Source organism: Passer montanus, unplaced genomic scaffold (genome assembly GCF_014805655.1).
Source record: "Passer montanus isolate IOZ18808 unplaced genomic scaffold, ASM1480565v1 scaffold15, whole genome shotgun sequence".
In the NCBI taxonomy this organism is placed as follows: domain Eukaryota; kingdom Metazoa; phylum Chordata; class Aves; order Passeriformes; family Passeridae; genus Passer; species Passer montanus.
Genome location: NW_024362051.1, coordinates 3,489,361 through 3,561,449, shown reverse-complemented (window position 1 = coordinate 3,561,449; position 72,089 = coordinate 3,489,361). Strand labels below are relative to the sequence as shown.

General features: G+C 37.6%; 1 protein-coding gene across 3 annotated transcripts; it reads left to right on the top strand.

The window, feature by feature from the left end:
- Positions 1 to 29,207: 29,207 nt before the first annotated feature.
- Positions 29,208 to 70,898, top strand: GABRA1 (gamma-aminobutyric acid type A receptor subunit alpha1). 3 transcript variants are annotated; one of them, XM_039701583.1, is made up of 10 exons: positions 29,208 to 29,585; positions 31,855 to 31,942; positions 35,616 to 35,728; positions 45,655 to 45,722; positions 50,303 to 50,523; positions 52,108 to 52,190; positions 56,723 to 56,866; positions 61,803 to 61,955; positions 64,521 to 64,723; positions 68,083 to 70,898. In XM_039701583.1, exons 2-10 carry the CDS (start codon positions 31,869 to 31,871, stop codon positions 68,389 to 68,391), a joined length of 1,368 nt encoding a protein of 455 aa, XP_039557517.1. In that variant the 5' UTR covers positions 29,208 to 29,585; positions 31,855 to 31,868; the 3' UTR covers positions 68,392 to 70,898. The 3 variants fall into 3 exon arrangements, with proteins under 3 accessions (XP_039557517.1, XP_039557518.1, XP_039557519.1); XM_039701584.1 differs by lacking the exon at positions 29,208 to 29,585 and adding an exon at positions 29,646 to 29,758; XM_039701585.1 differs by lacking the exon at positions 29,208 to 29,585 and adding an exon at positions 29,954 to 30,037.
- The last annotated feature ends 1,191 nt before the right edge of the window (positions 70,899 to 72,089 follow it).

Genomic DNA, 72,089 nt, shown 5'->3' with positions numbered 1-72,089 from the left:
CACTGGCATTTTGAATACCCAGGAAATGCCATGCTGAGATTTTAATAGGTTATTAGTTATATTTCAGCTTCCCCAATTTTTTTCCAGATGGGTGTAATAAAAGAGAAGAAATCTGTATTATGAGAGAAAGGGTAGGATTTTTTCGCTTTAAACATCCAGAATAATGCTAACATATATTAAGAGACCAGTATTAATCTACTGTCAGTCCTCCTTGTTAATATTGCACTGTATTTGAGAGTAATACATTTCTGTAAGAATGTCTATTGTTCAGGATAAAATTATTTCCTTTATAAAAAGCTGAATTTTGTTATTATTATATTCGTTAATGAATGAACAGAAGGAAGTAAGACAGGAATAGTTTTCATCCACCAGCACAAAATCTTCAGCACTCAAGTAAGCAATAATACCTTTTTACCCTCAAAGGCAACTGAAGGGAAAAAAAGAAACTTGGCTTACAGCCCTAGCCCTTAGCTACCACTTTGGGCTGCCCTCCCCAACGCTGACCAGGCCCAGGGCTGCTCCAGTCAGAGCAGTGAAAGAGGAGCCTGTGGCCAAGAAAAAGCTGAGCTGCTCCTAATCATGGCAGCAGCTGCCAACATTCCCAAATGGATCCCTGCAGCCTGTGTCCCATCCCAATCTGATGGGGACAGACTTGACTTCTCCAACAGGAAAACCAAGAAAGAAACAGCAGGTGTGCAATCACATTTAGTGTTTGAGATTAATGGTATTTTTATGTATAAAGCCTTTGCTATTAATGGAATTTAAGCTCCAGAAATATTTTCTGAAAGTATCATAAATCTCATCAATCTTCTACATCATGTCACTGCACATACATGTAGAACTTGTACTTTGGAACTCATCAGAAGATTCAGGATCAAAGATATTTTTCTAAATGCCTGGCTTCCAGACTAGCTCTTTGGAAAGCATTCATTCAAAACATACTGAGAAGAGAAAAAAAACAAAAGTTTTATGCTTAAGTTAAACATTCCAAACTGCCTCAAAAAGGGACATAAATATCTGAAAGGCAGGCAAAAGATTATCTAATGGCAGTCCACAGTTACACTCGTATTTTTATACAGAGTTATCTGCTCTTTCAAAAAGAGCCCAAGAACAGGTCTTGTTTTCTGAAAAATTGTACTTAAATAACAGTCTGTTCTTTTCAAGAATTTAGAGGTGTAGAATATTCCAACTGATGGCCAAAATGTTCTTGTTTTTCTATTTATTTTTTTGCTTCTATTCTCTCCAATATGTTAGCATGCTGCTGTTAATGAAAGTATTACAAACCTTACAAACCACTGTATGATTCTATGATCACCAGATGTACAACTGCAAGATCAGAGACAAGTGGAATCAAAAACCAGGTAGGTCATTCCCAGTCCTTGGGTTGGAGTGGAATGCAGAGTCCCTGGCAGCCCAGGCCCAAGGGCAGGCTTAGCCCAAGCCCTTTTAAGAAGGGTTCACACATGGCTCAGATGTGCAGGACACCAAGGGAGTACAGAATCTCTGACATCAGACTTCTATGACCAGCTTATATCCCATGAGATTTTCCAGTTATACAGCCATTTAATCTGCAAAACAAATATTAGCTGTCTTCAGGGAAGGGGATGAGCATTTCACTCAGAAATGCAGAGGACAGAAATTGGAAGGGAAATCTAAACCTCTTCTCAGAAAGCAGAGGTTCTAACAATGGGAGAACAGGAGGCCTAGCCATTGCCAGGCTGCTGACAGAGCTGCAGGGCCATGCACCAGTCTCTGTTTCCCTTGTACTTATTTTACCTTTTCTTTTTCTGCTGTGTTGCCCTTTCCCTGTGCTTGTTGCCTTTGCTGCTTTCTGGACTGTTTGGACATTGTCCAACTGCCAAGTGTCAAACCCATTCGACTGTGAGATCTCCCCTTCCCTGTGGACAGAGCCTAGGCTAATATGGGCTAGTCCTCTGACCTTGATGTTAGAGAGACCATCCTTTGCTAATTGTCTGGGAAAACTGAAAAAAAAAAGTATTTTTAAGTGACTTCATTTTCCTAAGACTGACAATGCCACAGAATCATCCCGTCCTTGTAGGACACGGGGCTGTTGTTCAAAGGCAAAACCTCCTTTTATTCTTTATGGTCATAGAGATAAGTTCTGAAATTTTGAAAGAAAATTATTGTTTGTACCATATGCCAGCAGGTCTGAGTTTCTGTAACAAATGTGATAAATCCAAAGCCCAGCTCTTCCCAGCACACAGGCACTGTCTTTGAGGACTGCTGGGTGCACAGCAGGAGTGAGCCGGTTCTGGAGATCCCTGGCTGGATGTGAGCAGAACAGGAGGTGTGATGCACAGCAGATCTCACAGCCCTGCTCTTTCCCCATCATCTCAGGAGAACTTGAGCCTCCATCTCCATTGTGCCTGCTGTGTGCAGCCCAAGGGACTGGGGGGTGGCTGGGAGGGACCCAGGTGTCAGGTCCTGCCATGCTCTGGGGACACCAGCTAAACAGGGTTCATCTCCCTAAAGGCTTCCTCTGGTGGAATGTTATTGGGAAAATGCACCTCTGTACCATCTGAAATGAAGGAATGAAAGAGCATAGAAAAGGAGGTGGACTATTTCCCTTAGGAAAAGGGGAAAAACCCCACCCCTTAAAAGGACATGGCATGCCATGGCTGCTTCACAGCTGCTGTGCAGTTCAAGCACAGGTCACTGGATCCAGCCAAGCAAATGCCACTCAACTGCTGCTGCATTTATAGTGGTACTGAAAAGGGGACTAGCAGCACACATGCTGCTTCTGACTTTTGCAGCAATATCTGAAAGAAAATAGTGAGATCTTTTTTGTGATTTTTAATGGAAGAAGACAGTTCAACTTGAAAAGGAAGGACTAGAGCAAATTTAGCCCAAAGACAATTTGAATACAGACTACAGAATTTAAAGGTAAACTACAGAAAGGTCACTCAGTAAATTTTCAAGATTTGGATACTTCATAAAGCCTCTGAGGTCTTGTAGACTACTGGCCCTGCTACTTTCAGAGAAAAACAGATTCTGACTGAATGCATGTTGAAAAGATACCTTGAACAGTGTGCAATGTTATACTCTTTTATCAGTGACCTGAAAATGGAGTCTTGGCTGCTGCTTCCTGCAGTGCTGCTGAAAGCATTATGCCCACTTCACATGAAAATGGGACAAACTAGATGGGCCATAAGGGCAGATAAGGCCTGAAGCAGTTTGTGTTTGGTTAGCAGGTATGGCCAGCATGCTTGGCTTAGTAATGTTCTAGACAGAGCCCAGGAACTTTACAAATAAAACAGCATTTTTTTACTTTTTTTTTTTTTCATTAGAAGAAAATAATGAAATACTGAATCCATAAATTCCACAGAACTACATAAATAATTTGAAAAGTTTTGGCTACATGAATCTGTAAATGAGCAAAATCAGTCACAGACATATATGTAGATTTAACTTTATGCAGAAATATAATTGCATGCATTTGGAAAGAGAGATTACTATTTTCTCTCAGGAAAAAAAAAAAGCCCTACAGTAATTTCTTTCTGTTTTGATAGTTTTCTGCAAACAGCATAGTTGAGACTAGTAGCAATGAAAGAATGTTAGCAGCAGATGAAGGAGTTGCTTTTGCTTTAGAGAACAAAATATGAACATCCTTATTTTTACTGTGAAGATATTTAGTTCCTTCTGCTGGGCAATCCAGTCATCCCCTTACCCAGTCCTGTCTACAGGTAATCATAGATCTTGTCTGGGATATGTTTGTTACAGCAAGAAGCCAAAGACTTAAGGGTTTTGGCTGAAATAATGATAATTTCAGATTTATTTGGTCGGTAGTACACTACCTAAACAGTACCTAATGATAAATCATCAGTACCTAATGAACCGATCTAATACTGCCACTGCTATTTAGAAGTATTTATTATTTAGAAGTAGATATTAGCTATGGGATATCGGTAGAGCTGGTGAGAGCTCACATCACTCTAGTATTTTCTTTGAGTCAGTATATGATTTTATCAGTGCATGGTATGCCATGTCCATTTATGGGGTGGGGTTTTCCCCCTTTTCCTAAGGGAAATAGTCCACTTCTTTTTCTTTGACCTTTCATTCCTTCATTTCAGATGGCACAGAGGAGCATTTACCCAATAACATCCCGCCAGAGGAAGCCTTCAGGGAGATGAACACCACTGCATCAAGGACTGGTGAACAGAACTCAGCTAGAAGTGGTGTGTGGGCACCAAGGTGAGGATCTGTACTCTCTCCTGTTGGGACTTAGGACCACTTAACAAGGGAAGCTCTGCAGATTTGGTTTTGGTTCAGAGGCCTTTGTGGAACACCCATTTCACCTCACTTTGAAGGGTGCTTGGGCCTGGGGGAAGCAGAAGCTTCCTCTGAGCATCAGTCACTTGGCCTGGGCAGGTGCATCCCGTCTCAGACAGGAATTATGCCCATGGTTAGATAACGCATCTGAAACCCAGAGGCTCTGCTGCCTTGAGATGGCCATTCCCCCTCCCCCAAAGCTTATATATAGCAAGAATATTTGTGTGTTCTGAATCATTATTTTTCTTTGAAACATCTAAAAATACTATTGCTGGAGGAAGCCAGCCATTTGAACTATGTATATTTAGTCTTCTCCAGCTGCTGGAAATGCTGATAGGATTTGAATTTATCAGAAATTTGGTTTAGGCTGCAGGTTTTTTTCTTAGCAACAGTTGCTATGCAAATTATTCAGAGAGTTTCTGCTGCAATTGATGCTGGATAAAGATTTGGAATATCAGATTCTTAAAAATCTTTGCTGCAAGACACCAAGTTCTTAACCTTTCAAACTGCTGAAATTTGACAGCTATATCAACAGAATCATTTGCCCTTCCTCACTGCTCTTCAGTCATGAAGTCTTAATATTTTACATATATAATAAAAATATAATACACAGAAAAATTAGTTTCTAATCTTCACAGTATTACACAAGAGAGCAGTCAAACAGAGATTAAATGGTCATTTTCTCTACCTTTTGGTTACCACAGAGGGCTCGGTCCTTTGTAAAGGGGAAAAAACTATTCCTGCCCAGTGACAGTGTCAGACTTGAAGGGAAAATGGGGAAAAAACAGAACTCCCATCTAGACTTATGCCCATTAACATCTTTGTGAAGTTTGGTTCAATTTTGCATTCACTGTACAGAGACATAATTCAAGCCATGACTAGACTGAATCAACTGTTAAAACAGCACAATGGAAGTAGGAATAAAATAATCCCAAATTTCCAATGTTCAGTGCAAGTCTGTAATAAAGAAATACTGATCATCTTTCTTGGGTCATCTCTTGAAGGTGTTGACTTTCTATTATCTGCTACTATGCATTTATGCAAAAGCATTGTATATAAACCCTCTTGTTCTGCCAAGAGTGCCAGTGGGGGAACTGACCTAATCCTACCTCTGCCATTCGGCAGTAGATATTAGATATGGGCTGAGATCTAATCATATTTCAGTCCTGTTTGAAAGCAAGGATTCAGTGTTTGAGGTTCTGGGTGAGTTAGAATAGGTCAATACTCAGAACTTGTCTTTCAAAAACCCCATTAATACAAGAGCATTAATTACTCAGATTTTGTGATCAGTCTAGAACAAGAAAATTAACCACTAACATGTTGAGCCTATATACATAGGTGTGTTCCCAGAGCTACAAATCTCAACAACCTTGCCTTAACCTAGGAAGAGGATGAGTTAAAGACAGACTTTTCAGCTCCCTGAGAAATTTTATATAACAATTATCCCTTTGCTCATTCTGGTTAAATAGAGGGGCAGGGCAGATCATCACCAGTGACCTATTGATACTTCCTGAACCATGAACACATGGGAAGATGTGAGAACTGCAGGTCTGTGGTTATATTTTGCACATTGCTACAACACTGATCAGCTTAGAGGAAACCTCTAACATTCTGCTGCACTCAGTGGCAAGTCCAAGCTGCATCCAGAAGAATGAATAAGGCAAGGAGATGCTAGGAAAAAAGCTAACCCTGTCAAACTAACTAGGAGGTGAAGAGTAACAAATTTACAGAGGTCTTCAAAAACTGAGCTACTTGGAAAACTTCCCTCTATGCTAGGAAAAAAGCTAACCCTGTCAAACTAACTAGGAGGTGAAGAGTAACAAATTTACAGAGGTCTTCAAAAACTGAGCAGAAGCTGGGCTACTTGGAAAACTTCCCTCTAAGTTCCAGTTCTGTACCTCTGCTGGGTGCATTGATATTTATAACTGGGAAGTTTGAGCTCAATCTCTATATGCCCTTCTGTAATCCCTGATTACTTCTGCAAATGTCACACTGATTAGCCAGATTCTTATTGTCAGAGTCTTGTGCATTTCTGTTTTGTGTAAACAATCAATGAACAAGGAGTCCTCTTCCAAGGGCATGACAGGCAAATACATTATGTAATATCTTATATTAAAGAAGTGGAAAGCATAACACTTGGGATCTTCTAAACTCTCCAGCTTAAAAAAAAAAAAAAAAAAAAAAAAAAACCCCAGAAAAAAACCCAAACAAAAACAACAAAAAAACCCCAAACAATTTGGTATTGTGAATAGAAAATGTAGATTTCAATTATTGTGTGAAGTAGCATGCAGTAGAAGCAAATTCACAGTTTAGTTACTCCTGTCCTCACTGCCATAAGCCATTGTGGCTCAGCAGATGTGGCACTCACTTAACCTTCTGTGTCAGCTGGGAAGGTGGGCCTTTGGGAGACGTGGCAATGAGCAGCACAGAAGCCTTTTGTATAGGCAGCTCAGGGAGAGGGAAAGGGGAAACATCTATTGTAGTAACTTCTTGGTAAGCCATGAGCAATGAATTTACTCACTGAACTGAACTAAGAGACAAAACGTTAATAACAGCTTGCCTTGGGCAATAACTTTCTTTTTAAAAGAAGTTCTATTGCCATCATCTCTGAGCATTAAAAAATCTTCCTCTGACTATTCACCAGAAGGTTTGCTCCTGTGGCAGGAGGGCTGCAGTGCCACTCTTGGGGTGAACACCCTTTCCTGGGCAGCGTTCAGTGAACCTTGTGTCAGACACGCTGTAAACAGCTCCATTTCATCAGGAGCTTGGACTCCTTCAGGGACACAGGGGAGAGCCAGGTTTGTTCTGGGTACAGCTTCTCCCACTCTGGGGCAATTGTCTGAACCAGCAGACAAAAACTATACCCTAGAAATGAGTCTGTGAGGAAGTCTAGCTGAGCAGCTCAGAATCAGGCACCTATTTCGTGGGAGTTAAAATTAGGTGAGGAAAAATTCCCTACCATTCCATCTTCAGTCTCAGTCTAGTGCATACCTGAAACCATAACATATGGAAGAAGTTATCAGACAGATCAAAAATGAGTATTTTAATAACTGTTTTTGAACACTGCATATCACCTGTCAGGTTCCTTTATTCTGCTAATTCCCAATATCAGGGTAGAAGGCTTCCCTCCATCTCAAGAATTGTCTGTTCTGTTATAGCTTTGCTCATTAACATATTTCTGATAATTTGTTTCTCCCAGGAACAAGCACAGTTCTTTGAAGCCTTTTGGTGTATTTTAGGTGCATCGTGCTTCACAGTCAGGGTCTTTCACTAATGGCTTCATTGGATGGGTCACCAAGCAGAAAAAAAAAAAAAAAAAAAAAAAAAAAAAAAAAAAAAAGAGGAATATCCAGTTGCATTGTGTCCCCTTACACAATAAGGATTAATTGTGTTCTCTGAGTGAAGAGTAAAGAAAAAAAAAAAAAAAAAAAAAAAAAAAAAAAAAAAAAAAAGGAGGAATATCCATTTGCATTGTGTCCCCTTATACAATAAGGATTAATTGTGTTCTCTGACTGAAGAGTAAAGAAAATAAATTCCTCCCTGTTTCTTGTCTGGGCAAAACTATGCTCATTTAAGACAGGTGAAAATAACTAGATGGGTTTGGCCATTGAATTTAAAGAACTGGTCTTATGTACAGTATGTATTTTATGCTATGGAAAACCAATTTTATCTTCAGGATTATTTCTAAGAGCACAATATAAAAATAATGAAAAAACTACAAGTATATGTTTAAAGTTATAATATGGTCCCTGGAAAGACTGAGGAAAGATAAGCCTAACTTCACATAAAGGTTTCAGCACAATAGGTTATATTTATTTAAACATTTATCCACTTTTCATTTCTTGTAGGAATGAAAGTGAACTATTATAAGTGAACAAGTTAGACAAAATACGATATAGATCATTATCACATGGCAAATTTATTGTTATTTTAATGACTTTGCTGCTAGACTGTAGGTTACTAAGATTCATAGAGAGATTTGAAAGCTAAAGTTGATTTTCCACCCTTATTCCACCCTTCTCTCAACCCATTGCTTAAATACCTCCTATTCTGTCTTTTTACATAGCCTCAGCAACCCCAGCCTAAGAAAACTAATTGCTTTGCTGTTTTTGAAATTGCTGTGAGCATTCCACTGTAGAGAAGCTGCTTTTCTAAAGCAAACATACATGAGTTTCTGAGATAGAAAGGCTTCAATTGACATCAGAGGGCTTTAGAATTGCTTCTTACTGTTCACATACTTTTTAACAAGGCTGAATTCCCTTTGTAGAAATCATTAGTGCAAAATATTTTAGCGGACTACATTCACTTCAGTCATTTCATTTGCTGTTTATTCTGAAATGATTTAACATTCCAAGCAAATGAAGGCCTGCTGCAGTAAAATACAACTTCTTTCTGTGCCTCTCTGTGCCACTGCATGCAATAAATCCAGAGAAGACAGAACAGAATCAGAGCAAGAGTGATTCAAACCACAGCCACTTTTCTGATATGTTTATTACTGACCACTACTGCTTGTAATGCTGATTTAACTGGCAGAGTTGGGGTATTTTGCATCTCTCAATCTCTCACTTCCTACCTGTTCCTGTAGAAGTCAGATCAGTTAATCTGATATTAATCTCATAGCTCAATAAAATGCCAAAATCCTAAGCTAAGGAAGGAAATACATTCTCCAATTAAAAGATATTATTTTCTGTGAATTTGTCCCTAGTGAGAATCCTTTCCTTATGATTTTCATCTCCTTAAGGTAGGTTTGGGACAGTATTATGTCAGACCTTCTCCAGCTTCCACAGTCTATTGAACCAACCGGACTGATATGGTCCTGAAGCTGCTATAAACTGAGTAACAACTGAATCCTTCCCCAAATCTCTCAACAGAGATCCTTTCTGCCAATGGCAGGGCCGGCCAGCCGACCCTGGAAAGCCTCATAATGCTATCACTCTGAATTTCACAAACTCAAGGCACAGGAATGGAGGGGGTCAATCTCACATCTTTTACTTTTTTTACAAGCACATTTTTTGGCAGCCATCAGCTACTGCATTAAGTACAAACCTGAAGAAAATTTCAAAATCATAATATATGTGAAAATCTAGAAAGAAAAAGAAACAAAACCATGTAAAACTTCTTTTATATTAGCTTTATTGGATTCCTACTGAAAAATTCTCAGAGACAAGCACAAGCCCACAGAGCAGTGCATTTAATGTTTTCAGTATTTGATAAGCTGCTACTTAAATTATGAGCCAGACTTGGGGAGTAAACCAGAGAAGTTTGACATACAAAGCAAAGACGGAGCTGAGCACATCCACTTCCATCAGCATTCCTGCAGCACAAGCTTTAGTTACCTGGAAACAACTCCTGTGGTCGTGCACAGCCATTGTAGTGCTTAAAGCAGCTGTGAAAAACATCAGTGCTGTCCTTTTCAGCTGGAAAAAGTGTGTTGCTTGCAGGGCAGGACAATATCAAATAGAACACTAAGAGACCATCAAACAACTTGGGATGGAGGGAAAAAAATCTTCTCTTTATCTTCAGTTTCTTTAAACAAAAAGAGAGGAACTGAAAAAAGGAAATCTGACTCTGCCTGGAAATTTTCAGTCTTCAGTAAAGCCGTGTGTGAGAGACAGGAGAAAATTCCTCTGAACTATGTGTTCAACATTCTTAAATGCAACAGTTCCTGTTATTCCTCTGCTCTTTAAACTGCTTTGTCACAAGAGGCTGTCCTACACTTGATAAATTCCACTTTAATCAGCAGGTGCCTCAATTTATGACTCAGAAGAATGAAAAAATTGGTTAATCAGTCAAAAATGTATATAATCAAATAAAGAAAAACTCATAGAACCTCTGGGGCACAGTGTCGGGAGGTGATTAATAATTAAAGTTCCCATTTTCAAAGGGAAGTTTTATTCTTAGAAGTGACTAATTTACCAATCCAAGATTCCATTTTCCTTATTGCTTTAATATCTTTTTAGAGTAAGGGGAAATGTTATTCACAAAAAATCATAAGTCTCAAATAAAATTAAAATGAAAATAGAAATGCCTTTTAGTACCAGCACTTGCTTTCCTGAGGTTAATGCGGAAATTGTTTGTCATTTCCCTCACTTTATGTATTTCAAAGGAGAGGAGGCTGATACTGTACAGGAATATATTCAGAAATGAATTAAATTAATTATAAACACTGTAAAAATATAGTCTTACTTGTCAAAATGGCTTCCATCTTAAAACAATGCCTATAGTATAATATTTGCCACAATACCATTCCCAGCTTTCTCTATTCTCTCTCACTCCATACAGAAATGTTTGAGAACTGAGATGGATTATAAAAGACTGATAAATTAAAACGGATAAATTAATAAATGGATAATTACAATTACCCATTGCAATATAAAATAAGATAAAATAAAAAAAATAGGTGAGGTAGAATATATTTGATACATAGTAAAGAAATCAGGATGCTGCAACATTTTCTCCTGTCTGCAGAACTGATTAGCAGAACTGTGATAAACTATCCCTACCTAAAAAGAATCCAGTTAACAGTTTCTAGTGGACCATGGTCAATAGAAATTACTTGTGGTTTTACTATCCAGGACTCTAACACTTAAAACTCTGTGACTTAATGAAAAGCACAGCATAACCTTCAGCAGTAAACCTTTTCAGAAAGAACTCGTGTGCTTAGACTGCCAAGTGAATTTAAATGCCTTCCTAGCAGAGAGGCAGAACTTCCCTGTGTGGTGTGAGCAGGCATCAGCTCCAGCTGGGTCCTGCAGCCCAGCTCAGACACTGCACACAAGCAGCAGCTCTGCCACAGGGCTCTCAGGGCTCCACCAGCCTTCCTGGGAATCCCACCACCAAATCCAAGGCAGGACTGATTTCCTGTTCCCAACACAGCACATCCCTTACTGGATACTGCTTCATCATCCCTGCTAGAAATTACTTTTCCCTGGAGCTTAAGGAGAGGCTTCTGCAGAGGAAAATCTCTCTTTTGCAATGTATCAGGCTGCCCCAAATGGCAGGTATTTTCAGAGGACTTGTTCCTGAAGGAGGATAACCTCCCTACAAGGTCTTTACTCTTCTGCTTCACCCATCTCCCCCAGCTGAGCTCTGCACCAGCATATTAGCATGCACAGCATCCCCTTCTGAAAAGCAGAAACATTTCCAGCAAGAGCACTCCGTGCGAGCTGGTCTGCTAAGTGGCTTTGCCTTCTCCTTTAAATATGCTTAAAATAAAGCGGATCTCAGCAAAATAGTTTCCCTGTTATTCCTCTCCCTGTGCAATGTATTCAGAGTCAGGACATTTTTAGACCCTCTCCTTTAACTCCTGTGAGTTTGCACCCAGCCCCTCTGCCTGTTTATGTGGCTCCAGGCTGCCCCGTGCCCCCACTCTGCTGTGGCACCAGCTCAGACCAGGCACCCCCTGCAAGTGGGCTCTGGGCTCTGCAAAGCCCAGCCCTGGGAAGCAGCTTTGTGCCACCACCTCAAAGTCAGGACAGAGGATATTGGTGATGGCTACACATGGCATTAGAGCAGGCTTCAGTAGTCCTGCTGCATGTTACTCTCTGCTTGGGAGACACAGTGAGAGGAAATGTATGGGCTCTGTGTAGTCTTTACGTCCTAATTAGCAATCTTCAAGTGCAAAAATCATTTGCCAGATCCTTTCAGATTTCACCACACAAACTACAGTTTCTGTGTGGGTTCAAAACCACTGCTGACTTTAACATATCAGAGGTTGTTATACTGTTTTCTTACACCAAGAAGAGACTTCACAATTAGGTTCTGCAGCCAAGGCTTTCTTGTCAAAGATAAATGCATATGTGATCTGCAGCTATTACTATTAATTTATAATAATTATTTTTATTTTTCAGTAAGCATGGCTACAGATCAGATAGTCATATCAGTTTGCTTTCAATTAATTAAAAAAAAAATCAAATGAGGGCAACATTTACGCACTCATATTGCTACATTTACACACATCTCTGGAGATTCAAAACCCATCTGGATAAGTTCCTTGTGTCACCTGCCCTGGGTGACCCTCCCTTGCACTGGACAATCCCCAGACATCCCTTCCAACCCCAAGGATTCTGTGCACATGCATCATGCAGGTCCACATCTACTTCAAAGGGCAGAATCTGACCAAGACTATTCTAAATACAATTTTTTATTCACTATGGTAAAACAGAATCTATGATTTCACGCAATGACTCAACTGGATTTGAGCTACTAAACTTTTATCCCAGCAGAAATATCCATTTCTTACTTTGTCATAGAGTATAGATTATATTCTGTTAGATCTTAACTACAATTTGAAAAATTTAAAATCCTTTACACAATGCCTATGAATTTTATATTTGCCATTTATCTTTGACACTGCATAGAGGAGTTAAGAAATTAAAAATATCTATTGCATAAATAGATGTATTTAAAACAACACGAGACAATCAAAGATAAAAGATCCAGGCGGATGCTTCAGTTCAGTAAAATACTCAAGTGTCAGCTCCTCTGAATTAACTGGGACTATTTACATTAAATTGTATGCTTTGGCTGAAGGCCAAAGCAGAGTGTGGCTGTGCTGCTGCTGAGTTTGGAAGGATTTCCCTTTCTGACCCACTGCTGGTCCCAGCTCAGTCTGGAGGCAAGCGTGTGGCACCTCCAGGCTGCCTGCACTGACTCCAACCCAGGCACCCAGAAACTCAGGAGCAGAGGCAGGCTTTGCCCCCCTCCAGGGGCTGCCTTGCTGTCCCAGCCAGCACAGCTGGAGCTCCAGCAGGAGCAGATGGAAACACCGAGGCACTGGAGGTGTTTGCTGCTTCACCACCCACAGGTGCTCAGACTTGATTGTGCTGAGCACAGAATAGGAATGAGACTGGCAGAGAATAGAATGCAAGCTTAATGAAGAATAGCTGTTAAAATACTGACTGGTATCTTTTTTAAATTGTTATAAATATAGACAATACAATCTCTGGCAAAGCCCTCAGACCTTCAAATCTATACTTAGCTCAGCAAGTGAACAGGAGTAGAAGCTAAAATGGAAGCGATGGCACGTATTTTAAGAGAACTAATAAATCATTCATCAGTCTCTAATTATCCTACTCTATAATCAGAGAATCAAGCAATAAGTATTTTGTACCCAAATTGAACACTTCTACCTGGCCATTGACTAAAATTGGGAAGCACTTAAAGACTTCTGTTTTGGTTTAATTATAGACAGCCCAATTTCAATCTATTTATTATGTCATTTGCATCTCATCCTGAAAAACCCATATGCATTTCAGCATCTTTAATTGTGTGATTAAACCAATGACATTAATGTCTGCAAGACTTTTTCTTTTATTTTGAATAACATTACTCTGGTATGAGAATTAATCTGAAAATACTTAGTCACACTTTACTGTACTTTAATAATATTCCTCAGCACTCAAATGTAAGGGTTCTTCTTTTGCTGACCTGCTTAGATATATTCACAGGAAAACTAGGTTTTCTGGGCATATGGTATAATTCATATTAAAAAAATATATTCATCCCTCCAAATAAACAAAAAACCCAGTTCCTAAGGACAAGGTCCAGATCTCCTAAATGTTCTGGCAGTAGATGCCTCCAGCAATGCTGGGGCTTACCAGTCTTATCTCAGAGATGCTGTTGACAAAACAACTCTAAGTTTTGAAAACTTTCTAACCAACCAACTTTCCAACTTAGGTCACCAACATAACTGAAACCAAAAGGAAAAATGTTCACTGATATCAAAGGCAGAAAGATTTGGCTGATTTATTTTTAGCCTGCTTGAAATATGAAGTCCTCCAAGACTACGAGCGAGGGCACTGTAATGTAATTGAATCCATTTTGAGGAGAAGATATTGGTAACAAAGGTGCTGGGAAAAGATTTTCATATTCATCTTTAAAAAAACCTTTCAATTTAAGTGTTTTTAGACCTTCCAGTGAAGAATACTCGTATACACTGGCTAAATACACTGCACAAATTGTAGCAGATCTGGATGTGATTGTGTAAACGGAATACCAAACAAAAGTAGCCTATGGTCATGCTTTAAACAGATTAGCAAGATTGCTACTTTATTTAGGTTCTGTGTGAGCCTTTTATGTCTGTTAGACATAACAACTGAAATAAAATTGAATGCATATTTTTGACTGAATAAATATTTAAATGTCTCAGAGATTCTCCATTATTGTTAAAGTTCCATTAACATCATAAAAGATCTTGCATGTATCATTATAGATTATTAGCCCTATTCTGTTTGTAAACTTAAAATTTAATGAATTTTTACATAAACCTCTCCTTACAGCACAGAAGCATAACAATATTAAGGGGAAAAATACCCTTTAAGATGTCAAACCCGCACATTTACTAATATATTGTTTGTAGATGTTGTGGTTTGACACTGGCCCATCAAAGGGCACCCACCAAAGCTGCTTGCTCACCCTTCCCTGCCACAGCTGGGCAGAAAAGAGAAAAAAAGTTAACAAAATGTTCATGAGTTGAGACAAACACTTCAAGGATAAAAGAGGCTGAGCTTAGAGGTGCAAACTGAATTTATTAGTAAGAGAGGTCCTTGAATTTTAACAAGGGAAGAAAGCTGACGTTATTCCCTGTTTATTGAAATCTCATCCATATTATCTTCATAATGTAAGTTTTCATTGAGAAGATAAAAATAACACCGTGAATTAGCTTGACAATCAGTATTATGTCTTGACACACAAATAATTGGTATTGACAGTTAATACTCTCATGTTGTATGTGAAGAGTCTTTTTCCTTGAACTTGGGAGAACTAGAGCAATCACACAAAAAATATGGCAAAAACAAAACAAGAAAAAAGGTTTGGCTGGTGTAAAGATGTGATTGTGCAAGGCAAAGAAACAGAAACACATTTTCTATCAGTTCCTGTGCTTTGTTCTGCCTACTGACTTTATTGACTGGACATGACTGTCAGCATGATAGGAAAAATAAAAAGAAAAGATTATTTTAATTTTTTTCACTTGTTTTAAAAAGAATGAATGTAGATTGCAAAAATTTGTTTTATAAACTCATGTATTTCCTTTTTAATTTCATTTATTATTTGTCCAAAGCTATGTTTGTAAAGCGTAAATGTAGAATAATAATTTTGCAGAAAAAGTAAGGATTGACTTAATGTTGGAGCTTTTCTTGTTTATAAGGTGTGACTTGAAATCCTGGAGACACTGAAAATTAGGAGTGCAGGTGTTTTATACTTCTCTTGATAGTCTTACAAAAAAAAAAGTCACAAAACCTGCAAAGCTGCTCCTAAAAGACACACACATTTTTCCTGGGAAGGTTAGTTATCTGTCTACTCATGCCTGGTGCTAATCTTCTGAAGAGTTTTGAAAGGGGCTTTGAAGTGGCAGCAAGACAAGTGCCAATATCCCCAGCAAGTCAATATATTAATTCCTCTGAATACCAACTCAAGGCTTTGGAAATGCACATAAAAGGCCAAGGCAGAAATGACACTTATAGCTGCATTCATTAAGAGCAAGTTCATACCCATTTTCTGCCTAATGAGCATCCAAGATAAATCAAACTTACTGAGCTCCCTAAGCTTTGATTTAAAGAGATCCTTAATAACCTAGGGCATAAGATATAAGTGCAACTATAGTTACACAATCAGAACCAGGCCAAGGATAAGGTCTTGATCCTTTGTAATGGCCAAACATCAATTATCATATACAGACACTGAATTTCAGAAGCCTTGATTTACTTCCTGATTTGTGAGTAGTTTCTATTCTAAGCAAACAACTGCAAATTCTGAGTTGATGAAAAATGTTGCAATATAAATAAATGTTTAGAATATTAAATTGCTTCCATAATTCATCCATGGCATACACTCACTCCATCTCCAGCCCTGTATAAGAACTTATTTAACTAAACCTATTAATGGCTGAAGAATGGTGCTGGGAGATTAAGACTAGGAATTGAGCATATAATGCATGTATTAAAATTACATAATGTTAATGCTCTTTTAAAGAGCAATTTCTGTAGAGGAATTTAACAAACATTCTGGCTTAAAAAAATGATGGATGCAAAGTTCAAGACCAGACCCATTAATAGTGCTGCAATATTTTTTTCAATACAAATTTGGCAGTTTTTCATAGCTTTCAATTCTTTCAAGACTTTCAATTCTCCATATTTTGTTGCAGCAATATCCATAATGTGTTTTCTTGGTTAGATTTACTCTCAGCTTCATTCAGAAGCACATGTGTTATCCCATAGTTTCAAAGGAGCAGTGGCTGCATCAGGAGTGTGTTTCACATCTTGCTTCTCCTACTGTGGTGCTACACCTCTGCTGATTCTTTTCTGTGCAAACCTTATCTTTATTTTTCTTGTTATACTTTTTACTACGAAATTTCTTTCATTTAGCAAATTTATGTCTCATGATTGCACGCTTGAAACATAGATGTCAATGCATGGATACTTTCAGGTGTCACAGGTTGGTTTTGCACTTGTTGTGACCAGCTCAGGGTATAAAGTCCTGCTCCCTTGCTGAAAGACAAATGCTTCTGCACAGGCCATGCTGGGACCAAGGCTGCCAGGTGGTGAGGCAAGAAAAACTGAAATAAAGCTTTCTATCAGTGCTGGTAGGGCATAATCCAACCTTTTGTATGGGAGTGTTCTACACTACAACAGTCTGATAAAATTATCAGGGAGTAGAGAATACATGTAGATACTGTATTTGAAGGTCAGAGAGGCAAAGGATCACAATTCACCCTTCAGGATCTTTTAAAGATTATAGTGTTCATTGCTTTAATGTTTCTTCCTCCACAGCAGTAAATCTGTGTTAAGACAAGTTGAAGGGAGCTTGCCTGTTGTGCATTTCTATGAATTGCCTGTCCCCATCACTTCACTGCAAAAACTCTCTTATGTGGTTATAATAATGGAAGAATCCAGCATATTGTCCAGCAAATTTAAAGAGCTTCAACATAAATTTTGTTCTGTTTGTTTCCTTTTTTTAGTTTGCTAAATTTTAATACAAATGGAATAGAACTACCTGAAACACCTGTTCAGTTCTAAATCCTTGTGATTGCTTTATAGTTTAACTCCTACTGTAAAGCACAGCTTCCAAACTACAACACTTCAAAGTTATTCCTACTGTATGATTGACATAAGAGCATTTAATATTGATATTTAATTCTTACCATGATGTCATCATTGCCATCAAACAAGAACATCTTACAGTTAAAAAGTATTTGCTTCTTATTCATTATCAGGACAGCTCTGTCTGCATCTTTGTATTTTTACATTGAACTCTTTAACAGATAATTTTGTGAGGATTGGATATCTCACAAACATATTTCACATTTCTCTGCAGTACCTTCAGACACCTCTCAGCTGAATTTCAGCTGCAGTGGTTGCTATATAGTAAATGAACAGACACAATCTGATAAGAACTTCCTTGTTACACTGGCTGACTCTTGCCCTCTGAGAGCTTTAGCTTTCCAATTTCTTCCTCCTGTAAAAAACTAATGAGGTCCCTTCTGTGCTGCTCATATTTTCAGTCATTCTTCATTGCAGTGGTCTTTAAAAAGCTTTTCTGTCAAAGAAATTGCTCTGAAGGTATTAACTTGGTATACTGAAATAAATGCATCTATTCACCTTAATTATAAAAACTGTCTCTCTTTATAACTCAGTAAAAATCTACTTGGGTAAATAATACTTTAAGGTATAATCCAATTTTTGCACACATTTTCCCAAAAATATTTTTTCCCCTTTCATTGTTGAGACCAGTACTGTTCACTATATAACGGCAATTTTATTTGGTTTACATGCTTTTTTCTAATTTTGTATAATATTTTGAATAAATCAAAACTTACAAAGAAATACAAGAGGCTGAGAGCTGTGAAACCATATAACCTGTGTTGCTTTACTGAAGACCTTTTAAAACTAGGGTGCTAATCTTGTGCTTTTGGCACTTGCTATTTTACGCTGACTTGGTACTAGTAAATATTTTTTTCTAAGAGCACCCACAAACATTAAATAGTCTAGAAGGTACAGTTAAAGAAAATTTATACATAAATCCCCTCCTGCCATATTACACATGGAAATGCCCCCTTGAGCTTTGTGTTAATCCAAGACTGTTTTTACTCAATATTTGCTTTGATAAGGTTTCAAATGTATGACAAGGAGTTGGTGAGGCATCTCCTGTTTGCAGCATATTGCTCTATAAAATCTTGTGGAGGTCAAGAAACATTTTAATGAAATGTTCTACTAAACAATGTCACTAGCAGAGTTTTTTTGAGAATAGGTCGTCCTTGTTAGTACCTTGTACATCAATTTGCTGAGGAGTAAACTGTCTTGTACTCTTTCTCAGTTTGAATTGTTTAATTAAGCCCAGTCACAGTTAGTATTGAAAGGCTGTTCCTTCCTTTATAAACATTAAAACAGAAATTCATGGCTTTCATTTTTTTTTGCAGTAGTTGATATTTTAGTGATTACACAGGCAGTAAGAGAAGCCATCTCATCATTGTTACAAAGTTCTGTCAATGGATTGGAGGGGAGATGGCTCTCAAAACAAAGTCCTGCTCCTTCCAGTCACCCCCCATGACTCCACATCAGGCTCCATAATCCTGCTGGGACAGAGGGAACTGGCAGGTCTCTCTCAAGGGAAATGGGAGGGAGATGCAGGATGGGCTACATGACTGCAAATTCCTTGACTGAGCCAACCATTCTGAGAATTTCACTTTGCTGGTTTAAATATTTTTCCAGGCAGTCTGAGTTTGTAAAGAATACTTTTTGATATTTAAAAAAAAATTAAACCCCAAGAAATTAAAGGAGTCTTGCCCAAAGTGCTCAACTGTACTTGTTCAATTAATCTGCATGATTGACCTCATTTCGCCTAACAATACACATAAAAATGGCAGCATATAGCAGGGAAACAAAAATGGGGCTGGTACTAGGACCCCACTGAAAATCCTTTGCAAGACAATAACCAAAACTGATGATGCAGGCAACACTGGCTATTCTACACAGCCAAGGCCTACTCTTGCAGAGATGAGAAGGAAAAGAACCCAAAAATAAAAAATAATAATAATAATAATAAAAAAAATCCCACCAAAACAGACAAAGGCAGAACTCCATAGGATGTTGGAAGCAGGGAGCCAACATTATAAATCAGAGAAACTCTTGGCTGCCATAACCAGAAACAGATACATGCAGATCTGCCCCCTGAAAGAATTCTGAATGTTGGGGACGTGGATATTGGCATATCTAAGATTTATAAAATCAGCCTCAAACACACGGCAAAAGGTAAAGTGAATTAATGCAAGATAAAATTTATGATGAATATCTAAGGATCGCAGGCTGGCTTTGCAGTGACGTGTACCATAACCCAGCAAATGGGGGCATCAAAGCAAAACAACTGATGCTGTGGATCATCACCCAACCTTTATGAATTTTGAGAGGGTTCTTCTAGTCTGGCCCTGTAGGCTGAACATGCATTACTGCTGGACCATATCAGATACACACCTGGAGACAATCATCTAATTATGTTCAATTTGCAATGATTTGAATTTTCATGTTCTGAGACTCCTCCCTAATGTGAGCCAAACTGCAGGGAATAGGAACAGCCACATTTGCTTCAAAAAGCCACAAGATACAAATAAAACACTAACATAAATCCTCATTTACATAAGGGTTTGATAAAAAAGGCTATCTTTGAAGCATATTCTGATCTTAATTATTTTCCATCACATTAGATGAATGTGAGTTAATTCTTACATTAGATTGTAAGAGCTTCTAAAACGTGTATTCTTGCTCTTCTATCTAGAAAACAAAAACCTTTGAGCTCTAATGGAAAAATCTGACTTACAATCTGTTACCTGCTCTCTGTATGTTTCTACAGCAATATATTAATAGAAAAGGAGTTTTAACTTATACAGTAGAAATGATCATGCTTGATGAGCACATGTTTCAAAACTAGGGGAAAATGCCTAAATTGCTTGGGTGACTGATACTTTTTTCTATGTTACTTAATTTCAAGGTCAACGAAAAGATAAAACAACAAAAAGTTCACAGAAAAACCATGGGGCTAAAAGTGTGAAGAGTACATATTCTGTTCTTTGAAGAAAAAAATAGTAGAAAAATATAAATTATAGGCAGAATTATGTCCTTAAGCATCTTCTGGCTGATTCTCCTAAATTACAACAACATGTTGCCATTTTGACAGAACTTATATTTTACAGCAGATGTTTTGTGATAGTGAACTTTTTGCCTTTAGCAGACTTCCTTAGCTTCTCTGTTCTGTTTTGTTTCTGGGGAGAGGAGCAGTTCAAGGCTGAACCTTTCTGGTTGCTGCCTGTCAAATATCAAGCACTAGGATATTGGAGTAACTCCATTTCTGTTCACTGATCAGTTTTATTTACAGGCACGTGCTGGTTTGCTGTCCCACTTGATAAGTTTGTATCACTGTCTCCAGAAAATGACCTCTAGTCTTTTTCTTTAGCATCCACAAGGCAAAGCATACTTTGATCTATTTTAATTACTAAAGCAAACCACTCTGCATACTAAAGAAAATACCACCAGTTTTGCAGTCACAGGGCCATTGGCATCCCCAGCTGATCAGAGAAATTAATGACACCATTACAGAGTAGCTGAAGGTTTTGTCACAGAATTCTGGTAAGGTAAGTGTCACATGCAGATTGTTGTATGATGAAGTCTCAAGTAACTTCAACACTTAGGTGTCTCAAATTACTGTTTGAATTACATATGTTAGTGAATGACACTGCTTTTACTTTGCTAGGAGAAATGTACTTCCACTCTTGACAAGAGATCCTGTACACCAATATGCTTGGGGTTTTGTCCAGAAAAAAACAGAGGCTATTGTTGTGGGATCACACATTGCTCAGTATCAAAATATTGTTGCATTGCATATTTGTCCTCAAACTCTCAATTGATGAGATACAAATTTTAAAAGTGTGGAAAGCACAACCCACCAAATCTGCTTCAAAACAGAAACTATATTTTATAGGTCTGATTTTACAGACTTTTATCATATTTATGCAACTAAGTTTTAGCTAAATATTTATTGGTATTGTGAGTGTACATCTCATTTTTTGTCTATTACAAATGGTGTCTGCATGAAGCTTTTAATCTAATCAGTCACAGCTGAAGATGGGTGAGATGTACCCTGCCTTTAATAACCTGAAAAACAGTTTTACTTTGAAAATGAACTGCTTTAGTGGTTGCCTTACCACAAAATGAGCAAGTCACGATAACTTTTTTGTCAGTCTCTGAAATATTGCTAATTATAACTTTGTGTTGTCCAAAGCCTTTGCAGTCTCATTCCCTTTGCTAAGAGTAGACCATGGCAATCAAGAGGATGGTTCCATATCCATGCCAGCAAGTTACTCTCAGAAGTACAAACCTCTTTTCCCCACAGCAGAACACAAGTGAAAAAGTGGCTTCCCTCCCAGTCATAACAGGGACTGTTAGCCCAAATACTCCTCAAATTTTGATTGCTCTTGATTGGCAGCAGTAAAAAGAGAAAAGGCTCAATAACCCTTTTTAGGGAACCAATACTGACCTAGGAGGCCCAGTTTCTATGCAGACACATTTGCTAATTTTCATAAGCAACAGTTTAAGTTCTAAAGCAAAACCAAATTAATACTGGGACATGAAATCTTGAAAGAGGTAAAAATGCACACCAATATCCCTGCAGCAAAGACTTGGTAAATAGTAAAAGTTTTTATGAAAGCAGCAAGTAAAGACTATGGGTGGTGACTATGGCTTCACAAGAACTTGGTTTATTTCACATTTTACCTGGGCAGGCCTCCCTGCTTATTTCAGTTCCCAGTTTGTTTGAACAGGGTGGTGGGCAGGGACCAGACCAAGCTGTAACAACCCAGCTGAACTCAGCTGGGTACATGAACTGGGCAGTCAATCCTTACACCTACAACACTGTTGATACTATTCAACAGTAAAAAACTGTTTGGTTGCATTCAAAAATATCACTTTGGTGATCTTGGATTATCAGAGACCTTCAGAAATTATATTGGTAGAGCTCTCCCTTAGAATAAAGGGCAGAATTAGATTATAAAACAGTTTCAATTCCAACTAATATTTACATTCATGAGTAATGTCCAAAAAATATTGATTTTCAAATGTTTGGGGTTTGACTCTATAGCCCAGTGATTATATTGTCTGCTTCTGGATGAAAACAATCATTTCCCAGTATAATATAAGCATCCATGCAAACTATTACAAATACAGACTTAATGTTGAAAACCTTGCCATATAAATATAACAACTGTGAGGTATTTTTCTATTAATTAAATAGATAGAATGGAAATTGTAGTTAAATCAGCGTGGTTCAATGAACAAGAAAAAAAAATTAAAAGTTCATCAAGCAGCTCTCTAGCTAACATCAAAATTTAAGTTCTGCCTAACACCAGCAACTCTGCAAGGAAATTCAAAACATATAAATCATTATTTAATCTGTAACAGCAAAAACAAGCAACACAAACCAGAATATAAAACAGGAGAAACCCACCTTAGGAGGAAAATGAGTAGAAACAAGGACCCCTGGGCAGAAGAAAGGCTTCCATCTACCATGCTCTGCTCTTCTATTGCCTGTAAATGCTTGCCACTAACACCTGGAGCTTCAATTTCCCAGCACAGCTGTTCTGGGAAAATGACACAGGTTTTGCTCATGTAATTTCAGTACATATAAAGCTAAACATAAATAATTTTTAAATAGGAGGAAAATGAAGAAGATTTGTCTTTTGGACAAGGACTATAAAAGAGATGAATGAAAAAGCTAAGCTAAAAATCATATAATTACATCCCTTTGTTAATGATTGCCCAGTGTATTCCCCATCTCCATTTGCTATCGCTGACTACACTTTCTAACACTAAGGAAGTCATGCAAAAATGAAATTTGAAAATGTGAATATCACTGCAGTATTCATGTGGCTGTTTCTACAGCAGCCCTGGACCTCTGGAGCAGGACGGTGCAGGCAGGGCAGCTCTGACAGGGCGCTGCAGCTGTGCAAGCAGAGCTCCATGCAGTGGCACCAGGAGTCAGGGAGTGTATGGTGGTCCTAACTGGAAGACAAATTCATCTCAGGAGTCTCCTGGTCACCACCTGTAGGAAGGGAGGAAGGTGCTGGAGCAGGAGGAACCGGGGAGCTGAGCACTGTGCCCTCAGTGGGGAGGGATCCAGCACCTGGCAAGGCAACCTGTGCCTCACCTCTGCTTCACAAACTTCTGTGAGCTCATGTTTGCAGGAAAGTTCCAGCTTAGCACTGCACCCCCTGAAATCTACAGGCATTTAAATGGGTAATTGAACTTCACAAGCTGCATTCATCTCAGTCCAGACAAAGGCACAGAGACAGGGAGAGAAGTTAATGTGTCTAAGGTCACCTGAGAAGTCAGCAGGGTATTTGGCTTGCAAAGCAACAAAGCAGCAAAATTCAGCCTAGAGGGACACATTTAAGTTTGAGAATATTTATGACCCATGGCCTTAAGTGGATTCTGAAATGTTTGGCTGAAAAGGCATGGTTTTAAACATGTTTTAAGCATCTATCTGAATACAGATTGAGATATTCTGACTCTACATCTTTTAGTTCAATCAAAGACAAAATATTTATAGGAGGACAGGTGAACTGAAGTTTTTCCTAATGATTTTTTGTTAATTTTTAAAAATATATTTGATTGTTTCTTATTTCTGTAAATATTTATTTCAATTTGCTCCCATTCCTTAACAGTCACCTAATTTCTCTTATCCTCTAATAATCAGTATCAAGGGATTCTTAATGTACTAAACATTGTATGGTTTGATAATTTTTTTCAAGGAAAGAAGTGTAGGCATTCAAGAACTTTGAGTAATCTAGAACTTCTGCTTTCACAGATTTTTGTCTTACCCAACTTTAGGAAAAAAAATCAATATTGTTATTAAGAAACTATGAAGATACAGGTGAGTTTATTGGTCTGTAGAAACATGAACTCTCATTAAGTATATCAAAACACAAGTCATCATTCTGAGATCTGAGTCCTAAACAAATATTTTCTTCCATCTGCAGAGCAGGAAGGACAGCAAGCCACAAAACTATTTCTTTTTGAAGTATAACTGATTGCCACACCACGATGCCAGGAGTCCACACCTCACTTTCTGTGGGGAGAGCTGCCTTGCTGTTCAAGGCCAGCTGATCTTGTGCTATGGCAGCTCCAGGGGACTGCAGATCTCCAGTCAGGACTTCACCTCAGCAGCATCAGAGAGATGGAGTGTAGGAGATAACCCCATATGGTGCTTGTATTCCACTGCAGAGAAATCCAGCTGCTGGAGGAAAAGCCTCCTGACAAAGATCTCATCAATGATCACCACTGCATTTACAAGTATGCAATCTCCAAAAGCTCCCAGTTGTGACCTTTGTTTTTTTGGTGTTTTTAGTAAGTTCCACAATGGGTTTTTTAGAAAATAGATTAATTTTCCATTCTTCCTTACTAACATCAAACAAGAAATCCTATTATTATTTAGTGAAGAATTCTCCACTTTTGGCTTTACAGATTAAAATCTGTGGTGATGTTTGGCAACAGCATGGCAAGGCATAATTAATTGTTGCCTCTGTGGATTAGAAAATCGGAGAAAATTTTCAGTAACTGGGTTTTCTGTTTGAAATACTGTATTCAAAGACTATAAAACTCAAGAGACAATCATCATCTCTAAGTTTCTGGGCATCAGCTATTTTTTCTCTTTATTCCATTTTTAATAGATAATGGGTTCAAAGAAGTGCTACTTCCAATTTTCACACAGTTCTAGAAAGAAATGTCTTTAATGGACATTGTAAGTGAGACTGACACTTTGAAAAGAGTGCAACTTGTTTTGATGAAGATTCTCAGTTGCATTTCCCTGAAAGTTTCTACTCTTTTTTCTCTATCTACTAATTTTTTTGAAGAGTAAAGGGATGATGAATAAAACCTTATTTAAGATGAAAGAGGCATAAAAAGAATGAACTTTTTTATATATCATTGCTTGCCTTTTACAAAAACAAAACAAAACAAAACAAGAGTCCACCACTAAGTGACAAGTAAATGTCCTATTATTTTCTTTACTGTGACTATAAATTAAAGGGGGGAAAAAATTAAGACACTGAATTTTTTTATGTCTACTAAAAGGTTAACAACTGTGCGTTTGAAACACATTAAAATAGAAATCAAGTTGGAGTCATATATTTTACAAAATATTTCCATTTAATCACACGAGCAGGACTTGTAAATAACAGAGCTCAAAGCTTTGGAGCAGATGGTCTTTCTGTTTTAATTCTTCATCTGATCTGCTGTATGCCAGTAAATCTCTGAGTTTCATTTGCTTTATTCAAATCCCTTGGCTATTCAGGACACATTGTGTCAAAGTGTTCTGTTATGGAATTGCAGTTGTTTTATATATCCCTAAACTAAAATAAAACATATGTATATTTTGCCTACAGAAAGAAAAATATGATAAAAACCACAAGACTGAAAAAATATATTCTTTCCAGGTGACCTATTTAAATACTATATATATGTATATGAATATATACCAAATTAATAGGCCAGACTTCAAAAAGTGCTTACTAGAAATTTAGAAGCAAAAATAGTTCTAACTATGCTGAAAATCTTTCTCTATGTCAATTTCAATCCATCATTTAATAAATATATTTTACCAAATTATGATTCAATTGGTTTAACTTCACTGCTGCTAATCACTTGCACTAACATTATCAAAGCATTGCACAGAGCTGTGCCAGGCTCACTTTGGCTGACTTTATATTTAATAATATTGTTTATAAAGGATATAGTTCTACATTCCTGTGTAACATGAAAGACATAAACTCTTTTTGAAAACTCTATGGAGTCATAAAGCTGGCTTGGAAAAAACACATCTGCCTGACATCTTCCTTTTCCAAATGTGACTGTAAAACTGCAGTGATGCACATCACCTAATACTGAGTTACCTGGAGACGTGTGTTCAAAGGCATCTTTCCTTTCTCATTTGAACAATTTGTTCAGGAATGAAATCATATGACCCTACGACTCACTGGTACTGTGCGCATTCCTATATATAGCTTGAGATTTTCAAAGATATTCTCTTAAGTTAGGTGCCTGAAATCCACAGATGGACTTTTTTGATAAATGCATTACCCCTAGTTGTGTTTGGATTAGGTCAGTGGAATACAGATGGAAAAGGGAAAAAGTAAGAATTGAAATATATTTAGCTTTTTTCCTTCAAAAGAGCACTTTTGCTGGTAGAAACAATTTGTATTTTCTTTTATTTTTTTAAGCAGTTGTTTTGATAACACAAGCCATAAAACAGCCTATTTGTTTGATTACATACAAATATTTTTAGCGTTTACTACGGAATGACATGATAACTGCGATAACAGCTTTTGAAAGGAAAAGATAAAATCTGGGTTACATGTGAGCACTGATGGACAGGAATCTCAGCCATGGAGGAAAAATAGTTTTGTCCTACTTTCTGAGCAGATGCGAATTAGAGAGAGAATGAGCAACTTCCAATTTTAGGTCAATATTTTCACCCAGTGAGAACTCAGGAAAACATATAATCCTTTGGCACACAGCAATTGTGTCCATGGAGGCAAAAAGGCAAAGATGTGTAACCCTTGACACTTTAGTAAACTAAAACCAGTTGCCATTGTTTCATACTAATTAAAATAAGTCAAGAAAACTATAGGATGCAAGGCTATGTCTCATGGGCTCTGAAACTGCTTCAGCTTTCCAGTTGCTCAGGTTTTAGTGCACAGAGGTACATGAATCTGTGTCCATTCAGTCACCCACCTTTCAGCCCACCTGTCTGTCCAGCTACCTATGACAAACAAAGAGCAAATATACTTACAACCTCTTTGTTCATGAATAATGAAGGACAAAATGAAATATCAAAGCTATGTTGAATATTTAATTATTTTTGTAAATATATATTATACATCTAGAAAAAATAGCTTGAAGTCATTCTAAGAATGCAATTAATGCCTTATTGACAGGGTAAGGGATCTCAGTGGTTTTAAAGCCACAAAATGTCCATGTACTTGAATAAAAATCAATTCTGTTGTTTTTGTAAACTCAGCTAAGTTTACCTTGGTTTACTTGTTGCTTAAGCAAAGCTCTCTTGTGTTTCAGTAGAAGAACAAAAATGGTAAATTGTGTTAGCTAAGAGCAAATGAAGGTGAAAACATTGCATATCTGAAAAAAATCCCTCTAGCCACTAAGACTACGTCTATGCAATAGTGATTTGAAAAGTTACTACTTATAATTTCCTTGGGAAGTGGGTAGGTTTTTCTGTTCCCTACTTTTCTGTGCACTGCTAATAGCCTTGAATCAAAATGAGATGAAGCACATTGGAAATGCCAAGAAACTAAGCACAAAGTCCATTGCAAGCTTTTAAAATAACCTGTGGCTATTCAGCGTTGATCATAATGACTGGGTAACTTGGTGCACCAGGAGACTCTGATAAACAAAATTTCAGTTTTCCTTGTGCTTAGGGAAATCATTGCAGTGTTTGGACTGTTATATCAGGCACTTATCCAAAAATGACTGCCACCTTGGAAGTTATTGCCAGCCTTAGCTATGAATGTCATTGGTTTCTTGGGTCAAATCAAAACCTTCTTATGCTGTTACAAACAGATCATGCATTTCCTGAGGGTGCACAGAATGTGCAATATTTCATTTAAAAATCTGGATAAAGCTTGCAACAGATAGTTTAACTGTAATATAAAATATCAGTTCAGGTTATCTCTGACAAGATATATGGATTTTGATCTTCCTTGGAGCAGCATCATAGGAAGGAAGAGAAACTGAATCAGTGATGGCGTTGAGAGGAGAAGAGGGAAAGCAGATGGTATTTTAAATCCAGTCAGTGCATATGATATAAGGAAATATTTTTTTCACCCCAGAGATGCTGGTAGTGCTTTATAAGGAAGAGCTACTGTTGACGAAGGACTTCGTTTAATCTTTTCATTAACCAGAGCAAGGACAGCTGACCACGCTGTGCTCGTGGCAGCAGTGTCTGATACCTCTGCAGAGGGCTTGGAGCTGGTGAAAGGCGCCTCGAGCTAAAGGCACGATAGCCTGTGCTGGGCAGGTGAGCGCTGCCTGCGCCCCCCGCACACCGACACCTCCCCGGACCTGATGCATCCAACTTTCCTCTTGTTTCTCCGCACAAGTGCCGGCGCCCGCCGGGCTCGCCCAGCAAGGGAGGAGGTCTGGCTGGGGGTTAGGGTGTGGGGCAGGACTGTGCCCCTCGGTGCCCGCGGGTGGGGCAGGGCAGGCAGGGCAGGGCAGGGCAGGGCAGGGCAGGGCAGGCAGGGCAGGGCTCCGCGGGGCGGCCGGAGCTCCCCCCGATGCGGGACCGAGCCGGGCGCTCCGCGGGCTCTGCCGGGGCCGGGAATGTCCCCGAGGGACAGCGGGACAGTGGGCAGGGGCTGGCAGCCCCCGAGCACAGCCCTCGGCCGAGCCCCGGGACCGCGCCGGGCAAACGCGGGACCTGCCGGCTGAAGGCGTGTGGGACTGAGGGAGCGGCGCCTGCTCCGGCTGCTGATCTCCTACGGGGCTCGCCCAAAATGCGTGTTACCTGCGTTTAATTAGTATTGCACAGCATCTCTGTCCCCGTCTGCTTACACCGTGCTCTGCCGCCTGGTCCCTATAGGTACATACAGTCTATAGGCACACGCGCTCAGTGCTGCATCCTCTACACCCCTGGCCAGCCTTCATTCATATTTACGCCGAGACTAAATATTCGATCAAAGGTTGAACGCTAACGCAGATCGGTTATATTTTTAATGCACGACCCTTAAAATAGACTGTTTTGTAAACTGCGAGTGTCTAAAGATGTTCAGCGCAGCCTCCCCCGGTCGCGCAGCCTCCCCCCCAGTAATAATAATGCTGCAGATTGTAGAAGGATTTGAGTCTGCAGCCAGAGAGAAAGGGATTAGGGCGAGAGCACTGGAAGTTAAATTGTGCTGCATATAAAAAATGGGCGGATTGGTCTCTAGATGAGAGCTTGGTACCACCTTCCTTTCTAAAATAAAATCTCTCTGGCATGAAGTCACAGCCTATTTCACATCCGGTTTACCCTGGGACGTATTACTACTGTCTTGGTAAAGAGAAAGCTTTTGTTGTATAGCGGCGGTCGGAATATTGGGAAGAGAAATTTGGGTGCCGAGCCCGGAGGAGCGGAGCAGCGGCGGCGATGGCCGAGGCGGAGTGAGCGGCGGAGCCGGAGCCGCGCAGCCTCCGCGCCGGCGGGCGGGCACCGGCAGGGCAGCGCCGGGCAGCGGCGCCGCGGACCCGCGCCCCAGGGCTCCGGTAAGCGCTCCGCTAAGGGCGGCTGCTGGCTCGCACCCCCGGGCACACGCGGGCACGCACGGACACACGCGGGGACACACGGACACACGGACACACGCCCGCGCCCCTCCGGGCGCTCCCGGCTGCGGGCACCGCGTCCAGGCGCGGGCGGCTCCTCTCCTCTCTGTCCGCAGGTACCGCCGGATCGGGGTGATTTTTCTTTTTTTCCCCTCTATCCCTCCAGCTTGAAAATCCGCAGCGATCGATGGGCATTGTCAATTATCTTATTTATTTATTTTTTTAGCGCGGACTGATTTCCGCCGGTCCCTCGCAGAACGGTTTTGGGTTTGGGTTTTTCCCTCCCGCGGGCGCGGTGGGAGGGGTGGATGCTCCGGGCCGGGGGATGCAAAGTTGAAATGCCGGGAGGAAAACAAGTCTCGATTTAAGCCTCCGAGAGGAGCAAATATCGCACAGTGAGTCAAAATGCATCCCAATGCCCCTCTTTTACCCCCGATTTTGTTTTTAGCAGTACCCCCCCTCCCTTTTTTTTTTTTTTTTTTCTTCCAGTGGGCGCTGCTGAAACGCTCCCAGAAGCGTGGCTCTTGCTCCCATTTTGAATGGGAGAACCGGCGCTGTTTTCTCAGGCGGTGCGGGTAGGGGAGGCCGGGGGCTGCCGGGCTCTAATGCTCATTCACAGCCTTAATTAACATTTGCTTTTTCCAGCAGCAAGAAACTTTCCTTCTTCGGGATTTATTGTGCCTGGATGGGTTTATCAAGCAGGGGGTGGTGTTGGGAGAAGGGGAGCAAGCGTGGAGCTCAACAGATCAAAATAGTTCAGAATAATTCACTTTCCATTCTTCATCTCGATGAGCCTTTTGCAAAGGCAGAAGTTGGCAGGACCGGGAGAAGGTGATTTCTGAAGCCACAGATGTTGTCTTTCCCTTTGTAAAGGGGCTGATTACAGGGCAAGTTAGGATGCAGTGTCGTCCCTGAAGATCTTTACCACACTTTCCTGCCACAGCCAGCTCCTTCCTATCCAGTTAGATTAGCTCAGCCCCATCCAATCCATCCCATATCCAACCCCATATCTGCTGATCATTTGGCTATAAATGCATTAATTATATCTCATTGCTTACATGCCGCTTTGTAACGGTATTTTATTGATTTAAATTGTCCCTGAGAGTGTGCAGTGAATTGGGGGAGCTTTATTTAAAGCCACAATTACATTTCTGTGTACAGTGCTTCATTTTCTCAGGCACATAAAAACCCCTCCAATTCACTGCTGGGGGAAAGCAGAGGCTTCGTATTTGTTAACCTTATTTATGTAATGAATCCTAAAAATCGACTCTATTCCAGCACACTTTGAATTGGTATGTAAAGGGACCTGAAACCTCTCCTGGGCAATTAGTTGAATCTGCAGCACTGATGCCACAAATATCAGCTAACTTTGTATTTTATAGTTTATTAGAAAACAGGAGAAACTTTCTGAGTTGTGTTACTTTTTACTCAAAGGTAAACTGAGAGTAACTCAGTGAAGCAGAGAGCACAGGAGATGTTTGGAGAGGAGGAGAAGGCTGCAAATGCAGAATTCAGAGACTGGTAGGGATTTAGGAGATAGTGTGCAGGTTGTCAGCACATGGTTTCATTATGAATTGTGCCCTTTAGCCCTGAAGTGTGCCTATGTAGCAGCAGATCATAGAGTTAGAATCTGATCGTTTTAGTCCTTTTCTGATGTTGTATTTCAGGGAAGAGGAGGATTGTTTTATCTCTAGAAGAAAGTTGCTTCCATCACATCAAAGCAGAGCAGTGGTTGTGAGGAAAGCACCACTCTCCTCAATCACACTACCACACTCTGACACCTTCCCAGACGTTTGGAAGGACTTGGGATGGTTCAAGTCAAACAAAAAAAGGCAATTACACTTGGTTATCTGGAAATGCAATGGAGGTGCCTTGACACATTTTCAACCCAGGGAGAAATTGAGTAAGAATTGCGACAGAGTTTGGGGACAGCAGCTCTTACTTGCAATTGTTTTTGATAAAGTTCAAGAGTAATGCATAAAGAATACACCCTTAGCAAGAAATAAACTCTATCCTTGGTCTGTAGGTCTAAAAGTAAAAGGTAACCAGGAGAGCAGCCAAGGCCATACACCCTTATTCAGAATGGCATCAGCTCTACTGTTGTGAGGTCACTGCCTGACATCAGATCATTCTGCAGGAGTTTCCAATGTCAGAATTTTTCCCCTAATACCTGTTTTAATGTGGGGGATGTTAATGGTTATTTTCCTTCTAGTTCCAGGGTCCACCATGAAGAGATTCCTGGTGCTTTGTGACTGCCTCTGGGCCTGGAGCCTCCTCCTGAATGCACTGACTGAAAGAAGGTGGGGAGATATTTTTTAATGCACCAACATATTTAATGTAGCAGCATAAAACAAATACTGCATGGGCTGCACTACCACTAAGTGTATTGGGGGAAGTTAATCCCTGTTCAAGTCCCACCTACATCTAAGTGAAGTTTAAAAGAAAACTACAATTTGTTTGCATGAAACTTTTTTGTTCAATATGGTGAAGAGAATAAGCAAAAGCTTTCTGAAACAAATTGAAACTAACCTACCTCTTAAACACCTGTGTATTTTTTTTATATTCTTATATAATGACTACTCAGAAGTACAAGTTTCTTCAGAGGGGGAAAAAGTATAATAAAGGATTATTTTGAATCTAATTTAAGTGCTTTCCATAACTTTATTTTGCCTGCAAGCAGAGGCATAATTTAACTTCTTTGCCAGGACTGTGTGCTAACTTAGTAGTTGTGTTGAAAACCTGAGGTAGACCTTCCTGCTGAAGGGAGACTGCTTGCATGAAGAAGAATTTGTAAGCTCAAAGACCATTACAGTTATGTTTGAAACACCATTCTGCACTGAGTAGTTGTGGAATATTTGTTGAAATCATAATCTAAAAATAACATTAAGAATAATCTGTAATCATACAACACCTCATCAAACAACTAGTATCTTAACTATAGACTATAAAGCAGTTTGGAGTATGTTTGAAGTGCTGCCTGCAATTCAGAATTCAGTGAAGACATTTAAGAAGACTCTCAGATGTATTTTTGTATTATAAAAAACATTAATGTGCTTGTCAATGATGTTACCTAATGACCAGAAAACAGTAGAATATTTTCATTGTCAATAGTGATTTCTAAAAGATCTATTTGTGTCTTGATCTCCACAGTGTCTTCTTATGCATTCACAGTTCTAGAGGAACTTATTTTCTGACTGCCTTGAAGATTATAAATTTGTGTGGAGTGGTAATGGGAAAGGTTCATCTGCACAAGCATTTCCTTAAAAAAACAAACGAGTGGGTGATTCATATAACAGCTACTTTATCAAAGACTCCTTTAGGAAAAAAAACCTTTTATTTTTTATAATATATTAAGATTTGAAGTATTCCTGAAGCGCTTCATCTGATCTGGATAGAGAATTTTGTGAAAACATCTTTATTCTACAGATATTTGCACATATATCTATGAACATATATTTATTGTAGCTGTAATGGGTGCATGTGCATTGTTAACGTGAGAATTAAAGCACATTGGACCAGAGTTTAAAAATCCAGTGGTGTGTCAGGAATATAATGACCTGTAGATGGAGTCCGTGCACAGTTTTTTATGAGACTCGGGTTTAATGTGAAAACACAATTGCATGCAGTAATTTTTTCTTCAAAATGTACACACCTTACATGAAGTAGATTTGGATTTAAAGCCATTTTGTCATTGTCAGTTGCCTTACTTGCCCTCTGGAGTGCTGGTAATGCTTTGTGATAAAAAACAACTGATAAATTAGATAAAGTGTCTAATACAAGAAGACAGGTCTTCCCATGTCACTCTTGTTGTCATGAAAAAGCCCTGCAATAGGACTATTTTAATATGTGTGTTTTGAATGAAAAATCACAATCCCTCTGGAGTTACAGCTCACTCCATATGTGCACAGATGCTCAGAATGCTCCCGTTGTGCCCATGTCAGTTAAACCTCACGGTGCTTCTTACCTTGGCTAAGATGGTGGGAAGAGCAGGTGAGGGCACTGCCAAATGGGACTTCCACATGGGAGTGGGGCACAACTGCACTGCCTCCAGCCCATCTTCCCGATGCCTCCTCACAAACATACTCATTTATTTATCATTAACCTTTCTGAAGTGGTTTTCTATCATTTTTCCACCTTAATACTGATGACCTTCTGCTATCCTTGAGATATGTATGAAGAGCAGCTTTTTTCCTGACAATGAGGGTTAATATAAAATTTAATCCACTAAAGGTCGTGTGTTGAAATTCTGGGGAAGGTGTATGAGGAAAGAGCCTTTAAAAGATAAAATGCTTGCTAGAGATAGCAGGAGAACTTGTTATTTGATAACATAGAGGAAGCATAAAAAATATTGTCTGTGACTTAAAATTCAGTTGTAGACATGATCAATAAATATAAATCAACCCATTTTTTTATTAAATGAAGTTGTATGGTATTGTTAGAAGAAATTCATACTATTTTTTAAAAAACTGTTTGGTATTATTTCATTAGAAATAATGATTTATATGCATTAAAATATCCCACCCTATGGAAATAAACCAAAAATTATTAAAACTTCTGTGGATGTCAGTCCTGAAACTGATTTAAATTTGTAGTGTTAAATACTCAAACCTGTGCTGCAAAATAAACTTGGAAGCATTTCCAGGGTACCTGTGTACAGGGTATCCTTCCTCCTCCCCTCTGTATTTGATCCAAGTGGAACACAAGCATGGGATACACAAAGGGTGTCTGACTGATGCAGCTCACAGAAAGAGCATTTAATAGGTATTTTAACAGAACCTGATCCTTTTCTGTATCATATTCCTCCTGAGAGGGTCTTTGGTGGTTAGAGCAGGAAGGGCTGGCAGGGCATCAAGAGCCACGTACCCCAAACGCAGAACAGACTGACCAGTGGAAGAGTCACTTCTGTCACCAGACCTGATCCTAAGGAAGTGTCTGGTGCTGCACTGTTTCCCCAGATCAGTAGCAATGTGTGCAACAAAATGGTGTTTTGGAAAGCAGCACTTTTGCTTTTATCCCTGATGACTCCACGTGTTTGTAATGGAAGTCTTCCCAGCACTGAATGAAAAACCGCTGCTGGGTTAGGATTTAAGACAAGTGTAATCTATGATTAAGGGAATCATCTGTGACAGGGTATTAGGTAAAGGTCTCAGATTTAAGAAAAAGGTTGATTCTGGTGTCATCTACAGCAGACAGAAACCATTAAGCCTAAGGATTTCATTCTGATTTGTATTGATGGAAGTAAGATTTTGGTAGCTGAGTTCAAAGAGCTTTAATTTTATCCTTCTTCAAGTAAAATTTCAGGACCTTTGACTGAGTTAGAGATATACACAGGGATCTATAAGGGAAGCTTTATAGACACAAGAGATTTTCATATCAACAGATGGTTTTGTTATGTATTTCAAAGGCAAAGATGGAGATATTTCTCCAAATCTAACTGCTACAGGAAAATGAGAAATAAAGCAAAATTACATCTTAATCTATGAAAATGTACACTCAATCTACTTCTGTATTTAAAAAGAATAAATATCTGTTTTTGTCAGTACGTGTTAGTGTTCTAAATTATTGTATTATTGCTTTGTATGAAAACCGTTTAAAGCTATTATGAATTAAATAAATATAGCTATTATGAATTAAACACATTACTCTTTGTTGACAAATGAGCATTTTCCTGAGGAAAAGACATATTAGCACATTATAAGCATTAAGGAGTAATGAGGGAAACATTAAGGAACTGGCATTCTACTTGCTCACCATTTATGGAGAGGCACTGATTTTTTTATGATTTTAACATCTTACAATTGAAGGAGAAAATATAAACATGCAAAAACTCTACAAAGCACTACAATCTTGTTATACAGAAGAGGTTATGTGACCATAAACCAGTATGAGTGAGATTAAACGGATTTTGGAATTACTGTTTTCTCAGGTTATTGGTGGATTACTGTTTTTAGTGTTAACTGTTGTGTGTTTCAGCTATGGACAAACCTCATCACAAGATGAACTTAAAGACAACACCACAGTGTTCACCAGAATATTGGATCGTCTTCTGGATGGCTACGACAACCGCTTGAGGCCAGGACTGGGAGGTGTGTTGTATTATGATTTTCAATGTTACATGCTAGATAAAAAGTCAGTTAAAACATTTATCATTTTTTCCATAATATTCTTGTTTTAATTCTGTATATATATATCTATATACACTTACATTTATGCTGATATGTAGCTTTTTTTCCCCAAAAGCCATGCCTTCTCAGTTAAAACATTTATCATTTTTTCCATAATATTCTTGTTTTAATTCTGTATAGATATAGATGCATATACACTTAAATTTATGTTGATATGCAGCTTTTTTTTCCCCAAAAGCCATGCCTTTCCTGTCTTTTGCATTCTTGGTTTTCTCACACTTATACCCAAAAGAAGAAGAAGAAAATGGTTCACAATTCAAGAAGACCTCTGAATGTGTAATGAAACTTTGAATGTATAAAGAATAGAAGGTAAAAGAATACAACCTGTGACCTGACAAATGACAAGTTGATGAATGAGGCCTCAACAGGCCTCATATATCTATGACTATTTCCATGAGGATTTGTTTTTGTAAAAGTGAAAGTATCAATCTATCCTAGTAGATTGTCTCAGAGAAATTTTTAAGATAATTTTTTCTACTTAGATGTGTAAGGATTTGTTTCTTCTACATTTTTTCTTCACAGTTTGATAAAAATGTCTTCTTCTGCTCTTGGTGCTGAATCCAGAGAAAGGCGTAGATTTGTTTCTTCTACATTTTTTCTTCACAGTTTGATAAAAATGTCTTTCTTCTTCTGCTCTTGGTGCTGAATCCATAGAAAGGCGTGAAACCACATAGCAATTATGTCTTTATAAAAACATTGTTACAAAACCTGGTCTTCATCAACATCTCTGTGTTTGCTGTTTGATTTGTTCTACTGTGACATGGTCCCAAAATTGGGTCTTAAAAACTTACTGTTCACAAACATGGAGATTCTAAATGGACAAGCACAAACCTTTTTCCAGTGCATGGAAAGGTTGGCTTTACTTCTTTCAGACATCCTTTTTCTTTTTTTCTTTTGAACTCTTCAGATAAAATAAAACAGAGTAACCCACCCTACAAAATACGGTTCAGACTGATTTCCTATACTCACTCTCAGAGGAACTGCAATATAAGGGGGTATTACATTAGGAATTCTTCTATCATCTCCTGTGTATGAAATGGAAGGTAATTAAGTGTAAGGTTATTCTGTGGTTGGAGGCTACCATCCTGCAGCTGCTCTTGAATTGTGAGCCAGGCTCTTCAATAAATTGACTTCACTGATTTTGAGGAATAGCTAAAGATAAAATTCTGATTAAAAAGTATTAATTAACACATTTAAAAATGTCTTGGTCTATAAATCTTTTTGTGCAATGTCAGGTAATAGACAACAAAATAAGAGTAATTTTTTACTTTTATCTACCAGTATTATTGCCTGCTTTCTTGTGAACCCTTGACCTAGGGTAGATAAATGTTCCTTTATTCTTTGTTTAATGGAACTGTAGAGTTCAGTCAGCTACTCTATCACAGTAAATAAAGCACAGAAGGCAATAAATAAATGAGACTCTGTAAACTGAGTCTGGTACATGTCTACAAGAAAAATCTGAGCATATGATGATTTCTTGTATGGGTTTTATAGCTATTACGATTTTTTTAAAAAGATACTAGAAGGGAAAAGAAAGGGAGAAGCAGGGAAAGGATTTTCTCTCACTCTCTGGATTGCAATGCAGAGAACTAAGCATATCAGTATCAACTCCTACGTCTGTGTCTTCATATATATGTTTCTGAATGCAGACTTTAAAGGTGTCTCATGAAAGAATCATCTGGTCCAGTTGAAATTTACTCCTGACAGAAAGGAAATTAATCTCTTCACAAAGTTAAATGGCAATCTGTATGGCTTTTGAAAGCAACAATGAGTGATGGAAAATATGGGGTGGAGGGGAGGATTGGAGTAGTTTCTCTAACTAAAGGTTTGAGAAATTTAAATAATCTTTGCATCCTTCCTGTTTTGAATTGTGTTGCCTGTTCCTGCCTGTAACCAAGAACCTTGAACTTCCAATTTTGTTTCTGCACAGGATACTATATTTTCATGGTGTCAGTTCAGCAAATTTCTCCTTATGTTTGTCAGCTTTGAACACTAGAAACAAGAGTACCATGGCTTTAAAAAAAAATCCCACATCTGATTAAATTGTGAGCAGTAAATTAATATTTGAAATCAAGTATAGCAAGAATCAGATATACTCTTTTAACTATTGCATGAGGCATTATTGAAAAGATACAGATTTCAAAAACTAGGGACAAATACCCAGGCTGATGTTTTCAGTCCTGGTAGCAACTTATAATAAAGGGTGTGCTCAGGAATTTGGAAATTCACATCTTCAAAACCGTCTTCCTAAGGTATCTAAATCTGAGTGAAGCACCTCAGGATGACTCAATTTTGTCAGCTAAGTTAGATTCTCAGTACAGTGGGGAAATGTATTCTGAAATGTTCCATGCATAAAAATATCCAGTGACAAATCTAAATCAATATATAAAATATAGCATGGGTTTTGGAGTTGGAAGTTCAGTAGCCTTCCATCATAGCATGATTTGATACTGCAAATTTTAAAATGTGTGGAAAAGCAGTGGTTTCATTTTTTTTTCCCCAACATCAATGATGGCTTCTTGTTAAATATTTTGATCAGTTCACAATTTTTACCCCCTCTGAAGCAAAAGTTAAAAAATCTACCAATGTTACAATATTTTTAGATATATAGAATTAGCTCTAAAACTCATTCCTTCCATTTTAGCTGTGATGTAGCTATCGGAGAATTTAAGAGGCCAGAGACCCTCCTTAAAATTTACATTGATAATTTCATGCTGTTAGGCACACTGTACATCTGTGTATGACTAAGTGCACTATAGCACTCTTCCAATCATCCAAAACTGTCTATAATATTCTTTCTATACCTTCTGAGAAGCAGCAGCTGAGGTAAAACAATGCCTGGTGCATTTACTTTGTCTTACAGAAAAAGGCACGTTGCAGAAAACTCTGGTTATCCCAGTACGACCTCTCCTCCTGTAGTGCAGGTTTTCAAATCTGTACACCTACAGAAACTGAATTGTGTGCATGAACAGAAACAGAAAAGAGACCAATTTCTCTCTTTCTCACCTATGGAATAAAAAGTAGATGATAGTTCCTTCAGTAAGGTTATTTGTATTTCCTTCTTTGCCATTATGTGTATGTATGAAGAATTCAGTGATGAAAAGCTATCTTTAAAAATTGTGAAAGGGGTTTGTTTGATCTTGATCTTGGCTTTACTTATTTAGAGAAGTAAATTCATCCTTTTTGAAATAAACACCATGATATTTTTCAATCCCAAGTTTGCAAACATCCTGTTAGCGTGGTGAACAGTTTTACTGTTTGGTAGAAGTGCTCTGGTGCAGCCAGTGAGGCACCATGAAGCCAGGAACAACCTTCTGGAGAAATCTCATTACAAAGATTCATTGTAGAGATATTCTGTGTATTCATGAGAAAGACAGGGTAAAAGGTGAAGCATTAAGATAACGAAAAATTTAGAGGTGTTGAATTTTGAATCACTCTTTGAGCATGCCTAGAATAAGTACTAGATTACAATTAACTCTGCCCTTGCCTTTTTTTGCATCTTATTTTGGGGTGTTACTTCAAAAGGAAAACTAAAAGTCATATCTGCTCCATAAAGAGTATGGGAATGGAAATTATCATCAGATAACCCAAGAAGCCCATATCTGAAGTTAAATGAGAACCTCTGAGCAGTTTGCCATTAAACAAGGGGGAAGGAAAGAAAGAAAGAATTATTTCTCATTAACCAGAATATTATACAGTGGAGTTGATGACCCACAGGGAAAAATTATAGTGATTGAATATGCTTGTTATTCAAAAAATGGCATAGTTGATAAAATTAATCTGATTATTTTTTAAAATAGCATGCAACACCATGTTATACATTAGCACATTTGCACTTCTTATCAATAATTATTGATATAAATTATGTTATTTACTTGTTTTGCCTCCTTCATATGTGGGCTTAGTCATTTAGGCCGGCACTGCTAGGAAACAGCATCTGTTGTACCCATCCATAAACATGAACAAATAGTTACATTTAGTTATTTATGTATGGAAAATAGAACTTCCAAAATGAATATAAAAAGGTTGCAAATGATACTAGAGGACACCTATTGACTCTATGAGAGGATAATCATTTACAAAAAGCAAGGAGGAGGATTTGCAGAGAGTAACATACTGAAGCTGAGAAGAGGAAATCATGTCAGACATTAGGGAAAAAAAACCCAAGGGAAGTCATTGAGGTAATGGCATAATTTTCTGTGGAAACTACCTGGACTATAGAACTAGAGGTGATCAAAAATGGCCTAAATAATAAAGATGCTGATCTCTATTCAAATAGACAGTCCTGAAAAAGCCAAAGGATCAAACAGAAATAAGAAACTAAATTCACTTCAGTGTGTAGTGATCTCTGCTAGTAATGCACTGTATCTAGATTCAGAGTTAAAAAAATTGAAGAACAATGTAAAAGGGTGGAAAAAATAAGTTCCTCAGGTAAATTGAGGAGTGAAATGCCATTCCCTTTAGTTCAGGATTGTCTTCATGTGGGGCATAGAGATGATCCCACAGCAGGTTTGAAGCACCACAGTGGAGACAGGGAAGACTTGCCTAGGGCAGGTTTATTTGGTGATGAGATTCATTAACATGAACTCAGGGGCAGCTACAGATTTTCTAAGACTTTCACCATTTTCATCTCATCTCCCTAAAACTGAAGGATACCACATGCTCCAGGACCTTTTAAATCAGAATAAAGGTAAATGTAGGTTATCCCTTTGAAAGGGATTTTGTAGTAGAAAGGTTAATACAGAACAAACAACAATGGGTTTGATTTGACAGATCAGAATCTTCCTGAATTAAATTTGGTTTTACTGTTGTGTTGAATGCTCAGTAGATCACCCCAAGTAGATTATCAACATGACTACTGAACAGAATTATACTAATTTTATGCTGTCAGTAAAAGGTATTTGTTGATGTCTCCTGTGTGATGTTTATCAAGATTGAGTGGGACTGTCCTTAAGTGGAACATCAGGCAATCTCAGGCAATTCATTACTTCCAGGCAGTGGAAGGGTTGGGGAAATGAACCTCACAATATTATGTGAATTAGATTTTAAGTTTTAGTTGTATGAGAACATTTATATATAAACATATAAATTTCCTCTTGGTTATTGAAGTCCCAATGGAAATTGTTGGATTTTAACATATCTGTGCTAATATAAAGTTTAGGGGAAATAAGGGTTGTGTTTGTATGCATAATAAAAAGTTAAACTTAAATGATTCTGCTATAAATGAAAAGACCTCACCCCTACACATTGTTCTGCAAGTAAAGAAGGACCAGATGTTACACTTAAATTTGTAAAAGTGATGGGGCTGATTTTGATCTTTTTTCTGCTCTGTAGGCACCAGATTAATGTAAAGACAATTGTAAAAAGCCTTAGAAAATCCTAGGAAAATAGATTTAATACAAGAGTGGGGAGGTGGGATGTGAGCAGCTTTGAGCTGTTAATTGGCACATGCAGGTCCCAGTAATCTCACACAGACTGCAGTGGCTGGTCACAGGACAGCTCACTCTTCTCCCTTTTGATCTCTGCTCTTACTAATGCAGCAGCACAAAAGTCCTATGAATGCATTTGTTGTGGTTCTTCAACCAAAATACCTCACAGGACATAGCTGGGCTGATTAGTCTAAGTGTACACTGTACAGGTATCACAGTTCCTTTCATTCAAAGCCAGAGGAAATGTCTCCTCCATATTAATAATTATAGCACAGACAGACAGGAGACATGCAGGAACAACAAGTGCATTACCAAAAAATAGAATTAACTTAAACCACCGAAATGTGCAATTCAAATAAACCTTGTGCTGAAATACTGGCAGATCATAAAGGGAAATATTTCATGTATGGTCTCTCCTGATAAATAGGCTTATTTCCTGCTGTTAAAATAAATCTGTATTTCTTATTTTGTTCTCAATTTATAATCCAGTCACAATTCTAGCAATAATGAGATCCCTGGGAGTTTAAATCAAAATATTTATTGTTACTAATTTGGAGTTTACACTAGTCTAGCATCATTAGCAAAACACAATATTTGTAAACAGTAAAATTACAGTAGTTGAGGTTGACTGGTGCTTTCATAGCTGTACCTGGATCAGTTGCCCAAAGCTGTGTTCCACAGTGTCTGGGTGTGGTGCTCAGCTGCTTTTTTGCTGCTCAGTAACTACTTGGATCCTGTGATTGCCTTATAGTCAAACCAGTAAGTCATTATTAATTTCCTTAGGGTTTTTTAGTGAAATTGTTACATGTTCTACAGATATGCCTACATGACTTGCTCCTGGTTCATGAGATAGATGTCACAGTCAAGAGACACAGTTATGCATCTTTAGAGCTGCTGGATTTCTCTTCAGCAATCCAGTCAGCTCCTGACCTGAGCCTGGTTTGGTCAATGATTAAGACTTTTCTCCAGTTCTCAGAGATATTGAGAAGGTTTTGAATACTGCTCAGGATTTGTGGTTCCTGAAAAAAGCATTCTGAGCATTTGAAGCACAATTTAAGCCTTCCCATGGTAATCAAGATGCAAATTGAACATGGGTAACCTTGATTCTAAATATATATAGCTCAACTGTATTAGTAAACACATGTCCTGTGCAGGGGTGACTCACAACTTCTGAAGCACTTAACTAAGCACAGTTGAATCATCTAATTAGTGAAACAGTAAACAAAAAAATTCAAAACTTCCATATGGCTTTAGAGCGAGTAATCTTTCTGTTTTGATACACACTTTTTCATTGGTCTTGAAAGTGAGGCACACACCAAAGAAAAAAAAAATTGATTGGCGGTCTGTACATTGGTTTATCTGCCTTTGAGGGGATAAGGTGCACTGCAAAAGTGTAATCAGTGTGAAAATAACAATCTCTTCTGAGTTCACAATGTGAATTTTCTAATTTTCATGTGATTTATGTGCCACTTAAATTATTTTGAACATTATACATAAATAAAAATATCACTTATTTTTTCACTCCCTTGGAAATCGTCCTTCTTAGTGCAAAAGTCTTAAGTTTCCATTTTGTGTCCTCAAGTGGTTTCCTTAAGCCTCAGCCTCTCTTCCCTGACTACACGTCTCCCAAAGCCAGAATTGGGGATAGCACAACATGATATTTGCTGCTGATTTAAAGAACATATTCTGTGTTTGTGCAGACAAGCCAGCTCAATTATATTAAATAGAACCTTGCTCAGAGCTGGGACCCTTAAGGGACTCACCATCCTTCTGTGTTTGAAGAGCTTCTAGAATCTTCTCTCTCCCAAAGTGCCTCAGAGGAAGGAGGACAAGAGGGGTGAGGAGCAAGGATGAAAGATCTTTAAAAGCCATTTGAGATTCACTTTTCACTGTGTAAAATCTGATAGATTTCAGGATGATATCAGTTTCTCATCTTAAGGAAAGGTGATTGTGTAGCTGGAGTGAATTCAGCAGTGTTTTACTGGAGCCTGTGGAACCTCCCTGTCCTTTTCCTGCCCTCTGTTTCCTACACAACCACAGCCTCTTGTACTTCTGTGACAGTGATGGGCTGAAGGACAGAATCATTTCCTCCCAAGCCAAGTAATTTCTGAGCAACCATATGCCTCTTTCAGTTCCAGAAAGTCAAGTTCTCACCACAAGCTTCTTTAACTCCAGAGACAATTAGATATCAAGAAAATACTGAAATTTAAGTCAATTGAAAAGTTTGTAAATAACTATGAGGTCACATATTAATTCAACTATGGACACCTGAGGAGGAAATTTCACCTATCCAGTGCTTTTCTCAATAGCCACTGTATTTTGTACACATCTCAGTCACAGATATAAAGAAAAAAAAAATTAAGCAGTTCAGCCATATCACAGTATTTTACTTTCCTTAGTTTTGAAAAATACATTGGAAATGTCACCATTTTAATCAGTCCCGAAGATTACTTTTGATACCACCCGATTTTTGCATTAATTTATTAACAGAATATGGTTCATCAACTGCATTCCTAGACCAACTAAAATCATTCCTAGACCATGTAGAACCAAATCTAATATTACTTTTTGATTTTTGCTGTCTCACAAAAGGACATATTTTATTGTATCTATACTAGATATTTATAGGAAACTGTTTCCATTTTTATATCTTTAGAAGTTGCACACCTTTTTTTTGAATGAAAGTGAAAGACCTGCATTGTGGAGCACTGATTCTCATTAGAACTTTTTCACAGATACAGAAATGTATATTGTAACTGGCTGCTTAATCCTGAGTCTTTTTTTTACTTCCCTTCAGTCTGAATTTTCTTGTCAGATGGAGCAAATTGTATATAAACAGTGCAAAGTCTTTTGAAATCAGACGTTTGTATTAAATTAGTGGGAGTTCATTAATTATTTTGCAATATTTAAATAACATTATACAAATTGCTGCACATATATTTCTTAGTCTTAGGAAAATTTTTGTCTGCTGCATGTCTGCTTACTATACATGTACTACAGTGCTTTCTTTAGGATTACTTTTAATATTCCAGATTGCTCAATTTATTTATTTTTGAAAGTAATTTCAGAAATGTTATCACTCGTCCATGTTTGAAACATCTACCAAAGCCCCTATGCTGGCTTGTGGAGCACAATAGTAAATGTGTTCAGACTTACATCACAGATTTTGGGAAGCTGATGGGGTTAGCTGCACTCAACACTGCTTGGATTCCTGCCTCCAGGTGGTGTTACTCCCTGCAGCTATATTTAATTCAATTTAATTCAGGGTTATTGTGATATATGGCATCCTGGGTGAATATTTTGCTGTGTGTGCCCTAGAGAACACCAGTGTGCTCAGAAGTGACTGGTCCTGTGTGTGTGTAGAGGGAGAGGAGAGGAAGGGGGGAAGTTCAGCCGGGCTGTTTCTCAAAATGTTTTTTGCCAGTCCGTCTAGAGAAGTCAGATGTTTGATCTCTTTCTTGAGATCAACACCAGTTAAAGCATCTCAAAGTGCTTGTGACCACTGAAATCACTGGTTTCTTCTGAAATACTCAATGTCATCAAGATTGCTCAATTTATTTATTTTTGAAAGTAATTTCAGAAATGTTATCACTCGTCCATGTTTGAAACATCTACATTCTGAAATGCCCAATGTCATCGTGCCATGGAGCAAATGGACATCCTGGAAATCATGGATGGGTCCAGCTTTATGGTGCAGCAAATGCATGTAATCTATGTTATGTACATGTTACAGATTTCTGAAGTACTGTTTGTACTAATCTCTCATTTAGGCTTATATGACTGAAGAACTTACTTTCTGAAAACATTTACACAGATGATTTCAGTAGGGAAGCTTAGCCGATGTTTATTTGGAAAAGTTTTAACTCCTTTTTGTTTACTGAAGTAAAGTGTAATTTCTAACTCATACCAATAAAGTATATTCATGTTTGTATACACCATAATGTATTCTCTCTCCTTCTTCTGTGTTCTTGGTCTCAATACAACATACATAACTTGCAAGCCCAAGGTTAATTATTAGAGACCTTATTTTAGCTTGCCCAGAGACTAAGTACCAAATGAGTTATTAGAGTATTGTGTACAGTATTAAGCACTGGTTACAGTGTCAGACAAGATTTATCAGTCAAAGAATGAAAATGTTTCCACAACAGCAGAACTGTTTCCACTGCAGCTACTGTACCTCAAAAAGTTCTCTGGCAAAACTGTAAAAAAAAAAATCCCATTGACAATATTGACTGTGAAATTACTTCTCCAGTAAATTCTCAGGATTGTATTGCAGACCAATTTCAGAATGGCTAATCAAAGACAATAATTTCTCTATTTATTGTGAAAATTGGTACTGGTTAGATCTAATGAAGGCTGTTTATAGACACTCACTGTCCTAATTTCCTGCTTCACCAGAGCGTGTAACTGAAGTGAAGACTGACATCTTCGTCACCAGTTTTGGGCCTGTTTCAGACCACGATATGGTAAGTGATGGCCTGAATTTCTACAGCACTCATTTTCTCTTGCCTTTTTAATTTGGAGGATAAAAGATCTATGCAATAACTTATTTACCCCTTTTAAGGCTGGGCTTTCTTTAAGCCCTTGATTTGAAAATGCCATCAGGTTTTATGTGCTACCGTTCCTGCTGCTGTGACTGCATTTAAGTGCCCTGAAATTAGAAGCCTCAGTGACTTTAATAACGTGTTTTAACAGACTTTATATTTGCTACATAATATATTATGAAATGCATTAGGGTTTGGATCTGTATTCTTCTGAGAGTGATTGCTTAGGTCCTTGCTGGCACATCACTGATCCAATTTGCCAAGAAAGATCATCATCTTAAAATGCAATTAACACTTATGCCTATGGTGTGACATCTGTACAGTCTAACCTGTATTTTTATATTAAAAGCTACTGATCAATGGAAAGTGACTTTCCTAGATCTTGGCTGCTAAAAAGAGAAGATTAATGAGAGAATTAGTGTCACTTCTTTACGGAATGAATATTAAAATCAAATTGCCAGATAACTGCAGGGAATGGAGATGTTCAGAAAACTGAATGAAGATGTTGTGAGCCCTGGTCTTAAGAGATACCAAGAGTTGTGTAGCAATATGGATAAGGTACTTAAAATTTTCCATATAAATGAGGTTTGCACAAGTAGCTGTTGAGAGGGGTAAAGCCTGGTCTGCTGGATGCTGTGTTAGGATGAATGCTAGAAACATCCTCCTTAATCTAAACGAAGAAATGAAAGCAGTTCAAACTTGTAGCTGGCTACATTTAGCTAAACACACTTAGCAAAAGAAAGATTCAATGAAAAAAAAGAAAAAAATAAGTAAAGGGAACAAGTTCCATTTCTGACTACAGAATTGTCAGCTGCTTAATTTGAACTAAAAATGTAGCTAAGCCTTAAACACCAGGATATTACAGGTTTCTGACTACTCAAAACAATGCTAAAGAATAGAAAACCAGAAAAAGTAACTTTTACATATGAAAAGACATAATTTTTTAATTTCATGGAAAGCAGTACTTATAAAAGTACAGTTAAATTTATAAATGCCATGATACCCATACAATGTTGACTCCTGTTTTTCAGTCAGTTATACAGGAGAAATAATTCATCATCCTCTTAATAAAATGTGTGACCAAGAAACACAGAAGCAGGTGTTCATATATTTTGAAAACTAAAGAATTCACAGAAAAGTATTTAGTGTAAAACTCCTACTCACCTCCCATAAAAAGTAATGTGTGTGCAGCCCACTCATGTTAAACCTTTGCTTGAGGAACTAGGTGTGAAACCAGAGACAGAAAGTTAAATTGAAGAGTTTACCAGAACCCGGAGTTTATATGAATTTCACTACACCGTTTTGTGGATTCACATTTCTCTGAGCACAGACAGGTTGGTAGCAGACACCCTCAGCTGGGGCTCCCCTCATCCCCCATGTGCAGCCTGGGCTGGGGGTGTGGGAGGCTTTTGGCAGGCAAGGGGAGGATGAGCTGTGCCTGAGCCTGGGCTGGGCTGGCCAGGGGCTCCTGCAGCTCACCCTGGGTGTTAGGAAAGCCACGCTGGGCTGCCAGCACACCTCAGCCATCTGTTTGCAGCATCCAGGGAGGCACTGGCACGGGTAAGTCAGGGTGCTCCCACCCACTCGCAATACACTCTTCTAAGAGCAGCATGGACATAAGCTCTTCTTCTATAAAGGGATTGTCTTGGCTTGTTCTTATAGTTGTAAATAAAGTTAAATGGGAGAAAAGCATTTTTTAAAATAAAGTCATCTTTTTTGGAAGAATTTGGCAGGTTTTCAGGCATGCTTACATGGTGGATTGAACTGAACAAGAGATACCTGGCTATTCTCATACAAACTGTCATTTTTGTGAAAATTTTTGATGTATATTATTTGTAATAAGAAGCGTTTCAAAATTAACTTTTTCAAAAAGACAGAAATTTTTTTTTCTAGTAAACCATCATTCCCAGTTTTTTTGTACAGTAAGCTTTTTGGGAATGATCTATCTTACTATCTTTATGTACAGAACCTCATGTAGACCATATAGTGGTCTACCCTGTGAATAAACAATCTTCTGGGAGAAGTATTAGAAGAGTAAACTAGAGAACATTTAAGTAAAAGTGTTATAAATATTCAAAACCATAAAATTTATTCAAAGTGCAAATAGGAATATTCTTTTCTTAACCTCCATAGTGTGGAATGAAGAGTCTCTGCTGTGGAGAATTTATTCCAAATTCCACCTCACTCATATGTTTGCACATGGGCCACTGCTATTGTACATAGTCTAGAGAAAATCCTTCTGCTCCCTTGTTCTGTATGCCCCTCTGCTGTAGAAAAAAGCCTTAATCAGAGCATCTGATGGCTCGGCCCTAAAGATCAGCTGTCTGTCAGGATTCATTTGAGGAGAATTAATGTACATGCTTAAGTGGGTAGTGAAAGCTGAGGAGCTGAGATATCTCAGCCAAAATTAATTCACTCTCTATGGCGCGATGACCTGGGATAGGGAAAGCTTCAGCCTGTGCCAGGCATGACCTGTCAGCTACTTTTTAATTGAATTTTATCTTAAGCTGTCAGGACCCTTATCAAATCTTTCTGACTCTTCGTCCTTTTCCAACAAATGAACCTCGTGTTTGTATGAAATGAAAAACCAGGCTCTCCTTTCTCAACCTGTACCACCTCCCACTCAGCCCCTTTGCAGCTGAAAGAGAAAAAGGGAATGGCTTTTCTGCTGAAATGATGTCACCTTCTGGGCATGTCTTTTACCTTTCCCATGTGTGTAGGAGGAAATTTTCTTGGTGCTAGTAAAACACGGAAGAAATCCAAAATTTTAATGGTGGATACCGTCTCCTACACCTCCTTCTCTCCTAGTCTACTGCACAGCTGGGACAGGATTTGGTCACAATTCAACCTAAGGCCATGACCCAGCAAAATTCTGAAGCAAATAATTGGTTATAAGTGCAAACTGTTTTCACAGAAGCTGAATATACTCAGGCTTCAGCAGTTCACTGAGCAAGTGATTAAAAAAATATAAATACAACTAAATATGCACACAAATGATTCACAGGTCTGAGATATAAATAAAATTAAATTAAATTTAAAAATCTACCAAAAGAACCCAAAATTAGAACAACCCATGTAACTACATTTCCATGTCAAAAAATGTATTCAGGCATTTCATACCCTAAAAGCAGGAAAAACACACGTCAGTAAGAATCACCAATCTTCCTTGCTAATATTTGCACAAGGAATAAATAGCTCAAAAGTGCTTATGTTGTATGGAGTGTTGGTGCTTGTTAAAATGAAAAACACAAATCTAAAGGAATTTGCTGTGGAGAAATTTGCATGCTCCTTCTAGAATGTTTCTGTTCACTGTCATGTTTGCCAGGACAGCTCTATTCCTTATAGCTCTGTGTGCCTTCACACACAGGAGTTCTCTCTGTTCCAGGATTTGGTATCTCCATTTGCAGGAGATCTCAGCAAAGGTTCAATTTCTCAGCCAAAAGATTCCCATTCAGAGTAACTCAGAACCATGTTTGGGTAACTGCTTTTGATGTTTATCAAAACATCAAAGATGGAAGGAGCAGGCTAATCTCATACTGAACTTCCACGTGAGGATGGAATTTTCCCCTGAGGAACACTGTACTATGCTGCATTCACAGTTTTTCACATTTTCACCCCATCTATATTTTATGTATAATATTCCAACGTATCATTCTTACTTTCACCCTCTCCCTCTTGGTTCCTGTTGCTTTGTCACAAATATTTCTTTCATTTCATGGTGAGTGTTGGTTGTTCTGGTTGTCCCCATGCCCACTGAGTCAGCCACTGCCTCTCTCCTCCTGGCCCAGTCCCTGTGCAATCAGTCTGTCCCTCTTGGCCCAAGGGTGCCCTCAGCTCGTGCTCTTTGTACCCAACCATTTCACCCAATAAACACTACACATCTCACCAGTCAGACCATACAATTTTAGTGAACTGTCAACTTTCTGCAGGTTGGTTACAGGTTTATGCTAACATAAACATTTAGAGACATTTAGAACAGAAGGCTGTAGTAAGACCCTGCCTCACAAGGCTTATTTTACTCTGACACACATTTCCTGTGCCACACATACTGACCACCTATCAGCAGCTTCAAATTACAGTTCTAGTGGGAATTATTTTTGAATTTTATATATATATATATTATATATATGATGTATAATATATAATATAATAACATAGAAGGTATTTTATAATTATTATATACTATAGTATAATATGTATTATATAAAATTATATATATTATATAATGAATTATTTTGCTTCAATTTTATTACATCTAACTCATGGGAAACTTTTGAAATACTTCCTGATGTTTATTGTGTTGAACACAGTAATGGTATTGTAGCTGTTTAATAACCAGCTTCAGGTACATTGTAAGTAATACAGAAAATAAACATTCTGAAAACGAATAATTTCATTAACAGTCATTTTGCTTCTAGGGAATGGTAAGAGCACACTTTTCAAGTTCTCATATTGCAACATATGCCATCATAAGTGTTTCCTTTTTTTCTGAATTGATGTAGGAATACACTATAGATGTATTTTTCCGCCAAAGCTGGAAAGATGAGAGATTAAAATTCAAAGGACCAATGACTGTTCTCCGATTAAATAATTTAATGGCCAGCAAAATTTGGACACCTGATACCTTTTTCCACAATGGAAAGAAGTCAGTGGCTCATAACATGACAATGCCAAATAAACTATTACGAATCACAGAGGATGGGACGTTGCTATACACAATGAGGTGAGCCCTAAAATATTACATCCTTAATTTAGTTTTACAATTTAACTTGTGAAAGCATATTTTTATGATAGGAAACTGGTTCCTTTTTGAGTATAATTTGATTCCTGCTTAATAATTATTTTCACAATAAACCTTGGGATGATGGGCAAATGGAGCTGTTTGCAGTGTTTATTTTCCCTCTCCTGCTGTGCTACCTCTACAGTCCCTGGATGCATCTTAATGCTTGATTTTAAAAAGGTTCTTACAGTATTAGGAATCCATCAGTTTGCAGAGAATCTTGATATGGCATTGCTTTCAAGGATTCCATCAGCAAGTATAATAAAGCCTGAAAGTTTAGTATAATCTGTACTCCTAAATTGTGTGCAAGGGTCTTTAATCTTTGGATCGTATAGAAAGCAGATTCTGAGAACTAACGGATGCACAGAGAATTCATTGATCATTCTTAATATTTCTTGTGCTTGGGATTATAAAGCATGACAGCATAAAAATAGACATTTCTTTTTCCATTGATTAGCATTCAGAAAGTTAGGAGAAAAAAAAATATTTTTGTGCTGACAGCATTCATTGGAAATATATTATTCTCTTCATGGATAACTGAACTTTAGCTGTCCAGTTGTTAGAGGAGTTAAATAAATCCTTTTGAAATAATGATGATATACAGTCATGCAAACATTCTGGATTAAAAACCTACAAATTAAAAAATGAAAAAGAGGGCATGTTGTCTCTATAAAGCTGCACATCCCCCCTTTATGACTCCCATGGAATCAAAACAAGGTATAAAGGGACTCTGACGACTCCAAGCCAAGATGGATAACACAGTACATAGGTGAACACTGAGTTTTCTTTAAAAAAATTTCAAGACATTTTTAAAAGCAGTACAAGTGTTTGGAGAAAAACACATTCTCCAGGCATTTGGAATGTTCAATTTATTGTGCAACATCTTTCAAGACTGGCTAGACTGAAGTAGAATCATCTTGGCTGGTAGCTACACAAGTCCATGTCGATTTTTCTTGTCTTTCTAAATGCTCAGCTGTTAGGGATTTAATCCACAGAAATACTATCTTGGCAGCATATTGTTCACATGTGTCTCTTCTTTTGATCATAACCATTCCTATTTCCTCACCTTTGCAAGTGCCTTAATGCAATCTTCAGCCTACTCTTCAAGTATTACTGTTCATTCTCTGCTGGTGTGTGGTATGTGACTGTTTCTAGTTCATTTAATCTCTTTTATTGAGAAACATGTTTGCACTCTAGCTGATAGCAATGAAATGATTTCAGCAAATGTCTGAGCATCCAGAGTGGGCCAATTTAATGATGGCAGCAAGGAAGCAATTGCAGTTGCTAATAGATTTTAATCCTCACGCCAAATGAGAAGCCTGAGCATGCCTCTGATGGACCGTGAGGAAGGGCAGAGGGGCAGAGCAGTTGCACCCTGAGCCAGACCATTCAAGTCCTGTTGTAACGACTAATTAATCACATAACAGATACTGTGCTGTACTTATGCTATGTGTCTTAATAGAAGTCTATTTGCTATTTCTATGAAACTAGAATAAATGTGTCCTTTTGCTCATTAATCCATTATAGATTGACTGTGAGAGCAGAATGTCCAATGCATTTAGAAGACTTTCCTATGGATGCACATGCTTGCCCCTTGAAATTTGGAAGCTGTAAGTTTATTTTAAATGGAGGTTTCTCCCATTTTTAGGCCACTTTAAAAGAGTATTTTGCAACTGAGAAAACCTCGAGGTTTTAATCTTGTGTATTTTTCACGTTTTTGTCAGGGTTGTATCTTTATTCTTTATATATATATAATATAATGGACCTCATTTATGTCTCTTAAATATCCTACAATGTGATGCCTGGACATTCACCAAAGATGAAAATGACAGTGTTCTAAATATCTAGAAAAGTAGTTTGTCACATGGAAAATGTTGTTAATCTTGTTTCTTTTGTTTTGTTAAAACCCAGTATCAGTCCTAAAGAAAAGCAATATATGCTATGGATAACTAAATTCATTTAGGTGAAAACAGTTTTGCTACTGTAGTCTTGGTATGTTTAGATCAACATTTTTCCTAGCATTAGATGATACTCATATACACTCATGGAACAGTTTTGGAAGTGAAAAATCTCAAAAATCTCCAAATAGAGTTCTACACTTCCAGCATACATAGCCCTAGATGAGAGAACATACTGAACAATGTCATTGAAATATAATTGAAATCAGAATAATTGAAATCAGTGCAATCCCTGACAAAGCTTTTGATAAGGTTGAGAATTTTCTCCAAAACTTCAGTGTGAATAGCAGCCAGCCTGACACTTAACTAAACATACATAGAATTTTTGGAAATAAAACATTGAGAAAAAAAATGACGATCTGATTTACTCTAGTTTGTTTAACACAAACAAGGAAGTTAAAATATATGGAAGATGTAATAGTGTACAAATTGTTTCCTCAATGGCTACTTTTTCTCTAACAGAGTAATGAGTCGTTTCACTGGTAATGGTTACTTAGTGGCTTGATCAATTTTAGAAGTCAACAAACAGAAAACCCAATTCATTCTTCACGTGGTACCCGACAGGGTGATCATTTACTTTGGGCTGAATAGGTCTGTGTTTGCCTTTAGACAGCAATGATGTTTTGCCTTTAAAGAGCTGCTGATCTCCTAGATAAGGCTTAGAGAACAAAAAGCTCATACAACCTTGGAGTATAACTGACAAGAATAGTTTGCTCCTTGATTGTTAAGTTTTCTAAGAGAGCACTTACAATAAATCTTTGCAAATATCTTCTGAAAGAGCGCGGAGTGGGGGGAAGCTTTATTCCAATTTATAGCAGGACAGATACTGCAGTGAGTTCTTGATTAATAAGAGATTTGTGCACCCAAGATCCCAGCGAGATCAGGAGTGGCTGCAGGATGGAATTTCTTTTGATGTGCTCACTAAAGTGTCCCTGCAGGCATCGTGCAGGAACTGCGAGGCAGGGAGATGGCTGATGCTGCAACAAACCTGCTAATGACAATTTAAACCAGGACCAGTTTCCCAAAAAATTTGATTTACTAGACTGAATTTCATAGACACTACAAGACACCTATCACCACATCTGTGCATCACTGAACCATAGCCCAAACACCAGACCTTCCTTAGTCTGAACAATATTTCCCATTCTTTTCCTACACTGAGTTCTTTCTGGCTCACTGTGTCCAGATTAATGTACTCTTCATTCACACAGTGCACAGCTTTCCACATTACTGAGGACATTTGCTCAGTTAAATGACTAAGATTTGCAGAAATTATTAAATAAAGAGGATAGATAATGTGGATTTGCATGAAAGTCCAGAACCACACCAGAAGGCAAGCACAAGATAGCAGAAAAACATGCAAGTGTATCTGCATCTTTTGTATCTAAATTGATATTGTTATCCTTAAAAACATATTTTCATAATATACTTAATTTTCTTAATTGAACAAAAAAATCACAGATATTTCTGATAGAAAGACCATTTCTTACACCACTCAAAGGCAATAACTGATGTTCTAAACTCAGAGTATAACTGTGGACTGTCATGTTTTACAGGGTTTGTTTTGTTTTTTGTTTGTTTTGTTGTTTTGTTTTTGTTTTTTTTTTTTAATGTGAACACTAGTGTTCTATGGCAGCTCTCCTAAAAACAAGTAACTACAAATGCTTGGAAAGATCATTAGACAAAATCAAGGAGTTCTCAAGGCAACTTTTCATTCAGCCACTAAATTCAGGAGAGCTCCTAATTTGGGATTCTCATGGAGAGGAATTCCTTCTGTAACATGGTTTTAGTGCAAACACTGCATGAAGAATTCACTGTTGGAAACAGCCCTTAAAGCTGGATCTCCCCCTTCCTTCTCATCAGGTCATATGCTATAATTATTAAGTTATAGAATATTTCTCTCAATATTTCATTCTTGATATAAATAGAAATATCTCCAACAGGACAAACGGCTGGACCCAAGCAAGTTATGAAAGAGGGAGTCACTGTTACACATAAAAAAAGAATAGATCTTATAATTAATTTCCACTTTTTAAGTGAGAATCATATTTAAATACATTTGGGACATTTTTGTCAAACTAAAGCAATTAATTATAATCATCTTAATGGACTGGAAAATTTACTGGGAATGAATTTAATTGTCACAAAATCCATTCTTAAAGTGCAGACTACAATCTAACACTTAGCTCCCCAAGGTAGTGTTTGCCTAGCTCCATTTGTTTTAGATTAAATTGGATAAGAGGTTTTTTATGTCCTCCACTGTTACTCATCACTGTTACTTCTTGGAGCTGGATTCCTAAAAGCCTCACAATGAAGGAGTTGCACATCTCCTGTGGACTCTGCCCATGCTGTAGGGACCAATAAATGTTTGACCCAGCTCCAAGGCTAAAGTGATTTGCCAAAGAGCAGCTTAAGCTAGAGGTTATTCCAGTGTAAATTCAATGTGACAAATGCAAAAGAAGTTCTGGAACAACAAAATGCCATATGTTGGCAAAACAAAATCAGAAGGGCAGATGCTCTCCTCAACTCTTACCACAAACATCTGATTGTCAGTTTAAAACTGAGGCCACTCTGGAAACCAGCAGTGACAGGAGCAGATGGCTGCATTGCTGCTTATGCAACGTGAATTGGAGGCTGAGGGGGGCAGCAGAATTGAGCACCAAATCTGGCAGCTCAATTCTAGCTCTGCCCAGTGCAGCCCCTTCCCTCTAAACCAATCCAGTCATTCTCAGTAGCTCAGAAAAGCACTCCCCCCTCTTCCAAGCTATTCTCATATTCCAGAACAAATGCTTGAAAATTAATTTTATTACTGTCTTTATGTGACTAGATTAGCAAGTCAATCTCTGTGTTTACTCTGGCCATTATTTTTAAAGTCAGAATTATTAGGACATAGATTTGCTTTTGCTGTTGACTCCAAAAAAATATTCCATGTTACAGTGCTTAGGGAATATGAAGCCCAAAGATAAAAGCACCCTTCAGCTTCAATAATGCAGAATCAAATGCCATGCAATTAATTTACCAGCACATTCTACCCAACCAACTCCTCAATTAGTAGCTGTTATCTCTTACACTGATAAGGTAAAATTGCTAACTCGCAAATGAGGTCAAGTGAATCAAATTCCTTCCTTTCCCTTCCTGCTTGTCAATATGAAAAAAAGGACATTTTCATATTGTAGGTAGAATCCTTCTGTTATTTTGGATACCCTGAGATGTCCCTTTCTGCTCCAGCTGCCCTTGGTGGGTGCAGGCTTGATGCAGATTCTGGCCACACATTCATCCCATTCATGCCTTTGGGTACTTTTTAGGTGTAAAGAATTACATGAGCTGCCTCTGTGTAGCAAATTAACTCCCACCCAACTGCTCTGAGGGAGAGCTGCCAGATTCCAGACCCCACAAAATGACAGCAGAATTTTACTGTGGAATTAGGATTAAAAATATTTATGTGTAGCTTGATTCTGGAAAGAACATTAATAACAGCACAAAGCTCCTCAATGGCAAGTGTAGATGCTACTGAATTCTCTGTGTAACACACCAGACTGCTTGGGCTTGAAGAGCCCACAGCACTTTTCTTTTGTCTTGCTCCAAACTCAAGTTTGAGGACTATTCAGAAATAACCAAAGCCAAAACCAAAAAAATAGACTAATTGTGATTTAAAGTTACTTTCTCCTAGGCAGCCTCAGAAGTGTCTGCTAGGCCCATTTTGCAGCAAGCACAGTGTGATGGGGCATGACCAAAGGGGAGCTGTAGCCAGGCTGAGGATGAGAGGATCACTGAAGCCACTCTGAGAAGGATTTACAGAGGCCCAGACAAGATCACACTATGAAAAATTGAAAAGTTTGGGGCTCATCTTTCTTTACAATAGCTAGAAGTTAGAAAAAGCATTGGGGTTCTTGCATACTCATGAAATTCCACTTCTCACTCTCACTTCTTTACATATATATAAGAGAGAAATATATTCATTCCATAGAGGACCAACCTTAATCCAGCCCTACAGCAGATATTTAGCTATTGTGTAAAAATCAATTTTACTTCCTATAGATAAATTCCAGTAAGATAGTTGCGGGTTTCTACAGATAATTAAAGAGAATTAAATATTCAAACTACTGCTCAAAACATTGTTCTGACAAAGCCGTAAGGCAACAGAAAGTGCAAAGCTTAAATGCAATGTATTTCTTTCAAATTAGATGCTTACACCAGAGCAGAGGTTGTGTATGAGTGGACACGGGAACCAGCAAGGTCAGTGGTGGTGGCTGAAGATGGCTCTCGACTGAACCAGTACGATCTGCTTGGACAAACTGTGGACTCTGGAATTGTGCAGTCCAGCACAGGTCTGTGACAAATACTCTGGAAGGGTGATATTTAACTGTCAAAACATAATTCAGAGCAGGATTAAGAAATACAAAGACATAAGAGTGAGGGGTAAATGATAATATATGTACTTCAGATTGACTCGTAAAAGATAATACATCCTGGGATTATTTTCCTGCTTCAATTGGTGGTAAAAATATTTGAACCATTAAAACGCTTGCTACAGTGTCAGATCTAGCCAGAAAAAACAATAATTTATGTAATAAAGAAGCACTCCTCATGTTTTTCTCATATTTGCTTACTATATAGGCTGATAAAAATAGCATAACAATATGAATCCTCAAAGATCATATTTCTGGGGGCAGTGAAGTCGCTAAAAGCAAGTACAGAGTTTCTCAAGGAAGTATTTAGAGAATGAAAAAAACTGTCATCAAACTCAAAACCATCTGTAACACCCAAAGATGATTTCCTTTAATGCTGGCACCAGCTTTAACTCCAAAAATTTAATGAGGTACAGAAATACAGCTGACATTTATAGTATGACATACCTGTGACCTTGAACCTGGCTACAGCCCTTTATTTTTTAACGCAGTGCTTGTTTCAAGATGCAAATTTTTTAAAGTTTATTTTCTAATAATTTGGATGATCTAAATGCAGTAAGAATCTGAGCACTGGGCATGAACAAGAGCTCAGATGACCACATTTACTGGCCAGTGGACCAAAAGCAGCCCTGCTTTAGGGGAAGTGGTTGCACTGCTCTGGGTACAAACAACATTGTGACTTAGAGAGAAGTCCACTCATAACTGCATAAACCAAATTTCCTAATGTGTTGCTGTTAAAGCCAACGAACATTTAAGTGAAAGTGAGTCATCTTAAGGTGAACTGGAATTTGTGTCTGAATTTTTTATTTAGCTTGTTAAAATGTATTCATATGCTCTATTAAGCCAAGAAAAGCTCTCACAGACAAGTTTCTAGGTTACTGCTTGGAAACTTCTGTTCAGTTGATATAAAAGTAAGTGGGATGGCAATAATAGGAACTTTGCATGAGAACAGCATCAACACAACTGCTCCCATTGCTGAGCCCAGAGGTGTGCAACAAGCAGGTAAAAAGGGGAGAGCTTTTGACCTTCCCACAGGTGGAAATGTTGCCATTGGCTTTTCTGCAGCCAGTAATTCACCCTATCTGCATTTTGCTGGAAAATCAGCAGGATTTGAGGGGAACTGCAGGGATCTCAGCTCTTGGTTCTCTCAGAGAGACCTTGCCAGCCTGCGGGGCTGCCTTTGCTCCTGCTTGCTGCAGGTGCTCTAAGGGAGAGACCTTGCCAGCCTGCGGGGCTGCCTTTGCTGCAGGTGCTCTAAGAGCAGCAGGAAGTCAGAAAACACTCAAGAGGGAGCATAACTAAACCAAATGGAAATGCCAAACATGGTTCAGGGTAATTAGACAGCAACGTGAGGAGCATGCTATAAACTATTAAGAAGAGCAGACAAGAAATTTTCAAACAGAACTGAAACATAAATTTAAGATTTCTTCACGCATTTCCATGAATAAACAATTTGTTTTGCCCATGCTATTTCAAAGATGTGAATTCTGCCTCCTTTTTCTACCTGAGGAAAATTCTTTACCATTGCTATCTATAAAGTTAAATACAGTATAGTTAATACCTAAAATATGCTGAGATGAAGATATTGTTGTCTAGATGCTGAAAAGCACACAAAGAACTAAACGGAATAGTTACCAAAGCTAAAAACAATCCCACTTCAGAATCTTTTTAGTATTTGCAAATTTGCAGTCCTCTCCAATTACTACCCGATAAGTGTTGCAGCAATTCAGGCTGCAAAAGATAAGAATACACAGTTGACGAAGAAACATATTTATTGCTTGTAAATTCAATGTCTCAAAGGAAAATTCTTCATTATTTGCTTTGGAAAGAAAAATGTTTTGCTTTCCTCATACTAAAGGTGAGGATCAGAAGTGGTTAATAATCCTTTTTCTCCAGCCACAATTCATATTGACTCAGAAAGATTTTAAAATTATCCTTTCTGTAAGTACCTTAACGCTTAAAGGGCTTGTGCAAGTTTCTATTTATATATAATTACTTTGCCACCTTGAAAACTCTGCTTTACATTGAGAAATATCAGGATTTATATTCAAAACACTTTTTTTTTTCTTATCTCTGTAAATCTGCAGAGATGATGGTGTTCTTAAGAGTTTTTTTGACTGAGTTACATGGCATAAATAGTAAATGATAAATACTTTGTCTTAAATTTGTGGCAAGGAAAGCTTTACTTCTTTACCTACAGTAATAGAAGAAGAATTGTAACAGCTCAAACTCAGCCCACACCTCAAACTTCATGTCTGATGTGATGCACATTAACTTCAGGTGCTGATAATTCTGTTTTTTTACAAATCATTTACAGAACACTGAGAAATAGCTTTAATGTATCTTTACTGAATAATCAACTACTTTCTTCTATGGGCACAGATTAGTTTATACCACCTGTACATCTTGACTCAATTATTGCAATATTAAGGGCTGATTAAAAACTGCACCTACAAAAGCACTGAAAACAGGCACAAATGCTTTCAGACCTACTGGAAATATTCCAGCATGGACAGTCATTCAAAAATAAAATGTGTATTGTGTATTACATATAAACTAATTTAAACATTGGAATAAATAAAATGAAAACCAGATTTATCTGCACAACACAGTTATTTGTAGAAGACTTCAGGAATTACAATTTAGCTAAGAAGAAATACCTTTCTTTCTAACTTCCTTGGATAAGAAAAGATAAGAGCTAAGAGAATATAAGGTGTTTAAGCTACAACTTGTGAAAGCCTAGCAATCAGACACTGTGAATATAGGCAATATTTTGCTCAAGAGCTATTTGAAATTCTAGATTGTAAGGAATTTTATGACTGTATTTCAATGCTTTCAAAATAGAATTCCAGAGGAACTGGAAAGTTATGAGAGTGATCAGCAGCTGTCATAAATGTGGCGATGCTGTTCAATTAAAGAAAGACAGGAAATATGGTAAGCCAAGGATGCAGTGAATAACTGGAGTGCTTTCATGTCCTGCAGTCAGCTCAATCAATCTTATCAAACATCTATCTTTTAATAAGTGGCTGCCCAGTGAGTGCAGTCCATTGGTGCTGTGGAAACTTCAGGACGTGGCTGTGCCTTGTAACTGAAGTGCAGAGCATCACTGCAGGCCCCGGCTCTGCCCTGCTCACTCCTCCCAGCACTGCCTTCATCTGGCTCCCAGCTCAGACCTGCTGCAGTGCTTAACAGATGAGAGTAATCCCTGTCTTTTTAATTGCCTTTATGCTTTGGATCTTGTTCTCATTTTCCAGAGGTTAAAAATACTTTGATAATTTAGGCAGCTAAATAAAGCATCAGAGTACAGTGGTGTGTTCACTCTGTATTCTTAGCTTGCCATCTACAATCAGTGAATTAATTCTGACACACCGTTGTGTGCATTCTATATCTGATTGCATTAAAATAGTTTCCCACGTCATATTTTAAGGAGATAAAATTAAGTTATTGGCTCTCCTAGCCAAGACTGGCACCTTTTGTAAGATCATAATCTCTGGTACAGAGGAGAAAGAGTTTGTTTCAGTGAAAATTAAAGAAAGGTGAGCAAAATTTAAGTAATAATTCCCACTATACTACAGCCATTCCTATTTTTGAAATTAAAAAAAAAATCCTTGTATATCCTTTGCTTTACCATTCAATTTAAAATTTATTATCTTTTCTCCCTTTGCTGCTGTCTTTTATATTGAAAGAGTATTGTCATATGTTATAAATAAGCTTTCCTTGGGGCTAGAAATTGAGCAAGATTGCTCAAATGGATGTTCTTCTGGACTCTGCATTATAGAAATGGGCATTTGACATGCTCTGTGCATAAGCAGTCAATGTCTAGACATAGTTTTTCAATCAAGTTTAAGCTTTTCCTGTACAAGAGCAGTTTTCTTCTTCCATCTGCCTACATTTTAAAATAGAACTACAGTAATTTCACATGTCATCTCTAATCTAGACAGAAGTTTCCACTCAGTTACGTGTCTACTTGTTTCATTTCTAAGATGTTCATTGTATAATAAGAAGAATCAGTCTACTAAAAAAAAAATAAAATAAAAACAATAGGTTTTTCAGTCTTTGGAGAATATACTGTTTGCCAAAATCCATTTTAAATTATATAAATAATGATCTGAAAATGAGCAATATTTGCTCTGCTGGCAAGAAAGGTTTATGGAATGAAGTAAGTATATTAGAATATTAGATATATTTATATTTATTATTGAAAGTACAAATCAAATTTATTTATATATTAAAAAAAATAATGTTCATTGCTTTTGGAGTACCCAGCTCATACAACTTCATAGCTCCAAAAGCATTAGGGCTAATAAATATTGTGTGCTATTCTTGTAGTAATCATTTATTTCAGGAGAGAGTAATAATTTACTAAGGTCCTAAATTAGCAGAACAGAGACACTTCAGAGTACATAAAGCACCAACAGTGGTAATGGAAATACCATCACATCAGCAATTACATCTTAAGCTTGGCCCAACAGAAACACTTTTGGGAGGTTGTCTTGCTTGAGTCTTTGGATTATGTTTACATGGTTATGCTGTGGTGGCTTTCCATCCTCGAATGGAATAAGACCTTCCTACAAGAGCTTTAAACAGCCACCAGTTAATGCAGACTTTCATTCTCTACTCAGCAGAGAAAATATGTAAATTTAATTAGCATTTCCCAGAAATATCTAGTTTTGTATTATTAAGGAAAAATTTTATAACCCGCCAGGTTTATGAAATGTTTTCTTCAAAGCTGACCCATTTTGATTTGAAGACTTCTATTTTATAATAGGAGTGAATGTAATGAAAAATACTTCCTACAAAGACCTCTGATGTGTATATTTATAAAAGCTTTAATGTTCTTTTTTCTTGGTTTTAGGGGAATATGTTGTTATGACTACACATTTTCATTTGAAGAGGAAGATTGGTTACTTTGTCATCCAGACTTATCTGCCATGCATCATGACAGTGATACTGTCACAGGTGTCCTTCTGGCTTAACAGAGAATCTGTTCCAGCAAGAACTGTATTTGGTAAGCAAGACCTATAAACCTCCTGGCAATCATGAGGCAATTGGGTTTCAGAAATGTTATTGTAAATGTAGTTATTGTAACATGGTATTGGAGAACAGTGTGAGCCTGGACATGTTGCACACACAAGAGCTAACAAATTTCATTGTGAAAATATAGGTCCAAAGCTTTTAAACTGATTTGGAACTGAGTGTAAAAAGAAACCTGAAAATACCTCAAGCCATCCATTACCATTTGAATATTCCAAAACAATCAGATTATGAATAAAACATCTCTGACAATGGCAATAACGTTAATCATGGGCTTATCAAAAAGGATTTAATCAATGGGTATCTGTCACTTGACATCTTTAGGCCCTCAGAAAATTCTTATTTTAATTTTTTTTCCTTAATCCCTTTTACAGGCTACTGTTAGATCAGCACCAATTTATTGTGCTTACAGCAGTGAATACATGCACTCAGGGAATGCAGTGAGCAGGCAAGCTAAAAGACCCTCCAGTTTATAGAGCTGGTCCCTAGAATTTAACTACTGCTTGCAAATGCTTATCTTAAAACTCTTATATTCTTTCATATTCTTTGGTGATATTAACCTAAGTCAAGTACATATTAAAAAAAAAAAAGGCAATGAATTTTTATTTAGGAAAGCTAGAACCTGAGATTTCTGCTCTGTGACCTGGTCCTGGCGATTTCCAGATGGGACTGCTGAACACCTTTGGCAGGAGGTGGAAGCATCCCCAGCCAAGCTGGCTTTGACACTCGCTTTGCTGCCTCAGGGCACTGCAAGGACAGGATGCTTTGGGCCCTCTGGCTTTGCCAAAGAAAATTAACCCATTTATTCTGAACATGGCAAAGTCAGAGAGTCACTGTTGAGAAATGCAGCCTCTGAAGCTCGTGTTGGACAAGAGCTATTTTTATGGACCTTGCACCATTCACAGCTGTGCTTTAGTTTCTCAATTTCTGTGGAAATCAATCACAACTTGCATAGCCTTAGACCTCATGAACCAAGCAGTGGCTTTTTCTGTTGATAGACAGATGTGCATTGACAGAACAGTGTTTTAGACTGCAGTATAATTAAATTTGATTTACATAATATTGTTTAGATTAGCAACTAAAATTAATCCTGAATTTTTAACATCAGTTTTGCTGAGAACTACACTACTAGAGAGTTTTATAGTCAAATCCATTGAAATTGTAATTATTTTACCTCTTTTTGCACATACCATTTAAAAAGAAATGTCTGATTATCAGTTTGAAATGCTGTACTTCACGGTCATTAGATGGAGAACAGAATTTCCTAATCTCAATGGATAATATATAATACTGCCCAATTTTCAAACTGCTATCTTCACAGGCTCAAGAACCCACAAATTTCTCAGTTTTCATTTTAGAAGACAGTTACTTAGTAAATACTCTTGGGTTTGCTCCATCATTATGTATCAAGATAGCTTTTTCATTTCAAAATGAAATTTTACAAAAATTTCTTTTTACAAAAATGTTCTTTTTACAAAAAGAACATTTTGCATGAATTCATTTACACACAGAAGCACAACACTGATCTTATAGCCCACTCAGTACCACAGATAATAAAAGTTATAAACCTTTCTTCTGCTACTATGTGAGAGAAACATAAGGTCACTAGCAATAAGTCACAGAACACATTTGGTTGCATCTCAAGAAAAAGAAATTGCTTCCTCATTAGGCACTAATAATTCAAGCTCTTCACACTACCACGTAAATATGTTGTTCATTAATTGACCTATTTCAGAGCACTGCTCATTTCCACTAACACTCAGTGCAGCAAAGATGAACTCGAGACACATTCGAGACATGACAGTGCAGTTGTCAAGGTAACTTGTGGACATGTGATTTGATGTAAATGCCTTGCGTGCGCTCGGAGATTCATTTTCCAAGCAGCTGCAAGCAGAGGGAATTCAGTACAGTCCTGCTTGCTCTTGGGGCCAGGTGAGAGGAAAGGTTCAGCAGTGAGAAGCTCTCATATCAGAAATGAAAATTACATTGTCATTCTTACATAAAATCTTTGCTATGTTCATGGTGTCAGTGACTAAAGGGACAGAAATCTGTAAAACCATCAATAAAAAAAAATGAAATAACACATAATTCTTTGTGCCCTTGAAAATATCTTTGAAGTATAGTAGTCCAAATAAGCTGAAACAAGTTTTTTTTTGTTTTCTAAGTGTCTCAGAACTGCTGCAAGAAAGAACTAAAGATATTAAACTGTTACATCTGTAGTATAATTTGCAGCGCATAATAAAGAGCTGCAACGAAATCCCTCAAATACCAGGAAGAGTAAAGTAGTTCACAAATTATACTTCCATTCCACCTTTAAAAATAGTATTCTATTACAACAACATCAAAGAATAAAAGCATAAAAAATGTTTTGAAAATCCTGCAACTTCCACAAAAGTGGAAACCTGATATCCTCATATAGAAACTGAACTCAGGTGGGGAAGTTTGTAGCAGCCAGGGGTGTAGAAAAGGTTTTACCACCTCTAGCAGCTGGGCAATGAAGCACAAAAAATGTCCTGAAGACACAAACTCTGCTTTGCAGGAGTGACGACTGTGCTGACCATGACTACCCTGAGCATCAGCGCGAGGAACTCGCTGCCCAAGGTGGCGTACGCCACGGCCATGGACTGGTTCATCGCCGTCTGCTACGCCTTCGTCTTCTCGGCGCTCATCGAGTTCGCCACCGTCAACTACTTCACCAAGAGAGGCTACGCCTGGGACGGCAAGAGTGTTGTCCCAGAAAAGGTAACGCCTCCCCACATCCACCCCAAAAGATCACACTCTGCCACAGCTGGTCACTCTGTGGGGTCTAGCGCATTAACAACTCTTATTATGTACAACAGTTGTTACTCCAGGAGAGTTTACTCCTGTGTGCACACGCAGCATTTCCATGCCATGATTACATTTAATACCTAAATACTGCTTCTGACATACTGGGTGATAATGCTATTAATAATGAAATATTCTACTGAGATTTTGACTTTGGGAATTGAGCGGAAAAAAAGATCAACATGTATTATTTTAAGGGAAGGAAATTAGTTTTTTTATGTTTGAACAAGAGAAAGTGTAGATACCTCAGTGTAAACGAAAAAAAAAAAAATTGGCTGCAGTTTTTGACAGTTCCCAAGGTATAGTGCTCCCCAGCACAAAATTCAGAAGGATGCTCTATCATCATCACCAAATCAATCATCAGAGGAGTTTTTATTGCCTTTCTTAACTATGGGAAAAATGTGCTTACTTAGAAGGAGGAATTGAGAGTTTTGCTGGGATTGTACAATGCTGATCTCTGCCTCCATGAATGCACCAGAGAAAACTCCCATTCACTCCTTTAGGACTGGGATCAGACCTGGTCTGTAAACCACAGGTGCATCAAGAAATTGTTGAGGATATTTAGGGGATGAAAGAGAAGTTTACTGTTTCCTGTGAATTACCATATCAGCTGCTCCTGTGAGCAAACTAATTCATTTGGGTTAACTTCCCCATGAACACTCACAGACTAGAGATCCAACAGAGCAGGTATTTGGGGGAGCAGATGTAACTCACTGGTATGCAAAGATATGTTCTAATTCAGAATTATGTGCATATATATTATTTATGTATATTAGTTGTGTAAGTCAGTGAAAAAAAACCTCCAAATTAAATTAGGGCATTTATACAATGGCAACTACTACAAAATTATTGTAGAAAAAATGAGTGAAGTATCAAAACAAGCTTACAGTAATGAGCTGCACAACTGCTGCTGAATGTTGAGTTTTCAGTTATTGATGATACTTTCACTGAAAATAATTTTTTTATTCTTTTTGTGTTTTCATGACATTTGTTATAAAAATGAACTGCACTGATAGAACTGTATCCTTAAATATTAAATATTGCCATGCTAATTTATCCTCCCTTGTAATGTAGTTACTATAATAAGCTGTTTCATTTGTTACCAAGAAAATTACATTCTAAAAAAAACCCCTACACAATACCCACCACAATAAACATAGTTTAAAACATTGGAAGATTTATGGCTTTGTGCTTGTTAGCAGGTAAGGGCTTTATGTGCCATTTGCTGGTACCTGTGAGTTTTCTGCAGTGAGGAAAAGCAAGCAAGGCAAGCTCACGATGATCACAGCTTAATCAAATTTAGAGCTCTAATTAGCTGTCATATTGCTTGTTCATGAAGTTGAATTTGACATGAAATATTAAGACCCAGGCTGGTGTCAGGGTTTTCTGTGGATCAGATTTCTGGTGACATTTAAATCTATTGAAAGGGCTTCCCCTGAGACTTCAGTGAAGCTGCTCTTTGTCTGCTGGATTTATTGCTGCTCACCAGAGTATCTGAATGAGCAGCAAACAGGATTGCCTTTACACTCAGCAACCATGTTAGCAGCCTTCCTACCTGGGAGGGGAAAGAATGGACAGCCAAAAAGCAACAACAAAAAAAACCCAAACAACTCAAAACAAACAAAAAACCCCAAAAAGCCAAACAAAAAGCAAAACAACAAAACACTAACAGAAACAAAATAAAACCTGACATGCTTTTTTTTTGCTGGAATATTTTTAACCTGTTTGTTCTGAAGAGTTGAAGCTTTTTCTTGGCCTGAAGCTAAGAATTTTATTGCCATGAATTAAAGAATGTCTACATCAGAGTCATTAGGTGAACACCTTTCCTTACTAAGTAGCATGATTTTAATATTTGAGCCTACATTTCCTTCCAGAATGGGGCTCCAAAGCTGTTCCTCCACAAGCCTCCCCCACTTGCCCTCAGGCTTCTGCGGCTTCATTTCCTGTTCCTGTGTGCCCAGCAGGAGTCTGTCCACTCCCTGAAATGTTCACCTCTTGAACAAGATTTTTTTATCAAAACTCCATTATTAGGGGGTCAAAGTAGCCATTAACCTATAGTTGATCTGTCATTAAAAGTACTGTGGCCACATAAAAGTATTGCCTCCCTGGGAGAGCTGCTTCTTGAAAACAGAGAATTGTGTTTGCTGTCTCATGAAATGACGTAACAGATCAAATTTCACTGATATTTTCTCTTCAACCATATCTTCCCCCCATCCCATGAGGATGAAAAGGATAACATTTGCCTTTTCTTTTTGTGGCAAATACTACCTGAAAATTTTGCTAAGCTGTTGGAGTTGGTTTTTGCTATATGCTTGGTTGTTGGGGTTTTTTCTCATAATTGGAGGAATCCTTACACATTCTTAATAACCCACTACATCTCTTCTGTATTTATCATTGGGCAGTGGCTGAAGAACAGGTTTGGTGTGCCAGAAACTGGACAGTTGAATCCTAACTGGTATGCCCAAATGTCAAAATTTATTTTCTTTCCTACAACTAGATCCCAAAAATAGAATACTAGAAAATATAAGGACCTAGGGATAAAATAAGTTTAAATAAGCTCAATAAGTCCTTCTCCCCTAAAAGATATTCAATATATTCTTGTTTGAACAATATAAGTAGGTGGATTAACAAGTCATACAGACATTAAAGTCTTCGCATATGGAATGCCATTTCAGCCATTATGCTCCAATTTTAAGATTCAAATAAGAACATTAAGTTCCTAATCCATAATTCATGTGCCTCTGGTGTAAACCATTAGTGAGCAGAATACTGACAGCTTTGCATCTTCTTGAGTAAACCACTCCTTTAGTGCATGGTTACATGATAATTTAGTGTGTATTTTTGTGTATAAATTATGTAAAAACTCTTCATATCACAATATTTGTCTTAATGTTGGAAGGCTACATTAAGAATTTGGCATCCTGTAAGTTTCTATCCTGATCAAGAGAAACAGTTTGTGAGACTATTGAGCTATGAGTGCTTTGTCACTGCTGATTATCATTAAAAGTGATTTTGCCAATGAGCCTAGCTATCAGGTCTCATTTTTATTGATCACCTAATTTGGTTTACCAAATACAAGTAATACAAATGGATGATTTTGTATTTATTGTCACCTAAATATTTTATACGAGTTATATACCCAGAACTAACTTCTCTCTTACAGCTTATTACACTTTGTGGTATGAATTTGATTAATTGCAAAATGTTACAGTGCTTTTTCATAATTTCATCTGTTGAGAAGGTACTGAGGTTGAAATATTTTCTTCTTTCTTCAGCCAAAGAAAGTGAAAGATCCTCTCATCAAGAAAAACAACACCTACACAGCTGCAGCTACAAGCTACACCCCTAATATTGCAAGGGACCCTGGGCTGGCAACCATTGCTAAAAGTGCAACAATTGAGCCCAAAGAAGTGAAGCCAGAAACAAAACCTGCAGAGCCCAAGAAAACTTTTAACAGCGTCAGTAAAATTGATCGGCTATCAAGAATAGCCTTCCCTCTGCTTTTTGGAATCTTTAACCTGGTCTACTGGGCTACCTATTTAAACAGGGAGCCCCAGCTAAAGGTTCAAACTCCACATCAATAACCTCATTTATTCATATAGTTCTGTTTTGTCTTTTGCTCTGGGAATTGCTTCCCTTTTTCCCATACAGTAATTCCCATTTGCTTCATTGCCTCTGTCTTAAAGAAAATAAAGGTTTCTTTAGTTAGCAAAAGGTAAAATATATCTGTATATTTCAAAAAACTGTGTGTGAGCGAGAGAACATTATAAACTATATACTTTGGAGAAGTGATTTTGGAAATGGAAAAGAGTTATAGAGTAATGGGAGGGTGGAAAAAAAAAAGAAACCATTTGTAGCAAGCTTAGTACTGAATATCCCCAAAAGATAGTGTATAGGTAGATGAAAAAGATATTTTTATTCAGAAGATTGTAGGGATGGGGGAAATATTCTTTATGACATTCCTGATGCACATCTTAGACTGTATCATTTATTCAGCCACTGTTTATAATCTTTTCAAGGATGCAAAGCTTTCCATTTGCTGAATCCTGTAAGATATATTATTTTCCTAATCCCTTTTCTCTTCTATGTTCCAAACTACCTGACTTATAATATTAAATAGTCTTTAATGAGAAAGGAAATCTACTCACTCTAGGTACAGTTTGTCACTGTATAGCACATAAGATCTAATGGTAACAAATGCTTTAATCTGCTCTCTTACTGCAAGCTTTTTCCAAGCATTAAGTTGTCACTAGACTAGATTTAAAACCAGTCGCACAACCAAGTGCAGATCCCAAATTTCTACTATCACCTGTGTAATCCAAACAATTCCTGGATGCTTTAAAGATAGCTTTTATTCATCACTATGTTTTAGAGAGTTAAAACAAAAAAAAAAACAACAAAATTTTTGCAAGCTCTAGATATGTTGAATGTATTCTTTTATAAAATGATACATTAAAAGAAGCTTTAGATTGAGATTTATGAATAGAAGAAAGATAAAATATAGTATTTAAATAATATCTGTAAATATGCAGCATGAGATTGTACATTTTTTTACTTTTTTAAAGTTGTGTTCTTAAAACATTGTGTAGGATTCACCTCTTAGCTCTTAATATGTTGTTAAATGCTCAATAAACATATTTAGAGCCTGAATTAAAGGAGAAAAAAATAAATCAGTGGTACTGGAACACTTACAAAAATAAATAAGCAGAAAGTGCTTGGAATTTATTCCATTTGTAAAGTGGTTAAGTGTACAGCAGCTTGCAATTTGACAATGTCATCCAATGTATACTATTAGATTAATGACTGGTCTGCTCAGGTCATGCATAAACACTAAAGTATGGGATTATATTTGGTAGGTAAAAATGGTGAAATATTTGTTAAGACAGAAGTTCATCTGTATATTACTGCTATATTTGCTGAAACATAACTGTTACAATAAGCGATGTAATATATGTAGCATTAAATACAAAGAAGTCATACATAAAAGAATGTACAGGAAAATAGATTTTATTGAGTAAACTTACTACATTTCATTTTTACTGTAGCAATATATTTGTAGGAACAATATGTAAGGGCTTTAAATACAAGATGTCCATTTTGCAGGTATTGTGCTCCCTTTAAAAAAAATTCTAGTCAGTATCATTACTGCTAACTCTTAGAAATAAACTTTCAGATGAAGTTTTTTCAAAGAGACTGGAAGAATGGTGGATATTTGCAAGAATCAATTAAAAAATGTAATTTATGCTATTGAATGGATTTTGAAACAGTGCTACATGAGCCTCCAGAGAAAGAGCTGCTGAGAGTCAAGTTTAATAGGCAGTGATTTCTAAACTCTTAATCAAAAAGTTGACATTCTCTATCTAAAAAAGGAAATATTTAATGTTTGATTTAGAGATTTTTTCTTTTAATAATTCTTCATTGTCTAACATTTAGTCCTGTCTGAACTTAATAAGTTATCTGATTGGATCTTATTTAAAAGGGGATGTTTCATCTCTGATATCATGTGTAGATATATGTATAGAAAAAAATAAACTATGGCTCTTTAACTTCTGTGTACTTGTTTATCTTGTTATTTTTGGCGTTAAACTAGTGTGTTCATTTAGGGCATTTTATCTTTCTAGCAATTCATAGCTACCTTTTGGTCTGCATTTTGCACATTAGATGTGAATATTACTTACCTAGTCTGCTTTTTGCTATGCAATGATTGCATTATACCACCTCTTAGTTAGTCTATGCCAATAGTATTATACTGTATAAACTTGACTGCACAGTTTATCAAAGACAAGGTATTCTCTATGTAGCTTTTTTACAATGCTTTGCTAAACCATGTAATAATAGTAAGTCTTCCTTGAAAATATTGATACACTCTTATAGAGGACAGTTTCTGTTTACTCCTGAGATAATTTTAAAAAGATGACATTGAATGTTTATTGCACCTCAGTGCAGTGATGTGGCAATAAAACCTAAATCTAATAGAGGTTGTTTATGGCAGAAGCATGTATTGCTTTACAGAGTTTAGCAAAAGCTCTTTATTTTATGTCAGACTGTAATTCTATTATAATAATAAAGCTAAAAATGTTCAATAATGCAAGTGAATGTTTTACTTTGGTTTTCTTTAGTTACTGCCTTTTATGACACATTGCTTGATTAGCTGCTATTCATTCAGAGCCTTCGTTTCCTTGGATTTAGTAATGAATGCAGTTTTAATAGATGTGATTTTCTGCACAGTGTTTTCCAGGGACAAATATAACAGGAATGTTTCACAAATCTGATTTGACATTCAGAAAAGATAGCTCACTCTGTACCATGTATATCCAGTAAGGCAATTAATTGCATCAGATGAACAATTGTTAAGGTTTTGTATCACAACACTGACTCATACAAGGTAGGAACAGAATAAAATGCATTTTCTCCCAGATGAAATGGCAGATAAACCAGAGATGGAGAGTAAACGTATGACTATTTAAGCTAGATATATAACTGGTTAAATAAACACACAGATCTAAGAAAGACTGTTAGAAAAGAACCCCAGGCTGTATAAAATAATATTACACAACTACACTAATATAGTTGTAGGGATAGCTTTCAAACAAGCATATGTATATCTTGGAAATTTTAGTTTTCAACTCCTCTTTCTTTCCCAAAGAAAAAAAAGGAGAGAGGAAAAGTCATTCCAGTGCATTCAGCCCCCAAACTCTCTTGGAAATGATGCTGGAAAGCAAGGCTTGTGGTCTTCATGTACAGACATACAGCTTTAGAGGATCCCAAAGGCTGATATAAGTTTATATTTGTATATAACAATATTCACAGTGTCCTCAAGCATAAGTCCTACAGAAGGCTTCTTCAAAATGGAAGGAAAGACTGAAAGGACTCAGGTTCTATCAATTTATTTTGCTTTCCTCTATTTTGAATGAGGATAATGCAGTCTGAATCCCTTCTCCTTGCCTCCTACAACTGACTCCACGGAGATGAATCCCTATGAAAACTCACACGGGCTTTTCTGGAAGAGGATGGTAAAGAAAGTGTTTGAACACCCACCTCCTGTGTTCACATGCCAGATGCAGAGCATACATGGGGATTCTCACATCTTGTCACTGCTCAGACATTTTTAGGCAGAATTTTACTCAAGTAAAAATGAGTCAAAATGTCTAGAGGCAACAAGATTTGACTCAGAGGCAAAAAAAAAATTATATATAACACTATTCAGTTTCACAGTGTGGAAGAACAGCCTCGTCAGGTGACAGATTCACAGCCACCAGTCAGTCCAGCATGGCACCCTGAC

Bases quoted from the DNA above. Each gene is read 5' to 3' on its own strand.
- GABRA1 (XM_039701583.1), top strand. From the start codon at position 31,869: ATGAAGAGATTCCTGGTGCTTTGTGACTGCCTCTGGGCCTGGAGCCTC. The intron at 45,723-50,302 runs GTAAGTGATGGC...GAATTGATGTAG, and splicing joins CTGTTTCAGACCACGATATG to GAATACACTATAGATGTATT. The intron at 50,524-52,107 runs GTGAGCCCTAAA...AATCCATTATAG, and splicing joins ACGTTGCTATACACAATGAG to ATTGACTGTGAGAGCAGAAT.